The sequence below is a fragment of the Monodelphis domestica genome, chromosome 5, assembly GCF_027887165.1.
Source record: "Monodelphis domestica isolate mMonDom1 chromosome 5, mMonDom1.pri, whole genome shotgun sequence".
In the NCBI taxonomy this organism is placed as follows: domain Eukaryota; kingdom Metazoa; phylum Chordata; class Mammalia; order Didelphimorphia; family Didelphidae; genus Monodelphis; species Monodelphis domestica.
In genome coordinates, this window is record NC_077231.1 from 282,887,440 (window position 1) to 282,959,528 (window position 72,089).

Sequence of the window (72,089 nt, forward strand, 5' to 3'; positions counted from 1 at the left end):
AGAAATAAGGTAAGTGAGCTTCCAGTTCTTTCTCTGGAACCCCTGTAGCAAGCATTTGGGAGGAGATAGATGAGAGTTGAATGGGATGGGAAGAATTGGATGGGATAAGGTCTGCATCATTGAGATGAACTCAATAACACTAATATCACCGGTCCCTTTGACTAAGGAGTGTTCGGTTGTCTTCCTAGATAGCACCCAAGTTCCTCGAGGGCAGGGACCATTTACACTTTTGCCTTTTTATTCCTAGTGCCTGGCATTTAAAGGAATGCTAGATTGATCCAATTCACTTGACAGATGATCAGAATTCAGCACAAGTTAGGTTCTTGCTGGACCCCATCCAAGACTATTTAGTTCCTTAGAAACACCTGCATGTCAGGCTGTTTTTACCAGTAAGGAAGTGCTATGACATAGATCCCTGACATCAGCATTGGAATGAGACTCCTGATTGCAATTAAACAGCAACTCCCCCAAGATTCTATTCCCTCTTAAAGATACAGTAACTGCAGTAACAGTATCTGCAGTCTCTGTGGGAAGGACTATTGATTAGTGCTACAAATTTAACACTAAAATACTCCTTAAATGTTAGTTATTGTTTCCTTTCTTATCTTCCCATCAAATTCTCAAATACCTCATTTTGTTTATTTATCTTGTTTCCTCTTTTAATGTGAAACACAGTGCCTTGAACTCAGCAAGTATTAATCAATCCATCAATAAGTGTTTATCGTCTACTATGTGCCAGACTCTCTGCTAGGTGATACAAAATAAAAACAACAGCCACATCTACCTCCAGGACCTTAAAACCTCCTAGGGGAATATCCTAGCAAATAGATAAGAAATTCAGAATGTATCCAAACTAAATACAAGGTGACTTCAAAAGTAGCAGTCGTTAAGAAACTGGGGGAGTTAGCCACTGCTTCCACTTCAGCTTTGTTTGTCTTGAAGGGAACCCAGGGTTCCAAGAGGCAGAGGAGAGAAGGAAGGTGCAGAGGCATTGAGAGAGGGAATGGAATGTTTACTACATGTTTGTTAAGTGAATGAATGAATGAGAGAATGAGCAAAACTCATGGGAAACATACTGTCAGCATGGGAAGAGGTTCATAAAGAGCAATTTGGGTCTGGAACTGGGTGGGTGGGGACTGTGTGTGGTGGTGTTTGGGAGGAAAGTAGACTTGGGATCCAGAAAGGAAATTGGAAATGACTTAAAGTTTGAGTCTAGGCCTGTAGAGCAAGAAGAAAAACAAACTCCAAGTCATAGCTCTTATGACTCAGTTAATGCATTAAATTGAATTTAAGAGTGAGCTTTTAGAACTGTAATATGTAGCAGCAATCTACATTCTGACTTTCTCACACTATAGTAGGTTTTGAACTCTAGTTGGCTTCTGAGGAGATGCTGGAAGGAGAAGATTCAGTGGGTGGTAGAGGCCAGGAGGACCACATAGGATAGCAACCTGCTTACCAAAAATGCATATAGAAGTATGACTAGCAGTTCTTTTACCTAAGGAGGGTTGTAAGACAAATTTAGCTGTAGGTAGTGAGAGATAGATAGAAACAGATAGATGGGCAGAGAGACACACAGAGAAAGTTACAAAGACAGAAATACAGAGAGATACACAGAGGCAGAGATAGAGGGAGAGACAGAGAATATACTGGTATACTATCCATATGTAATAATGATAATAAAAGAAGAATACTAGCAGCAGACAGGTCTTGGGACAAAACAAAATTATTGCAGGGGAGACTGCTGAGGTGGTGGTGGTGTGGTAGTAGGAAACAGATCATAGGGACAGAATAGAGATGAATTTACCTCGAGGACTGGGAGAGACACCTTCCAATTTGAAATAAGGAATATAAATACTGACTGCACCATTAAATTTTGTCAACTTGGATGAAGCCCCAACCTCCTTGCTGTTAGATTTAAAATAGTTTTGAGCGTTAAATAGTTGTAGATAAGAGAGTGGGAGCCATAAACTGTGATAATTAAAATGTTTGGGAGCAAGGGAAATATATAACAATTATGACCGCTGAAATATGTTTTCTACTGTGTCTTGGTTTTATATAAATATAAGATGGTCGCCAGGGAATATATTCCCAATTTATGAATATGCCCAAGCCAACTGGGTTTTATAGAGAAATTTAATTTATAATACACTGATTAATCAATAGAAAAAGAGAGAAAGTAAGAAAGGAATAAGAATGAAGGGCCTCAAGCCAATAAGGCCTAGACCTCAGTCCTAAGAGATAAATCAGTCAGTTGGTTTTATCACTCACCCAAGATCTCTCTAGGTAAGGCTTCTCATGCCAACCTCAGGCTCCACCTTCAAGAGAGCCTCCTTTCAAGAAATGTTTCCAGAGAATTCTCCTCCTGACTCCTCCTGAGTTCTCCTTCCACAGCCTCCTTCAAGACCTCTCCAGGAGCTCTCCCTCCAGGACCTCTCTCCTCTCAGACCTCCTTCAGAGCATCCACCTCCTCAGTCCTCCTTCAGAGCAACAACCTCCTCAGTCCTCCTTCAGAGCAACCTCCTCAGTCCTAAGACCCCACTATCTTTAAGGACACAATCTCAGTTCCCTCCCCTCAGTTCTCACATCTACCAATCACTGTCAATGTCTCCCCTCTGTCAATGGTGGCTCTAGCTTAACCCAGGACGGCCCAGAGGTCTCTCCCCTTTGCACATGTCTGTTGAAGGTCATATTCCCAAATAATTAAATCTTGATCTTTGCTGCAGCCCTTCCTAAATCCTGTTACTCTGAGTAGGGTGGAGATTATAAGTTCCAAGACCTGGTTCTGTCATTCCAAGTATCTCTATTGTATCAATTCTAAAATCAATCATGACTCAAAGAACTTCCTGTTCTATGCTTAAGCCTAGGTCAAAGCCCTTTCCATTGTTTAGCAAAAGGTTTCTGTCCTAAAGTAGTCTTAAGTAGGGAGGAGAAGGATCCTCCCATGCCAAGGAGTTTCATATTCCAATAGAGTCCTTACTATCAGTAGGAAATTTTTTCAAGTATGAAATTTCCCAATGGGGGAAATTTCCAACATTCATAAGTCTAAGAAATTTTAAGGTTTACATTGCCTTAGTTATGGCTCTGGCTGTGCAGTCACTTGAAATGTGAAGTATTTTGGCTCAGTGTAATCTATTCATCCCATATAAGCTGAGATGTGCTGGAGCCAACTCCTAATCATCAACATCTGCAAAACTAACAAACACTCTAAATCAGGCATTGGTTTATTGTTTTACTGACTGTCTAGACTTCAGTGGATAGAGCTTCAGGCCTGGAGATGGGAGGTCCTTGGTTCAAATCTGACCTTAGATAATGCTTAGCTGTGGGACCCTGGGCAAGTCACTCAACCCCCATTGCCTATCCCTTACTTGTATTCAACCTTAGAATCAAAACACAGTATTGATTCTAAGGCAGAAGGTAAGGGTTTTAAAAAAGTAATAGTAATATTAATAATGCAGATTCAACTTAAAGTTTATCCTGTATTTGTTTCTTGGAAAGCTAATTAGTAAATATTTGCCAGCACATCCTTGCACATAGATGAGAGTAAATGGATAAATATGGATACTTGGAAGTTTGTTTTCATTGTCTCCAGGATAGTCCTTTACTATTCTTCCCTCTTGGGTAGAATCTTGGTTCCCACTTTAGACTCCAGGGTTTTTCAGATCTCTAACTCCTTCTGCCTAGGCTTGTTGTGATTGGCAAAAGAATTAATTTAGGATTATATCTGATGCTAATATTCATTTTTGGACAGTATGCTAATGCTCCTAGGCATTATTTTGTTGTTATTGTTGCTATTCTTAATTCCAATAAAGAAGGTTTTATCTCATTAAGGGAATTTCAGGCAATAGGAAACTGGTAGCAAGAAGGTGAGATTTTTATGTTTATTTTTTGGAAGCATGGCCTTCCCTTTTGTTTTGAAATAATATATTAAGCTTAAGGCTAACCTTAAAGCTAAATTTGTCTAATCACTTAGGGTATTTAGATCATAAAGGAATTTGGTAAGCCTAAGTTGCTCCCTTCTCTTTGCTGTGTAATTCCTCTCCTGCCTTCCATTTCTCTTGAGCCTCCAAGATGTCAAAAATCTCCAAACCCTCTCTCTTCCCTAGAGCAACCATCCCCTCTATCTGGTTCTCTTCTTCCCAACCCCCTGCCATACAGTATAGCCATCATCATGTTCCAACAATCCATAGCCTCATGACGGCCCAAAGTTTCCAAAACTTTAAATTCTCCAGCACCAAGAAGATGGGAGACTGGGGCAGACAGGAGAGAGAAGATGCTTATTGGATTCGAAAGCACTAGGTAGCTGAAAGGTCTTGGAGATAGTCATGGAAAGCTAAGTCCTAGGCCATAGGGCTAGGGGATGGGGGTGGAAGGAAACTCAACTATTGGGAAACAATATACAGCATTATTTTTGTTTGACTAATTTATGAATTCTCTATTAATGTTCATAGAATCTCTGTGATTATGGCAATGATCATTAGAGAATACAAGTTCCACACAAACACACACAGAGATGTAATCTTCCTAAAAAAAAGACTTCCAGGTAGACATACATATCTGTCTATGTGTGTATGTCTACCTTGCATCCTCATGTGTAACCTTATACATACTTTTTATCCTGTATGTGAGTGCATACCTTATATCTTTGTGTGCTATAGGATTATATGTGATAGAAATGCAAAAACTGAGTTTGAATTCTGCCTGACACTTACTAGCTGTGTGACTCTGAGCAAGCTACTTAACGGCTATCTCTTTTTCCTCATCTGTAAAAGGAAGATGATGCCTCCTTTTTTGTGAGAATAAAATGAGATTTATAAAGTCCTTTGTAAACCTTAAAGTGCTATATAAATGCTATCAGCCCCATCATCATTATAATTATTGTTCATTTGGGAGGTATAGAATTCCCACTGGTGACTGGTAGTAGAGTCAAGCAGAACTGATAGCAGTAGTCACCAGAGGGAGGAGACTGAGCAGCCAATTTAAGAGGGACATGCCCATACAGCAACTTGATAAACATTGCAAAGTCTGGGGAGATTGCAGGATGGCAGCTTAGTAGTTTAACCCAACAGTTGCCAGGCCCACAGAGGAGCCAATGCAGCTGCTGAATATCTGCTCGATTCACCCTACAAGTGGGATTGACCAGTTCAAAAACCCTATGCCACAGGTAGAGGAAGCCCTGCTGAGCTGTTATTCTAGTGGAGATGCTCTGCTCTGCAAGGAGCCATCCTGGCTGAGTAATGGATAAAACTGCCCATCACCAATGCTGTGTCTCCAGTGAATTCCATGAGGACTCCAGAAAGAGAGAAAAGGCCCTCTAAGTCTAGCAGTACCCTAAACACCAGGTGCCCCTTAGTGATGCAGTTTCTGCAGATATGCCTCAGTAACATTATACTTTAAATTGGAGGGTTCTCCCCCTAGGGGCATTGTGTTTTATGGGGAGATTGAGCACCAGGATTGGGGAGGAATGCTTTGTATGAACTGCTCTTACTATATCTTCTCAGTTAATCTTTTTTCCAAAAGTTCTAGTATTTAGAACTCCTAATGGAGACTAACTGTTCATTGATAATGGGAAGTAGACTTGTAGACTCATGAATGACAGTACTACCAATCCAGCACCCCAGGGTTACCCCCTAGAATCTGGAGGAAAGAAGCAGCAAGCCTCAAACTCTGGATCTTGCTAGACAATATGAGCGGGAGTTGGACAAGTGGCCCCAGAGGGAATGTTATACAGATACCATCAAATATGAATCTGTTTTATTTGATTACATTAATAAATACATGTTTAGCCTTCATGGTTCATTGATTGTCTACTCTGGCAAGATGCCTTGCTTGCACTATAAAAATGTTAGAACATTCCTGGGGAGCCTTTTAGCTGAAGTTCAGATAGGACTTTTCCCCTTCTATTTCCCTTCAGTATTTAGTGCCCTTCATAGACTGGCCATTCAGATGCACATCTTTCCTCATGGACGCATTTAGAAAAAATATGGAGAATAGATCCATCCCCTAGTTCTTCTGTGATCAACCCATCTCAGAACCTTTAAATCCTCTGGGAAGATTAGAATAAGTGGAGCTAGAGGAGCTGAGCAGCACTCTGACTGATAGTCCTTTCCTGTTAAAAGAATTAGACATCATGTGCTGTAATAATTGCCACCCGAGGTTAGAGCTACTCTCAGGGGTGGGGTTTGGATGTGCTCATCCAGGAGCCTAGCTCCCCAGTGACCAGGTCTCTCCTCACTTAGGAGAGCTTAAGTAAGAAGGATGATTTGTCCTGAGGGTTTAGACATGATGCTGGCAACCAGGATGGCTTGAAATTCTCCCTCAATTAAAGGAAGAGCTCACTATTTCCCAGAGGTCTAATTCATTGAATGGAGGGTGTATAATGTCTCTCTGTGTGTATATTTGTGTGTGTGTTCAGCCTTTAGTAATATGATGCCCTTTTATATAAAAAGTAAATAGTTCTTGACTTGACACATGACTTATAATATTCATGTTTTGAGGTCATTTTCCAAGAATGGCAAATTCCAAGATGGAAATCTTTTAATGATCATTTCTGATCCTCTTTCTTAAAGATGGGAAGACTCTTAACCACTCAACAAATAGCTGATAACACCGATAGTACAAACTGACCTCAAATTCCAAAGAGCTTACTGAGGTATTATATTCTACCCATTGCTGAAACCTCTTTTGATGAAAATACACTTTTCTGGTTGGGATAAAGTCTATGTCCCCAGGATATATTCCCCTCCCCCTCACTCTGGCAGTCTAACTGACTTGCCCTGGATACCCAAGCCATTCAATTCGATCATAAGCTAAGATCAGTAGAAAGGAGAAATGCCATGATCTTCTGTCCAGCCTTGTCTTTGGGTGTGCTGCCTCTCTAAGAAATTCACATCTGATTAGCAGAATGGGACACGATCATAGCTCTGAAAAGCTCTTGTTTTTAGGACTCTAGAGTACAATAATCTCCACATGATAAGGCTGAAAAAATCCTGGTTATAAGAACCTGTGTATTTTATCTCTTTTCATAAGTACAGGATCCTGGGAAGCATACAAAGATCCATGGGTATTTCTGGGCATTTGCAGCACAAATGAATGACTATTTTTCAAGCATGTCCCTAGGAACCAGAGGCAGCATGGTATAGTTGACTATGTCCTCAATTTGGAGTAAGGAGGACTATGACCACATCATCCTAAATGTGCCTGATCTCATCTAATCTCGGAAGTGAAGCAGGGATGAGCTTCAGTTGGTGTGTATGGAAGGCTACCTAGGCATATCAGCTGCTACAGGCTTTTTCTTTTTGAGGTGGCAGTATGGTACTATGGATTGAGCACTAAGTTTCAAATATACAAATATGAGTTCAAATTCTGCCTGGACTATCTCTACCTGTGTTACCTTGGACAAATAAATTAATTTCCTTGTGCCCCAGTTTTCTCACCTATAAAATGAGGTTAGGCTAATGGCTTCAGGGGTATCTCCCAGCTTTAAATCTATGATCTTATAATACCTATGTTCAAATCTTGCTTCTGACACTTAACTCTATGACCCTGACAAAGCATCTCTCTAAGCCTCACTCAATTAATTCCCTAAGATTTATATATGAAGTCATAGATGGATGATAAAAGTTCTTTGCCTCAATAAGCCTTCACTTACTTCCTGGATTGTTCTACAGATGATCTAAAAATGATTTGTAGCCACTTAATTTCCCTGTTAGTAAAATTGAGAGTTGAACTAGATGATCTCTAGTGTTCCAGTTGGAATGTTCTTAGCTTTAATTTCAAATTTAAGAGGATGACCATGTTAAATCCCCAGATCTCAACATGAAAATTGCTTACTTAGAGCCTAGAAATCAGGAAAAGATCATTAGAAAAACTCGTAGGTTGACTACAAAGCTCCCACTTTTCCTAGACAAAGAATAGAGCAAGGCTGGCCAAAAGGTTAAGCATTTTCCAAGTACTATACTGTTGCAGTGCATCGTACATGGCAACCCAAGTAGTGGAGGAACTCTTTGATTTGTTTTATAGATAATTCCATTGTCCTGAATTGAGAAAAAGACCAAGTGAGAAATGTAGTAAGAGTAAAGGCACTATCTGGTTGTGAATCCTTGCTTTTCCATTTAATACTTGTATGACCCTAGACCAATTATGGAAACTCTCAGGGCTTCTGTTTTCTGACCTCTAAAATAGGGGTGGTAGGGTAGGAGAGGGGGACAGCATGGACCAGGTGACCTCTAAGGTAGAGCTCTAAATCTATGATCTTATGCCTCGATGTTCTTCTAATATATTTGCACCAAATGTATTTGTGGGTAATTTGAAAATAATCTCCTTTGAAACGGTGCTTTTATGTCACAACTCATGACTAGCTACTTCCCTATAAACAAATGGCATTCCTAGGTTAATCAGAACTGAGAGACCTCAAAATAAAAGGCGGCTATAGAATCTTTTTTAAGCATACCTCCCATATCTTGGATATTCAAATAAGAATTTGAAAAGATAGAAGGAAATTGTCTAAAATTCTAATTTAAAAAGAAACCCTGACTATCCTTGGCACTGAGTAAACCCTTATTCCTTTTTTCATTCATTTATTCTTTCAATTGCATTTCTCTTATTAATCATTTTAATTCTTCTTTATAAAACATTGGAATAATCAGAGTCACTCAACTAATAGATGGAGATGACATTGATGAGGCACATTAAACTCTAAAGACCATCATGGATATGGAACACTTTACTATTGAGTGTTTAAATATTTGATTCTGGGTGTGGCTACTTCATTGACATCTGAAGGATGCATTTGAATAGATGAAGGAATTCTAAAAATGAATATTTTTGAAAATCGAATTCCATTTGTATAAAAACAATGTAATAACTATATTTCAAGTCTGGCTTGCTTGACTGTGAGCATCTCTTAGATCTAGTGCTTTCAAAAAGTGAAATTCTTAAATCTATATCATTCTTAGAATTCTATCAATAAATGAATAGAGACTTCATGACTACTTAGGTGGAACTATTATAGATTTGGATCCCTGGATGTCCTTGTCCGTGTTTTTTATTGGCCAAGTTTTGATGGCAGTGTGAGGATACCACTAACAATCTGAGAAACCTAGATGCTTTCCTAAGTGTGTGCTTGTGAGTTTTCAAGGAGTGGAATTTGAAGATAAAATAAACTCATAAGAAAGGTTTTTAACTCCATCTTCCATCTCCACCCAAATAGTGACAGACTCACTCAAGTGACATTTGTCTTAGGTATGATGGGTAATCTATTCCTCCAGGATCTGCCAGACTAAAATTCCCTCCCTTCCCCCCAGCCTTTAATTTATTTTTAAAAAAGTAAATACATCAATATGGCTAATAAAAAAAAAGGTGAGACTAGAAGTTGAAAAATTGGTGTCTAGGTATGTCATCTTTATCCATGGGAAAATTACATAACTTTTTCAGCCTCGGTTTCCTCATCTGCCTAAAATTAATCATTGAACCAGTTGATCCCCCGGGCCCCTGTGCAGGGGGCACCTCTGACCCTCCGTGATCTTCTGAAATAAATGAAAAAGTACACATGTATTTCTGGAGGAAAATGTCTGTATTAAAAGCCAAGAAACACAGAACTACAGAAGAAATACACAGGAGAAGGCTTCTTTTGGTAAATCGACTTGAAAAAAGGTTCATTAAAGTTCAGTTTCCTCGGTAACAATGTATCGCTTTTAAATCCAGCTTGCAAAACTCCCCCCTTGGTAAATTAAAAACACCCCCACCCCAAACGCTGCAAATAGATCTGTGGGCACATACAAAGAGCTACCCTTACTACAACGACTGCAGTTTGGCCTGTCTGTGTGTGTCTTTTTACTAAAACGTTCATTGAAACTGTTATTAAATATAGAAAACAAATATAGTACACAGGATTTGGTCATTTTTTTCTGCTATGAATGTTGGGTATATGGGAGGTAGTGGCGAGGGAAGGTGGGTATTCATTACTTGAGAAGCCTAAGGAAGGAATCGTGAAAGATGCCCAATACCACCCCTCCCCCTCTCTTTACAGGTGCTTATCATATCCAAGAACTTGAATTAGGCTTGCAAACCTTTACGATGTGGCCCAAAACGTTTCTTTTGAAAGACAGGGAAACGTTAGCCACCGCTGTCGGCCGTCTCTTGCCCACCCCATCCCACCCCACCCCCAAAAGAAGAAGAAAAACAATTAATGGTAACTACAGCACGAATAAAACCTGTCGAGTCTACCATCGGGTGAGTCACCCAAGAGACAACAAACACAGAGTCAAAGGGAGAAGAGGAAAGAGGAGGAGGAACGAAGGAGAGAGAGAAGGAGGGAGAAGACGGAGGAGGAGGAAGAGGAGGATCGGGAGGACCAGCAGGACCAGGAGGAGGAGGAAGAGGAGGAGGAGGAGGATCGGGAGGAGCTGGAAAGAGAGGAGCCGCAGCCCCGCCACGCTGGAAGTGGGAAGGCAAGGACCCCGAGAGGTGGCGGGGAGCCGCGGCTGGAGAGATTCGGGAAAGTCGCGGAAGGTGGACCCCGGCGGGCTACTTGGCCCCGGTGCCGGATGTGACAGCGGCGGCGGCCGCTGCTGCGGCGGCTGCCGCGGCTGCAGCGGTTCCAGATGTGACGGCCGCTGCCGCCGCAGCCGCGGAGGAGGAGGAGGAGGAAGCGGCCCCGCCCCCGCCGGCCCCGCTGCTGCTGCCGCCGCCGCCGGTCCCCCCACCTCCGCCGCCGCCGCCGCTGTTGCTGCTGCCGGCCGTCCTCCGCTGCTCCATGCCGTTGGGGAGGAAGCCGGCGATGATGGGTACTGGCCAGATGAGGGCGGCCACGCTCCACACGATGATGACCAGGGTCATGAAGCAGGCCACCAGCGTGGACTCGATGGGCTTGCGGTTCAGCCGCCAGCCGGGCTCGCTCTTGAGCTCCTCGAGGCTGAAATCCAGGCAGCAGAAATTCAGCGGCTCCCCCTGCCACCAGAGCTGGCCCGGCTCGGCCGCGGGGTAGGAGGACAGCGATGCAGAAGCTGCAGCAGCAGCCGAAGAAGCGGCGGCGGCGGAGGATGCGGAGGAGGCGGCGGAGGCCGAGGCCGGGCCGGGACCGGGACCGGGGCCGGGGCTGGTGGTCGCCGCAGCGGCAGCCGCCGCCGCCGCCGCCGCCGCAGCCGCAGCCGCGGCAGCCGCAGCTCCCCCCCTGAGACGACCCAGCCGGTGCCCCCGGACCCAGCCGCAGCCAACACAGAGGCGCAGGTCCTGTTGGGCGCCCCCGGCCGCCAACCCCAGGTGATCGATGACGAGCGGCGGGCCCACCCGGTGGAAGGCGGCGGAGAAGAAGGCGCGGCCGTGGCCGTTGGTGGAGAAGAGCAGCAGGTCGCACTGGAGGCCCAGCGGCCAGCCCCAGCGAACCAGCAGGGAGCTCAGCATCTGGCGCTGCACACTGATGTTGCAGTGCGCCTCCTCGTGCTCATGCTGCTGCTGCGGCTCCTGCTGCTCCTGCTGAGACGCCTGCTGCTGCTCGTCGTCGTGGTGCCCACCGCCCCGCTCCGCCGCCTCCGGGCCCCACTGCTGCTCCTGGTGCGCCGTGGGGCCTCGGGCGGCGGCGGCGGCGGCGGCGGCGGCGGCCAGGGGCGAGGGGGAGGCAGCCGCGGAGGCTTCCGAGGAGGAAGTGCCCGGGGAGGAGGAGGAGGCCGGGGAAGCTGTCGAGTTGGGGTCCGACGGCGGGGCCGCGTGGCTTCTTTCCGCGGCTTCCTGGCCACCTGGGTCTCCCGCTTCTCCCGGGTCTTCCGTGTCCTTGTCAACTTGGGGCGCCTCCAGGTCAAGCTCCATAGCTCCGGAGGCGGGTTTGGAATCGGGGGCCGAAGACGAGGAGGAGGAGGAGGCGTTGAGTGGAGGCAGGAAGAGGCCCGCTTCGTCCTGCCCCCCAGCGGCAGAGGTCCAGCCCCGGACAGGCAGCCAGAAGGCTGCGACCAGCAGCAGCCCCCGGAGCAGCAGCAGCATGAGACTGACTTAGCACCTCGAAGGGGCAGGAGGAGGAGGAGGAGAAGAAGAAGGCTGCATGGCGCGGGCGGCCGCCGCTGGGACGAGGGGCGGCGGTCGGGGAGATCCCTCCCCGCCGCAGAGAAACCCAAGGAGCAGGTGGAGGTAGAGGACAAGAAGGAGGTGGAAGATGAGAAGCCCAAGGAGCAGGTGGAGGTGGAGGAGAAGGAAGGCGAGGAAGAGGAGGAGGAGAGCTTCGGGCACAGCCTCTAGTCTGGCTGCAGCAGCCGCTGGTGAGAGATGCAATGAGGGGAGAGCTCAGAGCCTAGTTTAGGTGCTAGGAGGAGAAAGCGGAGGAGGAGGAAGAGGAGGAGGAGGAGGAGTGGGGGGGGGGAGGTGATGGTGGTGGTGGTGGTTGAGGAGGAGGGAGAAGGAGGAGAAAGTGTGACAGCAGCAGCGACGGCGGCGGCTCGGCGCTGCTTTTCCCTCCTCCTCTCCAGCCTGGGGAGAGGCTGCGGCTGGCTCAGACGTGCTAGTGGGGGAATCCTCCCCACGGGGAGGGGAGAGGACGGCAGGAGAAGGGAGTGGACCGGAGGGGAGGGGATGGGTCTGGAGTTGGCAGCGCAGCTCTAAGGCTGGGAGACTGGGAGAGCCTTCTGTCAGCAGCTCGGCTCTCCTCCCAGACCACTCCCACCCTCTTGCCCACTTTCTTCCACCTCCGTCACCTTCTTCCCAATCCCAATCCCGAGCCCCGCCCCTGTTCCCCTCCCTTCTTCCCCTACACCTGCAAACTCTGGGGGAGCTTGGCTTCTAAGCCTTGGGAAAAGTTAGACTGTCAAACCTTCCCTACACCCCCACCCTCTCCCAACCCCGTGTGGTTGCTGCGGTCACAAAACTCCGAGATAATAAAGCAAGTCTGGATGGGACCCAAAGATGGTTGGAGCTGGGGTGGGGCTTCCTCTACTTTATCCTATGTCCTTGCCTACCCGGACCACTCTCCATTTGCCTCTCCCAATCGTGCATTCCCCATCTCCGTTTCCTAAAACAGGATCTCCCCACACTTGATTCGATGCTGGGATTTGTTTAAAGGTATAATGTCTTAGGAAACGCCCCTGGAGCACTACATTTCTGTAAGCAGTCTAGACTGGGTGATAAGGTTTCCACTCCCCAGGCCACTCGAGTCCAGAAGGAACTCCAGAAGGAGATAGTCTCATTGTGTAATGGATTCTTAAACCTAGGAGAGAGCCTCATATTATTTACCTTTCTGTGTCCTAGGAATATCTCAAGTTACGGACTTGAGATAAATTTATAAAATTGTAGAGCAAGAAAGTACCTTAGAGACCATCCAATTCCACACTTTCATTTTACAGATGGGAAAACTGAGGTCCACCCAGAATGAAAGTGGCTTGCTCTAGGCTTGCACAAACTAATCAATGTCAGAGTTGAGACAAGCCCAGGTCAGCCAATTCCCTGGCGAGTGCTCTTCTTAATACACCAAATTGCTTTCAAAATCATCAAAGGGAGAATCAGCATTTCCCCCCTTCGAATAAGTGTTAAAGAGTTTTGACAACCCCACAGCTAGTATTCCTCACAAGCTGAAACAACATACTAAATTACAAATTCAGTTACTGAAGATATCAGGAACCTCTTTGGGTCCTGAGGCTGAGGTTGGACGGTAGAGAGGGCACCCTGGATAGTGTTCTGAACCCTACTGGCATCAGCAGAGGGAAATCCTCAGGGCTGGACATTCTTCCTGCTTGCAGCCCTGTTTACTCTCACTCTTCAGCCAGTTCCTGGCAAGGCAGTTGTATTTTCATGAGTGAATTATATTGAGCCTTGTGCAGAGGGACAATGAATCCCAGGGTAAGAAATTAAAATGTAGAAATGGTTGCCAGATCTGCCAACTGAATTATATTACTATTAAATTTACATTAAAAAAAACCCACTTTTTCTTGTGCCTTCAGTGGCAATTTTGCTTGTCAGACTTTGAATGAAATAGATCCATTTACTTAGGAGCTTCGGGGCGCTGTCCTTGGTCCTAGGATTTGGAATTCATTCTTCATCATCACCTCACTTGAGAAAAAGGAGAGGACGACAGAGGAAAATAGGGGGAGGCAGAAGCCAAAGCAATTTATAAATTATTTTCTCCTAAAGTCCTAAAAACAATGACAACACTACGACACCAATGTCATAAGTTAGCCACCTTTTCATCTGAGAGGGACTGTTTTAACCTGGAGTGGAAAAGGGGCAAATACTGTTGCTTCACCAACCCATTAGCACAGTCCTGCCAGAAAGTAGCACAAACCATGAATATTCTTGATTTCTAGTTCATTGTTTTTCTCCTTTAAGCACCTTCATTTCACTCACAGAATATACTGGCTGGCATGATTTAGCACCTTACTCAGATCTAAATTATTTGACTGATGAACAAAGCAAATTCGTTTTTGTCAACACTTTCACAAAGGACTGAGAGAAGAGGAAAGCTTGCATTTTGCAACAATGTCACCTGTGCCCTGGCAGTTGTCTGGCATTTTTGGAGTTTCCAAAAGCTAGAGGGCTTGAAGTTTGGTCAGGGAGTGAGGGGAAGAGGGAGTTCCCTTTGAAAATGAAAAGTGTAACTTTAGCAAGTTTATACCACTAAATTTGCTCATCAGATAATTGTCCAGGACTTTTTGGCAAGTATGGCCAACCTGCTGTTGTTTAGAGTTTGATTATATGATTTCTGGATTATTCAGTCTCTGGATTTTTAACCTGAGGTTTGTAGATATATTTTAAGAAATTCTTTAAATGGGAGGAAAACATATCCTTGTTTCCCTAACCTCAATTTGAAATTTAGTATTTCTTCAATAATTTAAAAACAAAATTCTGAGAAGGGAGTCTATTTCTAAGCTTTTCTATTCTGCAATGGGAATTCATGGTAAGAAAAAGATCTGCTAGGATATGTTACCTGTCTCTTGAGACATTTTTAGCACTTCCTACTAGTCCTACAAATTAACTAAATGCATTTTTCTATTTTGGGCAGTTGTGGGGAAACTTTGGACACTAGAATTAGTGGCTATAATGATTTCAGATTTTAGTCAGGCAATCTTGCCCTCATTATCGACAATCAAGAATGGATTGTAATTTACTTAGTATTATGGAATTTGGCAATAAAGAAAACCAATTCAGTCTTTTTAAAAGAGGGAGTGTTAGGGGAAGGGTGTTAGTCATGACCTATGATTTCATTGGCATAGAGAATCTCTAGTGTGGAAATTCCATCAATCTAGATCAGCATCTGGTCAGCAACATAGCATCTTAGAGATTGCTTGGTAAGGTAAATGGCTCATGATGGAGAAGACTTTAACTCAGGTCTTCCTATCTCTGAAATTGCCTTTATATGCATTATACCATGCTCCCATTGTCCTATTTAACACTGTGTTTTGAGTGTGCCAAATTTCTTTTGGAGGTATGGGGGATATAAATCCTAAATAAATTAAGCAAATCTTAGCACAATGGACTATTAGCAATAGAAGGTAACTTAATCCAAACCCTTCAGAAACTGACACTCAAAAGGTGAGATTGACTTGACCAAAGGTACCTGGTTATTGATAGAGTCAGGCTTAAGCTGAAATCTCCTTACTTTAGTACAGTATTCTTTCTAGTGAAAAATTTCCCACCTCTCTGAAGAGCTGAGCAGGTACCTTTCTGCTTTAGAACTGCAGGATTCAAATAATTTTAACCAAACATTTATTAAACATTTACTACATAAAAAACACCATACCATGGGCTAGGTATACACAGTCAAAACTGAAACAGACTGCCTCCAAAGAGTTTACATTCAATGGTATGATACAACACACAAAAAAGAAGTAAATAGAAAGTACATGCAAGGTGATTTAGCTCTAGGGGAAAGAGTGTTAGTACTGTGTCCCATGGAGATCCAAAAGGAGGAGGGGAATCTGTGTTGGTTTTTGAGAGAAGCTAGCAATTCTACACCTGGAGGAGGAGGAAATGACTTTCAGACATAAGAGAGAGGGAAACACTTGTGTAGACACAGGACTGGAGAAGGAAAGAGCTATCAGGCCCATTTTACTGGAATGAAGAGTGAATGAAGAGGAATCATATGAAATAAGAGTGGAAAGGAATATAAGAATCAGATTTCCAAAGACTCTAAATGCTGAAGGTTTAAAAAAAGTATCTTAGAGGAAACAGGAGCCATTAGTACCATGTGTATGTGATTATGAGTGAGTAAGTGAGTGTGTGTGTGTGGGGGGCATATGTAGTGGATGAGTGGGGGGATGATTCTATGACTGGGAAATAAGGATGAAAGAATGAAAGATTTAGATAAAGTTCTGAGTTTACTAGGTCAATATGAACTTGGGAAAACTCCTAAAATTTAGGATAGAATATCCTGCACAGACAGAAAGCTTATTCTAATTGGTAGAAAACCAATAATTGGATAGTTGAGATCAAAGCAAATAATATAACTACACAATCATTTCCTACTTTTCTTCAGTTCTAAAGCTCTTTGAAAAATTATATTCTATATATTCTATTGTATCCTTACAATCCTTAGTGAAATAATAGCAATAACCTGAGTATATTTAATTTATTGTATCCAAAGGGTCACCAGTGCATTAATTCATTGATATACTGGTGATGTAGGCAGGATTAAGATAGTTTTTATCATACATTACAGAGTGAGAAAGAATAATATCATAAAGTGATAAAATGGTAATTGGGAGTTAAAAGATATTAATAATAAAATATGTCCATCTGGTGAGTATAGGTGGACTGGCTGGTATGGGGAGGCAAGACGGCTTCTTTGATTTTCTCACTCCCTTCTCTAGGCTCTCTTTGAGGTGATTTCAATGGTAGTATGCAGAAACAGAGAGCTGGGAGGATTCTGAAGCATTTGAGCTTTGCCCTGGGTGTTCAAGTATGTTTAAATTCCCTACTAATTACTTAATTATTCCATAAAAGTCTACAGTTTCATCTGGATGAGTGCTCCCTTTACCAGCTGCAGAATGAAAGTTTTGTATGCCTTAGTAGATTGCCTTAATGGGTTTCTGTGACCAAAAAATGATCATGTCTTGGTGGTCAATCTCCTAGTGATGAACCAAATAATAATTAGCTAGGCTGGGTCTGGAATGATAGGTAGATGAGTCTGTCACCACACCTGAACTCAATGTCTTTTGGGTTTGGTAGGACCTTCTAGAGTAGTTCTTAACCTACTTTACTTAAACTTTCTTTCTGTATCACTTGATGGATGGAATTGACTTTTTGAACTTCCAGGCCTGAAAGTGATATTTCCCATTCTGATTTCCTATAATAATTACTGACTCTGACATTTAGTTGACAATTGTTCATAGCACATGGAATGGTAAAAAAGATGTTGCCTCTGGAGTCAGAAAATCTTGCCATTGTCATTTACTATGCCTGTGACTTTGGGCAAGTCACTTTTTTGTCTGGGTCTCAGTTTTCTCCTCCATAAAATTGCTTTAGGATTGCTATAAAATGAGAGCTAGATGGCTTCTAAGGTCCATTCAGATCCAGATCAAAGGTCCTGTGATGTCTCTTGTTGCCTTGAGCTGATGATTAAGTTCTATGTGGTCATGTATTTTCCCAAATGTTTATGTTATATTCCCATAATTAGAGTATAAACTCCTTGAAGACAAGACCAACATTTTATTCCTCTTTGTATCCCCTAGCACAGAGCCTTACACATGGTAGGCAGTCAATTTTTTTTTTTGGTAGATGACTTCAGTTGTCTTAAAAAAACAACCCTGTTTTATCAGAGTCTACCTTTCTTGCAACAAGGTGGCTCTGTTCTAGATGTGCCTTCTTTCTCCTTCATTAAGTAGCCCTTTTTTCCCCAGAACTTTCTGTGCCTTGAACTTTTCATATCCTCATGTAGACTTGGTCATTGGCACCTATCTGAATGAACTTAATTGATATACATTCATTTGATTAGATTTATTGAATAGAAACTTAGCACAATGTTATCTAGATGGATATAAATATTTAACATAAGTTATAAGTATGACCCTTATTTATTAAGTGTACCAGGTACTTTGATAAGTATGGGGAATACATGTACAAAAAGAATGAACCCATCCCTTCTCACAAGGATCTGTTATTCTAATGAAGGAGACAATTATTTATGTAAATCAATACAGTATAAATATAAAATAGATAAATAGAAATACAAAATAATTTAATATAAGATAATTTAGGAGAGAAGGGGCAGGCAGGGGACAGGAGAATCAATAAAGACTCATTCAAGGGCAAGAGCGTAGAATCAAAGTCCAACTTGAGGATGCCAACTTGGGTGAAGAGTAATAGGATTTTAGATATCCACAGATGATTAGAGCTAGTGGGGAGCCTCCAGATGATTGAGTCCAAATTCTGTTTTTTACAGATGAGGAAAAATAGTGAAAAAACTTAAACCTGAAGGAATGGGATGTAATAGGGACAAGTGCAAAGTTTGGTTAAACTGGGTTTAACTTGGGCTAAACAAATCAGCTGAATAAAACACAGGATAGGGGAAATGGCAAGTGTCCAGCTTTATGTGAGTCAGCAATGTGACATGGTGGCCTAAAAACACCAATGGGATCCAAGGTTCAATAAAAAGAATCAGTGCTGGGGGCAGCTAAATGGCTCAGTGAATTGTGAGCCAAGCCTAGAGGACAGGGGAGGTCCTAGGTTCAAATCTGACCTCTGATACTTCCTAGCTTTGTGTGATCCTGGGCAAGTCACAACCACCATTGCCTAGTCCTTACCACTCTCCTGCCTTGGAACCAATACATAGTATTGATCCTAAGGTGGAAGGTGAGGGTTTTTATTTAAAAAAAAAGAATCAGTGCCCAGAATGAGGAAGATGTTAGTCCCACTCTGTTATGCCTTGGAAAGATCATATCAGAAGTATTACATTTGTATACAGATTTATGGCCCCTTTTGGCAAGGATGCTAATGAACTGGAACACAATCCCAGGAGGAGAACCAGGTTAGCAAGGAGCAGTTGAATGGGGGATGTTTTAGTCTGGAGAAGAAAAGAAATTTTGGATGCGGTGTGTTTTGCCCACATGGGGGGGGGGGGAGTTGGGTACATAATAACAGCTTTAATAATAAGAAGGATTGTCTGTGGAGGAGAGATTAATGTAGCTATGTGGCACAGCAGGTACAGCACTAGACCTGAAGTCAGAGAGACCTGAGTTTAAATCTGGCCTCCAAAACTAGCTGTATGGCCTGGGATATTTCTGATGGCCTCAGTTTTCTCATCTGTAAAGTAGAAATGACAATAGCACGTACCTCCCAAGATTGTCATGGGAATCAAATGAGATATTTGTAGAGCGCATGGGTGGGAAACCTTAAAGTGTTACATAAATGTTAGTTGCTATTGTTACTGCCACTACCACTACTACTTATTATTTGTTGTTGTTTTAAGTCTTCTGCTTGGCCACTAAGTATAAAACTAGAAGCAATGCATGGTAGTTATATAGGAACATAGTCTAGCAAGAAAAGAAAAATGTTCTAATCACTAAAGAGGTCTAGAAGTTAAGTGGGCTTCCTCAAGGGTGGTGAGTTTCCCGTTACTGGAGATCTTCAAGTGGAAGAACAATGGCCACTTTCTTGGATTGGTAGAAGGGATTTCTCTTCAGGTATGGATTGTATTAGATTGTACAACCTATTTGTCCAGAGAAGGACAACCATGTTAGCTAAACTCCACTCAGCTCCCAGGCCATGCCATGAAATTCATATGAAGGAACCAAGGATGTTTGGTGTGGAAAAAAGAAGACTTGAAGGGTCATCATGTGGAAATGGAATTAGACTTATTCTGTTTAGCTTCAGAGGGGAGGAATAAGAGAAGTAAGTCATTTAGGCTGGAGACCATGAAAGCCATATTTAAAAGTAGAAGGAATGGACTGTTTTGGATGGTGTTGGGCTCTGTATAGTTTCCTTTTGGGTATGGGTTGGACAGGATGACAACTGAGCTTCCTTCTACATCTAAAATCCTATGATTCTAGAACCTTTGAGGCCCTTTCCCAGAAAGGAAGATTATAGAAAAGAATCCTAACTTTGGAATTAGACAACTTGGATTCAAGTCCTTCCTCTGAAATTTTGTATCCTCAAGCATCTTTCTGGGCCTTAGTTTCCTCATCTGTAAAATAAGTGGATTAGACTAGATGACGTCTCAAGACATTTCTAGTGTTTACTTTATGGTCCTATCACCGTGTGAGATTTTGGGGGCCTATAAAAGTCAAGCCCATGTAAGAAATAACTTGCCCAAGACCACATAGCCAATTAAAGGCAGAGCCTGGACTACAATTTCAATGGTTTGTAGTGAAAGTAATGGATGAATCTTATAGAATCAGATCTATGAGTTGAAAAGCCAATCTGACCTAGTTGGATTTATATATGAGGAAACAGACCCAAAGAAGTTATTACTTGTCCAAGGTAACACAGGTAGGACCTGAACCCAGTCCCTCTTGCTCCCAAAGGGAAAAGAAAAGTAAGAAAGGAAAGCCAAGGGAACAGAATAGAATGAAAGAGGAAGGAAATGAAGGAGGGAAAGATAAAGATAGGGAAGAAAAGGGAGAGGAATGGTCTAAGATAGAGAGGATTCAGGAAAAGGAAACTAAGGCTAATATGGTGGATGGTTTGGGAGAATTTGAGAAAGGGGTATGCCCAGGGATAGAGGAACCATCATTTCTTCCATATCTTCAAAGCATTTTGAGCATCTGTGAGCCACACTCCATCTTTAATGCACTATTTTTTATCTATACCAGTTCCCACTTATAGCGATCCCTGTCAGCTGTATCTGGATCTGCTCTTTCAACTAGGCAGATCTTGAGTCTGGAACTACCTACTGGGAGCTTTCAGGCAGCGCATTTATGGATTTTTGACAGAATGGATTTACAGTATCAGGAGACAGTTGTCGAAATGTTGTGAAGTAGGGCCAATGAGGACATTGTGTTTGTTGACTCAATCAGTAGCTGGGACATGCAGCATATTGGTTTCTGTGAAACAACCAACCATAACAGCATCTTTCTTTTCAGAAAACATGTTGGTCAGATGAGGCAATAGATCAACTTTTCCTTCAAACACCAAGTTTCTGTCCTTTTTATTCTTTTGAAATTGGCTCACTTTGGGGCATGATGCCTTTAAAGCAACCTCTGAGTGTGGCAGCATTTTGCTATTCTTCCTGTTACCCATATCCCCCCTCTCCCAGCACACTCTCACCATGTAAGGGCTTATTTAACAATCAAAACAGTCACCTCTGAGAATGCTAATGGAGTAAAGCTGGGGCGCATAAGCCACTCCTTGTAAAGACAACTGTAATTTCCACTCCGTTTGCTAAACAAGCATCATAAATATTTACTCCACACCTCCTTGTAAACAACTCAAAAACACATCCCTCCAGATTAGGTAATTGGCACCCAGTTTGGAGAATTCCAAGAGTCCAAGGATAAGTGAGACTCAAATTGGGGAAATTAAGGGACTTGGAGATTTGCTTAATAAGTTCCTTGTTTTCAGAACCACCCTTCTCAGCCTTTTGTGGCCATAGTTTAACCCCCTTCCAAATCCATAAGATAGATGGCATAGTAGATAAAGCAACAAGCCTAGAGATGGGAGGATCTAGGTTCAAGTCTAGCCTCAGACACTTCCTAGCTCTATGATGCTGGGCAATTCATTTGATCCATGTGTCTTGCCCTTGTTTTTCAATCTTAGAGTCCTTACTAAGGACTTTAAAGTTTGCAAAACACCCTTTGTAGATCATCTTACCTTATTCTCAAAATAAATAATTAGAGGTATTATTATGCCAATTTTAAAGATAGGAAAACTGATGCTTGGAGGGTTTAAGTGACCTGCCTATGACCATACAGTTAATAGATGAAAGGCAACATGTTATAATGGAGAGAGCACTGGGCTTGGAATCAAGAGAAATACAAGTTCAAATCCAACCTCTGACACTTACTAGCTGTGTGTCCCTCCTAAAACTATTGATCACTCTGAGTTTCACTTTCTTAAATGACAAAACAAGAATTATAATAGCATCTCCCTCACAGGGTTGTTGTGAAGATTAAATGATGTAATATCTGTGAAGTGCTTTGTAGACCTTAACTAGCTATATAAATGTGAGCTGTCATTATTAGAGCCCAGATTCTCTTGACTTCAAGTCCTGGACTTTTTCCATTGTATCATGCTGTCTTCTCTCTATAAGTGGGCAATAAGCAACATGAGCTCTGGAACTTTTCAGAAGGAGTTCAAGTTCTCTTATGAGTGAATGAGTGAATGAATGAATGAATGAATGTATGCATGAAAAGTACTTATTTAGATCTTATTGTGTTCTAGTCACTATGTTAAGCTTTGAGGATACATATAAAAAAATTGCAAAAATCTCTGCTCTCAAGGAGCTCCCATTCCAATTGGAGGATACTACAGATAGAAAGGCTTGAAGATCTTAATAGTAGAGAAACAGGGCAGTTGTCCCTAGGGAGCATTAGTAAGCAAGAGGACCGTATGATAGTGGAGACAGGGCAGGTGACAAAAGTCTAATGGTCTACCATTTCATGAAAATGACTAGAACTGTTGGTTCCCAGGTTATCCAAGTAATATAAGCATTCATAGTGGAAGTGTATAGGGAAAGCAAAGGGAAAGGATGTCCCAGAATAATCCAAGGGATCTTGGTGGCTTGGGAATTGTGAAATTATTTCAGTCAATTAAGAATTGTGGGAGAATAAATAAGAAAAAACCCACAAATAAACAGATCCATAGATTCAGACCTGAGAGGGAACATAGAGTTGACCTTGTCCAAACTTCTCTTTTTACTACTGAGGCAATTGAACCCTGGAGATGTGACATGACTTACCTAAGGAATCAGTTAGCAACGAAGTAGAGATTCCAATCCAGATCCCCTTGACATCTCATCCTGGGTTCTTTCCACTTCATTTCTCATCCTTATGTACAGCACTTTGCAAAGCTTTTAGCTGTACCTTTAAAGTCAGTAGTAACTTTAAATTGGGAGGAAAGAGCAGCTTCTAGTTCACTTAGGTAAGAAAGAAAAGAAAGATGGGTATTTCTATTTGCTTTGAACTCTGTACTTCCAACCATTTTACAGAATTTGGAGTTTATTGTGCAGAATATTGCTGACCTTTCCCATTTACAATGTTAGTCATGCACCACTGACTTCCATTCTGATGTGATGCATGGTCCACATTGACCAGGCAACCTCACGACTTCCAGGTTAGTCAATCAGACAGCTCTCCCATAGGGCACAATTTCCAGTCTGCCGGCTCTCTTGACTTCATGTCCACTTCATCAATAGGTTTCCCCTGTGCCCCAACTTGGGCTTACTTGAGACAGAAATAAACTAGAGGGAGGGAGGTGAACCACACTGGTCTGATTCCTCTTCTATAAAATGAGATTACTAGATTAGTCAGTCAATAAGCTTTTATTGAGTACCTGCTATTTGCCAGGCATTGAGGCTTCCTGGTACAATGGACAGGGTCTGAGATCTGGAAATGAGGATTTGAGTTCTGATAGTGGCTCTGTCACTTTCAATCAGTGAGACCATGGGCAGGTCAATTCCTCTGGCCTCAGTTCAATCAACAAAGTTTCATTAAGTACTTTCTATGCGTAAGGTACTGTAGAAGAAAAAATAAAAATGAAAAACAAGTTCCTGCCCTCAAGGAGTTTACATTTTAATGGGGGAATTTCTTCTTTTGCAAAATGAAGAGGGTGACTTCAGTAACCTTTAAGGTCCTTTTCTATGTCCAAATCTATGATCCTATGATTTCCGAGAACCTTTCTACTTCTAAATTCTATGATTCTATGAAATTGTTTGAGTTACAGAGCTGTAATGGACCTGAGAGAATTCCCAGTGCAGAGGAAAAAGTACTTGATTTGGAGTTATAGAATCCAGGTTCAAATGTGAGTTCTGCCATTTTGCTATTTATGTCTTTGGGGTAGTCATTTCTTTGCTCTGGGCCTCAGCATGGTCTATGAACTTTAAGGAAAGTCCATTTTATACGCAAGCAAACAGTCTAAGAGAGATGTTGACTTACTCAAAGACAGAAAGGATCCAAGATTTGGAACAAGGAATCATTGAATCCAGCTGTCTCATTTCATAGAAGAAAGAACTGAGAAAAAGAGATTAACCAACTTGTCTAGGGCAGCATTTGAATCCAAGACCACAGGTTGTAAATAACATTTCAGAAGCAAGAGTTCCCGATTGGAATAAAAGAATGACTGTTAAACCCTAATCAGCCTGACCAGATTAATTGATGAAGAGTCCTAGAAAGAGAGTATCTATCACTAAAATCACAGAAAGTGGAGTTTTGAAGAAATAGAGAAATATTTGGAAACTCATTAGCTTTCCACCTTCTCAGCTGAACATCACCAATTCCTTTAAAAACATTAAAGGCTGGTTTCCATCTCTTGTTTTTCCCAAGCTAATGAGGCTCAACTTCTAGCTTTCCAACTAGGCTTGGTGTTTTTGTTTTTTTTTGGTGAGAGTTATATGTGTTATATGTACATATATTTGCCAAATACACACACATATACACAAGTATGGCTTCAGGAAGGACTGTCCTCATTATTACATACAGTTGTTTGATTCTATTCATTGGTGGCTATTAAATTTATAATTAAAAAATAAGTAAATAAATACTTGTTACATGATCTTGACTTTTCCCTCATCGAGCGATTTCCCACTACTACTTAAAGCCCATTTGTAATAGTTGGATTCTCTTGTGCCCATATAGAGTAATTAGCTGAGCAGACATTTTCCTTCTCATCAAATAGTCATCTACACCAATTACATTCTACCAAGTTCTCCTCCAAAGCCCTATCCTGGCTTCAGTCCTGGAGTCTCAAGGTCTCCAACAGTGGGGCTCCAACTCAGCAGACCCTGGAGGATTCACAGGCTCTTGAGTTAGGCTTAATGATGGATGATATGTTTGATACGTGAAAACAGTTCCAGTGGTTGGGCTCCCTTGTGCCCATTTATTTCTTTTAACCACCTGGCACTGAGTACAATGCTTTCTGCATAGAAGTACAGATTTAAAGCTAGAACAGACCACAGAGATCATCTCCTTAATTTATTGAAGGAAATTCTGAGTCCCAAGCCCCAAAGTCACACCATTAGGAAGGGATAGAATCATGATTTGAACTTGGATCCTCTGACTTGGTAACCAGTGCTCATTTCTCACTCCCCCTCCCCTGACCTTATACCATGCTGCCTTCCTGTGATTGATACCCACTATCTATGTGTGGTTGATCATAATGCTGTGGGCCCCCACCTTACCTCTTTGGCACTCACTGTTCCTTGCTTGTTTACCGCATGTATACCTTGTCTCACCTGTCGTTCCTTACAGAATCTCCGAGTTGGAAGGGGTCATCTCGTCTAATCCTTCCTTAAGCAGGAATCCTCTCTACATCATCCCTGGCGAGTGGCTATCCAGCCTCTGCATAAAGACCGCCCGGGATGGGGATCCCACTACCTCCTGAGGCAGCCTAAACTATTTCTGGACAGCCCTCATTGGTAGGCTTCCTACTTTAGAGCCAAAATCTGCTTCTGTGCAGAGGATGTCGCTCCTTGTGCTGCCCTTGGTGCCAAGTAAAGCAAGTGTGTTTCCCCTGCCCCAACCAACATGGCAGCCCTTCAAGCCCTTGAAGGTGGCTTTCATGTTCTCCTTACCCCCACTGCCCCACCCCCTGCAGCCTGCGCAAGTCTCTTCTTAAGCAGTAAGCTTTTGGCTTTCCCATGCCTGCCTCCTCCCCATTGCTTGGCCCTTCTGCTGTCTGAGGCAAGGGACCACATTTCCCTCTTTTATAGCCTCCACAATCCCTAGTATAGCACTAGGGGTCTAGTGTGTGCTTACTATGTACTTGTGGCAAACGCTTCATTCCTTTTGAGCCAGTGATCCCATTGCTGGGAGTGCATCCTAAAAATATAATGAAAAGGAACAAAAAAAGGAGCTAGCTTATAAAAATGTCTATGGCTGCTTTATTTGTAATAGCAAAAAAAAAAACACAAAAAAACTAAAAAAACAAAAACCCTGGAAACAACCCATATGTCCAATGATAAGAGAATGGTTTGAGTCAATGATACTCTATTAATGACATGGCACATCATGGCATTGTAAGAAAAAAGAGAGAAATCTGAAAAGTATGAACAGATATGAAGAGACTTAGATGAAGTGCTATAGAGTGAGATTGGCAAAACCATAAGGAAATGAAGAGAGCAAGATTTATTTTTAAAGAAAGAAAAGAAAACAAAGCCCAGACTAATGGTGCTTTTGACCGATTTGGACAGGGACCCAGAGCAAATCTATCTTCTGTTAGTTTGTTATGTGTTTGATTCTACTTTGTTAAATGTAAGGTGCATATACATATATATATTTATGGCTTCATGTAGGACTGCATTCCTTATTTTGTATGTTTGTTTTCATTGATGGTTATTAAATTTATAATTTTAAAAACAAGCAAATAAATACTTGTTGCATTGTCTTGCCTTTTTCCTCACTAAGCGATCTCCTACTCCAGCTTAAAGGCCATTTCCAATGGTTGGGTTCTCTTGTGTCCTTAGAGAGTAATTAACGGAACAGACACTCCTCATTGTGTATTGTCAGAGATACCAAGTAGATTCCACCAAGTTCTACTCTGAAGCCTCATCCTGGCTTCAAGGGGACTCTGAAGTCTCCCAGTCTATGACAGCAGAGCTCCAACTCAGGCAAGCCCTGGAGAATCAACAAACTTTTGATCCTGCTGACATGTTTATTATGTGAAGACAGGTCTAATTACATTCTAGCTCATCACCAGGTTGGCCATGGGGTGCTACCATTTTTAGCCACTGAAGACTAGTTAACAAAGTAAAGGGGCAGGATAATGGTCACTGATGGAAGGCAAAGCCATGCCGACAAAATGACAGATCCTGTGCGGATTGAAGAAATAGATACATGAAGCAAGTTGTTAAGAAATCTTATTTCTGGGCCAAACACCACCAATTCCTTTAACCAAACTGGTCTGACTTTTATCCATCTTTTTTCCCCCCAAGTTTTATATGGGCTGTCATTCCTTTATAGAAGAAACTCACTATTCCCATTATGTCTGGCTTCTGCCTGGATCATTGTGGTCACCACTCGATGCTTTGTGTTGTTCCAAGTCATTATAGTCCTTGTCCCTTGGCTGACCCTCAGATACTGCCTCAGCCCTGCCCGAGTTCTAACAGAATGAAAAGTTAATGTGCTGCAAGAACATTTGCCAATTTCTAAAGTAAATGGAACTTAGCTTTAAATGGTGAATCCCATTGGAGTCTTTAGTACAAATGTAATTTATGTTGCTTCACAGAACCCTGGAAGTACAAATGGAGGGTCCCTGGTCAGCACTGTTCTAGAATGTGCATCTTTGAGCTGGGACATGCAGAATAACTAGGATAAAGACAGCTTTGCAGAAGCATTCACCAAAGTCCAAATAATGGAAGTCTTTGTTATACCAGCTCACATTATAGCTCATCACAACCTAGAAAGCAGCTTTCTCCCAACAGCAGCACGAGAAGGTTAATTTAGCATTTTAACTTTCATTTTACATATGAATAAACTGAAGTTTCTAGATAACAAATTACTCATAATGTGATTATAGAGTCACCTGGTATAAAACAGAGCTAAGAATATTGGGTACATCAGCATCTCAAGATAAGTGGCAGGAACAAAACCCTTGAAACTCAAAATGGTGGAAAAAGGAAATCTGGGAAAAGTACCCAATTGAGGATGAAGATTAAGAGGCCATTCCATTGGGTTTACACATGAATATGCCCACAGACAACTGCTTTCTTGCCATGACATTGCCAACAAGAGGGGGAAGTGTTAAGTAACTGGATATGTGTCTTCACTTACGGGGATGAGATCACCAGGTCCTGAAACCTTCCTCTGTACAAAGGCCCAAAGAAACTATCCAGGGATTTGGGATACTGACCACAACTTCAAAGGTGTGTCATGCTGCAAATGGCAGTGTGGAACACAATGAAAGAGCACTGGCTCTTAAGTTAGAGGATTTGAGTTTGAATCCTGCCTCTGATGTTTACTGTCCATATGACCTTAGGCAAGTCATTTAACCTCAATAATCTGTGGGGTCCTTATCTATAAAATGATGGAGTTGGATTAAATGGCCTCTGGAATTCCTTCCAGCTAAGACCCTAAACTCATATGATCAGTCTCCATTGGTAAAATACAATATGAGTGTGGGCATATGAATGAGATAGTGACCCATTGTGATTAATCTTTTTTCTATTGTCTTTCAGACGTAAATCAATATTTTATTTAAAATAAAACATGGGGGCAGCTGGGTGGTTCAGTAACAGGCCTAGAGATGGGAGATCCTAGGTTCAAATATGGCCTCAGACAAGTCCTGGCTGTGTGACTCTGGGCAAGTCACTTGGCCCCCATTGCCTAGCCCTTACCATTCTTCTGCCTTGAAACCAATGCATAGTATTGATTCTAAGATGGACAGTAAGCGTTTAAAAAGAAAAGAAAAAGCAACCTGGATGAGTCACACTGGATGACTAGGCAGAGATAAGTTATAATCTATCCTTGGACAGAGTCTAGATATTGGAATATTCAAGGATTCAATCACTAAGCATTTATTTAACACCTTCCAGGCACTGTGCTAAATTCCTGAGGATACATAGAAAAGCAAAAGACAATTCATGATCCTGAGGGGCTCACATCCTAATGAAGGAATATCTAATGGGAGTACCCAGCTTTATACTGTGTATATCTTCGCACAAAATGGAAAGTGGTACTAAGTGTATATAATCCTGTAATTGTCACCCCCACTTCTCTCCCTGTGTCTCTGTGTCTCTGTGTCTCTGTGTCTCTGTGTCTCTGCCTCTCTCTCTCTCTTTTTGTCTCTCTCTCTCTCTCTCTCTCTCTCTCTCACACACACACACACACACACACACACACAGAGTATTGCATTTTTCCAATGGGGACTCATGATTAACATGACCCAAATTCTTGGTGCCAGGATGCCCAACTTTGCCCTTCACTCAAACACTGTCCTTCAGGAATGGGAACCAGAGGCAAGTCTGACTGCATATTACGATTCAGACAAGCATGCTGGACTGACTCTGATCTTCGAGTTATTGTCATTATTTGTTCTATACTGGTAAATGTCCATGGGATTTTCAAACAATGAAGCCATAAACCTTGAAGCATGGTGGATATCCTGGGAGAGTCACAAATAGTTCCTTCAGCATGCCCAATGTGATATCGACACAGACCAGGAAGAATCAAGGCAAACTGCCTACCACTGATATCACTGTGGGTCTTGACATCATTGGCTTTTCCCATCTTTCATTCAAGCCTCATGTTAATACACAGTCAGCACCGCTATTAGCTCAGCTGTCATACAGTCTCCACCCTAAAGCTGCTTTTGCCATTAGCAGCTATTGTCTTATAAAAAGAATCATCACCTGTATTTTGTGGTATCCATAAATAATCCCTGGACATTGCAATCAGCCTTTCCCAATCAATCTCCACCTGCTCCCCGAGCTATGAAGTGAACTTTCCTACACAAAGAGTGATAAGATACAGTGCTCTGCTCCCAATCTCCTGATACCTGGAGGCAAATCATTTCGTTTCTCTGGGTCTCAGTTTCCTCATCTGTAAAATGAGTCAACTGGAATGAATGATCTTCTAAGAGACAAGTGAAGTAGGAGATTCCATCCCTTTTTTGACTGTTACTACCAGAACCTTATAGTGTGCTGCTCTAAGTGGAGAGAACCCTGAACAAGAACTTAGGAGATCTGGGTTCTAAATCTTGGCTCTCCCATTGACAATTTATGGGACTGTAGGCATATATAAAAGCTTTGTTGGGCCTCAGTTTTGTGATCTACCAAATGGGGGTAAAGTATTCTACATGGTTTCCAAAGTCCATTCTAACACCAAAGTTGTATGACTAAGTGAGAACTGAGCTTCTGAGCTGCATTTATGTAAGGGAATTTTCCTGGAGGAAAAGACTGTGATTTTGTCTTAGTTGTTAGACATTTTATTACCAGTCATTTTATTTCATTTTAGGGGGAGGCTGGCTAATTATTTCCCTACCCCCGGGGCTCTTTTATGGGGGTCTTTATGCACCAGGGCCTCTCACTGGTTAGGAATTCATAGGGTTTTCTTTTGCCCTCAGGTTGCCTTACCTGATGTAGGTTGCAGTATGAACAGGAATCAGCCCTATAGCTCTTTAGAGACGCCCTCCCGGAAAGCCTCTGGTTGGAAACCAATAAATGTGGATTTTGCTTCTGGTAGCTTCTGAGTTCATTTCCAATATAGACATTTTAAAGAGGAATAACACAAACTGAGCCCCCAAGCCCCAACCTTCTCCCATCTACCTATTCGGTGGGGTTCTGGGTCTCAACAAGGCCAAAGATCCAAGCATAAAAGTTGAACCCTGAGATGATGATGATTCTGCAGCATCACCAGTAGCAGAAGTGTCTGGACCCTCAGTCCCTGAATGCCATTAGTCTACAGCTCTGAGAGGAAGCACAGTAGGAAAAGCAAGGAAATCAGACTTAGGAAAGAAGGGAAAACTTGGGTTCAAATCCCAGCTTTGACACTCAGCAGCTATGTGAGCCTACGTAGGTCACTTCAACTGGCTTAGTCTCAGTTTCTCATTAGTAAAATGGGAATAATCTTCTGCCCACCTTGAAGGGTTATTGTGAGAAAAGTATTTTGTAAACTCTAAAGCACTATCGATGGGTTTTGGTCCTTCCTCGACTGTCAGGAATAGGTCTTCATGACTTGAACATATGAAAAGATCCTATAGTTTAGGGGTAGGGCTGGCCGTCTAGAACTAGAAACCATCAAGCTCAACCCTCTTGTTTTATGAGTGAGAAAGTCAAGCCCTCGAACGTGAAGTAATTTAACCACATGTAGTGACTGACAGATTTGGAATTCAAGGTCTTCTAGTTCTAAGAGTGGTGCATGTTCCAAGTTAGGAATAGCATGGATTACAGTGTCCGGCTGCTCTTCGACGATCAGATGTGTGGTCTGGAAGGAGGAGGTGACCGTGAGCTAGAAGAAAACTCTTCAGAGTGAGGCAGGGCAGCTGTCCCTGCGTAGTCGTCTATTTCTCTCTGCTCTACGTCCTGGGGAAAGCCTCATGCGCTAGGTCATGCTGCCAGTTGCCAGAGGACTTGGGCACAGAGAAAACAGAAGCCTGATAGCTCATGTTTGATAGATTGTTGCCCTTTGATAGACTGTCAATATGGTGAATTCTCTGCAGTGCCCTGACAGTCTTCAGTCAACAGCCCCTACCAGGAGGGGAATGAGCTGATTTTAGAAGAAACCCAAAATGCAACTGTGTGTGAGAGAGTCATTACACCAAATGCCACAACACACACAAATAAGGTCAAGCTAAAGTCATACCATCAATCCTGTTCAAGTTGTGTAAGGGAAAAAGAACAGAATATCGCTCACTTGAACCGGAGCTCTTCCTAAAAGTAAGCAAATATGACTTAACGTGGGCAATGAAAAAGTGCCTTTTCTACAATCAATTGAACAATATATTTTTATAGCAAGTCATTCACTATCTTAAAATATTGGCTATGCCAATGGCTACCATTATGCATGTTTAAAGCACCAGTAATTTTAATGCATATATCTCTACGGCTAGCCTGGCTACAGTACAGGCAGTTCTCCAATCCTGCCAATAATGGGCTCTTGGGAACTGTCATGAAATGGATTGTCACGAAGCAGATTGTGTTTTCCCCAAAGGGGCAATATTGTAATTGGAGTTTTGTTCCCAAGGACCCAATACCAAATAAATCAAAGGCATGGCCAGCAATATATTATAAAACAACTGTAAACCTTTATAATCAGTTTAAACAACACAATTAGCATCTAAATCCTATAAAGGAGGCATGAATATAATGTCTACACAGAGGATGCAAGGGATGTTACTGGCCCCCGGGGTCAAAGCATTCTAAGGGTCAGCACCCAATAAAAATCATAGTTTATAGTGGGCAACCGGGTGGTTCAGTGGATTGAGAGCCAGGACTAGAGATGGGAGGTCCTGGATTCAAATGTGGACTCAGACACTTCCTAGCTGTGTGATCCTGGACAAGTCACTTAGCCCTCATTGCCTAGCCCTTACTGTTCTTCTGCCTTAGAACCAATACACAGAATTAATTCTAAGATGGAAGATAAAGCTTTTAAAAAAATCATAGTTTATAAATCCTCATTGATGCATTTCTGTTTCCCAGCTGGCCAAAAGACACATTAGTTCAAAAGGGAAGACATCTAGTCAAGTAGTATAGCAGTGAAAATAAATTGTAGTCCCCTCAGCAAGAAGAATGCTCCTCCATGTGTCACCCCAATACAGTCAATGAAGGGGGACTCACATATAACAAGACATGTAACCAGGAAACATGCATGGAGGATACCCATATAGCCAAGAAGCAAGTGGGAAGAAGGGTCACATGCCAGGAATCCATAATGGCTCAGCCATACTCCTGCCTCCAACTCTGAAGAGTTGTTGGTGGCCTCTGATTGAATCATCCTGCTGTTCCTTGCTGATGATCACCGAATCTCTGTGCTAAATTCTTCACAATATTTTCAGGGGTTTTCTGATGTCTTTAAAGTCATTGGGCTTTAGTTGTTGTGCTTCAGCTATCTAGCCTCCTTACAGTCAGCTGCTACTCTATGCCAGTCTATCAATTAATCAATAATCTCTTTGCTGGGCATTTTGTCCTATCCGCCGGGGGCTTCTGATGCCATCATAGTCACTGAGATGCTGTTTACTGGGAGTCATCTATCTAGCTATCTGGCCTTTTAGGATCATCTGCTGTAGTGTAGGGACTAGAAATTACATCCAAAACAGGCTGAGCTTTAATTCATTTCATGGGGAAAATGCTGCAAACTACTAGTCCTAGCCAGGGAGCCACCAGAATGCCACAGACTCTGATTCAATTTGTGCTTTTATTGACGGTCCGGTGCCGATTCAGATTCCCATGTCACTGGTCACTGTATGACTTAAAGCTAGAGTTTTATTTAACCCCTTTATGTCCGTGCATGGGGTCCCGTGTCCCTACAACTCAGTTAAGAGAGAACCACAATGATTAGAGGAGCTATTTGAAGAATTGAAAAGCAGCAGAGAAGTGGGCTGGATTGTTTGTGGGGAACTGCAAACTATGATCTTCCCATCACAGTAAAGGCACATTTCCCCCCCCCCCCAATACAAATATTTTGGAGCCAAGATGGTAGAATAAGGAAGGAAGTCCTTGAACTTTCTCAAATTCCCCTCCAAACAATTATTTTTAAATGTCTCAAAATGAATTCTGGAACAGCAAATTCGACAAAAGGATGGGATGAAACAGTTTTTCAGTCCAAGACAATTTAGAAGATCAACAGGAAAGGTCTGTCTCACTGAAGTAAGAGTAGAGTGCAGTCCATCACAGGTAGCATCCAGGCAATAACTGCAACAGGCCAGCAGTGAAAATTCTGTTCCCAGCAGCCAGGCACCCCATGTTCCTGGTATAGCCCTGCTAATACTCATGCCTCTTTCCCCCAGTCCAAGAACCTTAGGAAAGCACCCTCTCTTTCCCAGGAGCAGAACCCCAACATTAGCATAAAGCTAAAAGTCAAGAAACAGGCTGGAAAATGAGTTAAATATAAAAAAAAATTGATATAAAAAGTGACTATGGTGACTAAGTCTCAAAGGAAAATGTGAACTGGTGTCAGATCCAAAAAGAAATCATGGAAGAGCTCCATAAGTGTTTAAAGAATCAAGGAAGAGAGAGGTAGAAGAAAAATTTAAAGAGGATCATCTCATAGAGAGAATGGTACAAAACTAGGTGGCAGTGTCAAACCTGGAGTCTAGAAGGCTCATCTTTATGAATTCAAATCTGACCTCAGACTCTTACTAGTTGTGTGACCTTAGGAAAGTCACTTAACTTGGTTTTCTTATCTGTAAAATAAGCTGGAGAAGAAAGAAGCAAACCACTCCTGTATCTATGCCAAGAAAATCCCAAATGGGGTCAAGAAGAGCCATACATAATTGAACAACAACAAGGAGGAACTCTAAAGAATAGGATATCTTTTAAAATTGATATATAACAGAACAGAAGGGGATATAAGAGAAAGGGAAGATGAACTGGTTTCTTGGGGAGAGGGAGGAATGATAGGTAGATGGTTAGAGTGCCTGCAACACCATTCCACTGGTGGTACCTTTAAGATTTTAGTAAAAAGTGAAGAAGGTTGGGGGTAGGTAGGTGGTTCAGTGGCCAAGAGACAGGAAGTCCTGGGTTCAAATGTGGCCTCAGACACTTCCTAACTGTGTGACCCTGGGCAAGTCACTTAACCCACATTGCTGAGCCATTACCAATCTTCTGCTTTGTAATCAATACATATTCTGTTCTAAAATGAAGGTAAGGGTGAAAATGAAGACCTCTAGCACCTCCAGTGGCCCCTCTATGGTGAACTTTTGGGAAGAAATTGGCAAGTCACATAAAATGAGCAGGCACAGATGGGATTTGATCTGCATTATTGGAGGGAACTCTTGAATCCAGGAGACCATATTATCCATTTGAGTATCTGAAAATGTTGACTTCATGGGACTTATTCTGATGCTGCTCAAAGGGAGATAATGTCTATCAAGTGCTTTGTAAAGTGCTAAACAAATATTATTTGCCATCATTATATAGTTGGCCTAGAATTTATAAATCCAAGCAGGATGGTTTTGAAGATTGTTTAAGCAGTTGCCAGACCCAAATTTAGGTTGTATGTCATAGAGTACTGGTCAAATATGAAATAACAAAAAACAAAAACAAAAATAAAACGACCTATTTAGAACATTTTTATGGAAGGCCAATGTCCTTTGTCCAGGTAATTAGTCTGGCAAAAACCAAAACACACTCAAAAAAAATCCTTCCTTTTCAGAAAAAAAGGCATTCAAAATCTTCCCATTGTCCTTCCAATCATGGAATTTCAGATTAAAGACAGACTCAAAATAACTGACACTCCATATTATTGTTGATGATGGTGATGATAGTATCTTCCATTGAAAAAATGTTTTTTTAAATTTATTTAATTACTTTAGAATATTGTTCCATGGTTCCATGATTCATGTTCTTTCCCTCCCCTTTTCCTACCCTCTCCTGTAGCCAACGAGCAATTCCACTGGGTTTTACATTTGTCATTGATCAAGACCCATTTCTATACTATTAATATTTGCACTAGGGTGAACATTTAGAGTCTACATCCCGAATCATATCCCCATTGAACCATGTGATCAAGAATATATTATCATTGAAAAATGTTTTTAAAGGTAAGTGCTTGCCCAGAATTTCTCCCATCATGTTGCTACAACCCTTTATCATTTCTATTATAGAAAAACCCTCACTTTGATATGATCTTGAGATTTATACAGCTCTTTCTTTATAATAGTTCTAATGATATTTCCATTTTACAGATGAGCAAAGTGAGGCTCAGAAGTGAAGTGACTTGCATATAGTTATTATACAACTATGAAGCATGTAAACTGGGACATCAGCTCAAGTCTGCAGGCTAACGAGACCTGTGTTCCCTCCATTCCTCCATGTATTTGTGCTACTCCCAAGAAAGGGCACTAGGAATCTTTCTGATCCCTTGCTGCCACCAGCCACTCTGAAATGTTGGGCCAGAGGAAGCTGAGCAGGAGTGTCAGATTAGGGCTTTGTAGTCTCCAAGCCACCCATCTGAGTCTTGAGGAGTTAAGCATCCTGGCTCTTCACAAATTACAGGACTGGCTGCAATTGTTTTCCATGTAACATATATCTAGCAGACATAAGAATTCCAGTTCATTCATTTTAGTTTATTTCCCCAACAGTCATTTCTGAAGTTTCCATAGAAAAGACAGGATAGTAAAAGTCTCAAAATTGCTTTGGTCTGAGTCTGCAGACTCTTTGGGCCAGCATTTGAAGAAGCAGTCCCAAGGTCTTTAGGCGACTACCAACCATTTTATGATGAAGAGGAGGACTGGGAGGCAGATTCTGTAGATTTTATTAGGAAAGACAAGATTGCCGGCAATCAAGGCTTAAGAGCTTATCCAGCTATTGAGCATTATTCTGCGGAAAGGTTGCTGGAGTTGGGATCAGAGGAAGTAGATCTGGACCAGCTCCACCTTTGGATATCTATCTGCCTATGGGGAAGTCTTGAACTTGAGTTTCCTCATCTGTAAATGGAGGTCACACTCTATGGCTTCTATAGGACTTAAATTAATACCCAGCAACTCCAAGTACTTATTTTTTATAAAGTGTATTAATAATCACTTGAAGTAGAAGTAATAAAAAGGAAATAGAAGTAAAAAAACCCAATTATTAAACAAAATTAAAACCAAGTGACTAAGTTCTCCTTGCCTATTTAAAAAGCCTGCTCCACCAAAGCCTGGCAGGAAGACAAGAGAGCCAGAGGCAGGGCTACACCAAATTTATATCTTCCCTATGTCAGCACATAAGGTGAGGAGAGTGGGATGATGGGAATTGTAGTTTTTAGGGTAACAGGTTCTAGTTACACACTTCTGAGGCTCTTTTGGATTCAAAATCCACAATCCCGTGAAGACTCACAACTCCAGGTGGCCTAAAGGGCATTGAAAAGGTGCCTAGCACATGCAGGTTGCAACCTATTTGTGGTATAGAGAATTGAGCTGGAAGCCAGGGATATTTGGGTTCAATTAATGCTATTTATTTTCTATGAGACCTTGAAGAAGTCCTTAACCTCTCTGAACCAAGTTTCATCAACTATAAAATAAAGGGGTTGGACCAGGTGATCTCTGAGGTCCCTTTAATCTCTAAATCTATAAAAGTAAGGAACAGTAGCCTATATAGTAAGGTTCCAATAATTACCCTACCCCACTGACAGGTAATTTCCTTCTTATGTTTCTTGATTGAATCATCCAATCAGAACTGGATGAACAAGGTCTGGACATCTTGACTCAAAGTCATTGAATGAGAGACTTAATTACTCTCTGAGTGACTTTTATTAAAAAACAAACAAAAACCCAAAGATCTATCCCAGAAGAAGAGAGAGATTCTGAAGGTTTGTCAGTGGAGAAGGGAAGTAGGGACTTCCAGATTTGAATTAGAAAGAACCAGCAACCGAGAGGCAACCAATGAAAGGTGAAAGAGAAGGTAAGACTGAGCTGTGGCAATGAAAGGAGAAATTGAGGAAGGCCACCAGACCTATAAGCATCTCGAAGCAAAAGACACAGGCTGTCACTATCAGTTGTGGGCATTTCCTCAGGGACTGTGGGAAGTTCCAAGAAAAGGAATGTTTTTTCCCTGACTTCTTCTCCTAGTACCTATCTTTGAACAGACTTTGTAACATAATCTGCTGCTTTGTTGCTCAAATATTTTCAGAAACCTGAATTTTGTCTCAACCTTGAAAAGGACAGAGATAGACATAAATATAATTCAGGCAGAACGGAAAACCTCTGTCTAAATGTTAGATATTTTCCTAAACTGGGGGCTCAGGGCAATTATGATTGCACTTCTAACTTTGGTTTTTTTAAATACCCTTACATTCCATCTTAGAATCAACGTTGTCTATTAGTTCCAAGTCAGAAGAGCGGGAAGGGCTAGGCAATGGGGGTTAAGTGACTTGCTCAGGGTCACAAAGCTGGGAAGTGTCTGAGGGTGGATTTGAAACCCAGGACCTCCCATCTCTAGGCTTGGCTCTCAATCCACTGAGCTACCCAGCTGCCTCCACTCCTAACTTTTAATCTGAAATTAATTTCCTACATGTAACCAATGACCTGAGGGGCCATTAAATTGTTCCTAAATTAAAAAAAAAGCTAATTATAGTAACAGTGCTTCTTTTCTAAGACAGACCCTCTGTTCACTACACAGTGCAGGAGGGTGTTGCCAGGTTATATTTATAGCATATTTCATATGTCACTGTGAAAATGCCAAATTCTGGGAAGTGGACCTGAAGGTCAGTAAAGGATCTCTAGCTCCCATTGAACTAAAGACAATTTTATGATTCCATTCTATGGAAGATTGACCAGACTCCATCACCCTAGTTTTTGCCTTCCTGGAAGGTGCACCCCAATCCCCAAACCCGAGGAAGAGCCTGTGATTTCAAGATAGACCAACAAATATAGATTTCCAACAAATACCAAGAGATTTTCCCCACAAACCCAGAAGCCCAGGAAGTCCAAATAAAATAAGATTCAAAAGGAAAGGTAAGGCAATGCACATTTCTCTTGAATAGTGGGGAAAGTGCTAGACTTGTTGATGAGAAACCCATGCTGGAATCCTGACCTTAATTCTTTTTAGCTGTGTGACTCCAGGTAAGCCTTTAACCTCCCCAAACCTTATTTTATTTTCATTACAACAGAAGTCATCTGACTTGTACTACCTGACTCATAGGTTCACTGCAGGGAAAGGGCTTTGCAAATATTGAAGTGCTATAAAAATGCGATGTTATTCTCACTATTATCAGTAGTCTTATTTTGAATTCACTGCCAGAATCCATTCTTGTCTCTGGGCGGCTTGTCCCAGGGTTATTTCCATGCCTTGACTAAATCGTGACTTCTACACTGCGTTCCTGTGAAGACAAGAAAGATAAAATGAAGAATTTGATGTTGGTTGAATGAAATCAGATGATAAATTTGCTAATCCAAAGTTTTCCAAGAACTGGAAGTCAAGTCCTCCAAATCTGCACTGGCTTTTATAGCTACATACTCATTAATGGTTCAAAATTGACTAGGCTCATTCTCATTCTTCCCTTCACCACAACTATAAAAGTCGCCAATTAGAAATTTCTTGGTGGAATGTTAAGCAAAGAACTAAAGAAACAAAAGCTATTCCTGTTTCTATAGGAATTTAAGGTTTGCAAAGCTCTTCTCCCACAACAGCATTCATTGGTGTGATGAAATCAGAGGATAGGAAGTTCTTCCACCAGTGCATGCTGGGAACTCGCTTGGCATCCTTTCGTTTTAGAGAGCTACATGGGATGTGGAGAGTTAAATGAATTCCCCAAAGTCACACAGCTGGAATCGATCAGAGGCAGGATTTCAACCCAGGTTTTCCTGACTCCAAGGGCAATTCTCTCTCCAAGATGGTGCCGGCACCGAGTAAATGATTAATAAATGCTCTTTGTTTTTTTTTTTAATTCCCTTTTTTACAGGTGAGGAAAGTGAGGTGCAAAGAGTGGCTTGCCTATTGTCACATGTCTGGGCCAGGATCAGGACCCATCTCTTTGCTCTGAGGTTTAATGATAGATTGTAGAAAGCAGAGTTTAATTTTAGCAGCACTTGGCTGTTGAGAGGTTAACCATGAAGGAAACAGAATGACCAAAAGAAAAGGAAAAAACTTGACCTCTGTAAAAAGTTAGAAGCTCAACCTTAGAGGAAAAGAATAAAGAAACCCAAAGGCCGTGTCTCTTTATGAGGAACGGTCATTTTTGAGGATAACCAAGAAAGTGGTCAGTTGACTTTGGGCCATGGATGTAGAAATGACAAGCAGAAAAGCTAGACTCTGTTTGTGATGGGATCCCCTTAAAAATAGAACTGCTTGTTATGAAAATATTGAAATCATATCGGTGAGAAGTTAGGTTCACAAAATAACACACCGAACCTTTATATATTGTATAAAATTAGTGACTCAGAAAGTGATTTGCCTTGGAATCTGAAGACTGACTGGAAGGCCATTCTAGGTAAGTCCTTTATGATCACTCCCACTGTAATTCTGTTGATGGTACATGGTAGCTGCCATCCTGTGGCTTCCATTGTTTCCTTGTCAAAAAAAGGATTAGAGTCACCTTTTCCCATTCCTACCACCACTAGAACAATGTTACGAAGCGTTCATGTGTATTTTATGATTCTCTGAACAATTCATCAGATTGGTTGAATGCACAAAGTCCCTACTTGTAAAGAATAGTGAGAGAAGCATCATGAGTCCTGAACTAGGGACTAGTAGATGGAAACTTGAGTCCTACTTTTGTTTTTCATCAGAAAGAAAATTTAAAATTTTCATTTTATATATGCCTCTTTTAGAATGTAAACTCTCTGAGGCTAGAGACCGTCTGTCTTGATTTTCTATTGGGATCCCCCCAAAATAAAATATAATAAGCACTTAATAAATGTTTTTTAATTGCTTTATTCAAGTGTTATGGTTTAGTATCAGAGAGAACCACATGTGACCTTGGACAAGTCACTTCCTTAGATCCCTGTAGTTGTTGTTCAGTTGTTTCAATCCTGTCCAATTCTTCATGACTCAATTTGGAATTTTCTTAGCAAAGATCCTAGAGTGGTTTGTTATTTTCTTCTCCAGCTGATTTTACAGATGAAAATACTGAGATAAATAGGGTTAAGTGACTTGCCTAGGGTCACACAGCTAGTAAGTGTCTAAGGCCATGTTTGAACTCAGATCTTCCTGATTCTGAGCCCACTACTCTATTCACTGAACCACCTAACTGCCACTAGGTGAGGAACTGAAGCAAATAGGATGAAGTGACTTGCCCAGGGTCCCACAGCTAGTAAGACTTTGACTTCAGAAAACAGATGGAAGAGTAATGATTAGAAGCTGTAAAGAGAAAAGTTTTGACCTTGTTGCAAGAAAGATTTCTTAGTAATTGAAGCAATCTAATATGACAAAAAAGGAAAATGATAAATATTGGAGGGGATGTGAGAAAACTAGAACACCAATACATTATTGGTGGAACTGTGAGCTGATGCAACTATTCTGGAGAGCAATAAGGAACCACCCAAAGAGCCATAAAACTGTGCATACTTCTTGACCCAGTAATACCACTACTGGTTCTATATCCAAAAGAGATTAGATACAGAGGAAAAAGACCTATTTATACAAAAAATACTTATAAGCAGCTCTTTTTTGAGATGACAAAGATTTGGAAAGTGAAGAGTTACTGTCCATCAGTTGGAGAATGGTTGTTCAAGTGGTGGGATATGGTTGAAATGGAATACTATTGCACCATAAGAAATGATGGACAAGATGAGCTCAGAAAACCTGGAAAGACTTATATGACTGATGCAAAGTGAAGTGATCAGAACCAGGAGAATATGGTATATAGTAACAGAAATATTATATGATGATCCACTGTGAAGGACTAAATTATTACAAGCATTGTAAAGTTCTAAGATAACCCTAAGGGACCCATGATAAAAAATGCTATCCAAAGCCAAAGAAAGAACAGTTGGAATCTTATTACAGATGGAAGCATGCTATCTTTCATTAAAAAAACAAACAAATAGGGGGAAGCTAGTTGGCTCAGTGGATTAAGAGCCAGGTCTAGACAAGGGTGGTCAGTCCTGGGGTTCAAACCTGGACTCAGACACTTCCCAGTTGTGTGACTCTGGGCAAGTCACTTAACCTCTACTGCCTAGCCCTTTCTACTCTTCTGTAATAATTAAAAATGGGTTTGACAAATATAAGAATTTTAAAAAAATTATTGTGGTCCCTGTTTATAAAATTAACTCTTATGTCATGAGGCTGTTAGCAGCTTTAGTAGCTTTATTAAATCAGGGTAGACATAGTAAAGAGGAAAATGTAGGAAGGTGATAGGGGAACTGTATAGCTTACACTCTTAGTCTGCTCCAAAGAAATCTAGCTCACTCCCCAACAAAGTTCCAATTTCCCGCCAGAAGAGCAGGAAAATCTCAGCCTCCAAAGCAGAAGTCCTCAAATGCAGAAAATCCTCCAATGCAGAGACACCAATGCAGAAGTCCTCCAATGCAGAAGAGTCATGCAGAAGATCCTCAGCAAGAGCTACTTCTTATTTGTAAGAAAAAACTCCACCTTCTAAATCTTGTCTTGTGTTGGAGCCCTTAGATATATGTTAGTTGTCTATTTTCTTGATTTGGCCACTGGTTATATTCTCCAATAGGTTCGTACTGCAATGCTATTTGGGTTTTCTATTCCCTTTTGCATTTTTAACAACCAGTAAAGGATGGAGAAGCTCAGCTGGAACTGAGTGCCAGAGAAGAGAATCAGCAACAAACTTAGCCTCTTCTGGAGCTTTGTGCCTGAGAGGACCATCATCGGGTAGCAGTGGTAAATAGAGGGTTGGAGAAGTCCAGACTTGGCTGTACATTGAAGATGAGCATCATAGACTTCACCCAGATCCAATGCACATTCCATCCAACTTAACACTGTCTTTAGTGCTGACATACTTTGAGTGGACCAGCTTGACCCTTGTGGTAGTCTCTGTCATGCATGAGTCACTAGGGAAGTGGATTAGAGGCAAGAACAAGAAGGTGCAGCACGTTGGCTATGGTGGGTCAGAGTTTTCCTCTCCTGCCTATTTTGGGAATGTAGGGTATGACCTGGCTGCTATAACCCTAAGAGGGAAATCAGTCAAGAGTTTGTGTGACATAATCTTGTTTCTCTGTGGGGTCTTTTGCTCTGATAGTGATTGGGAACCTGGACCGTGACCAAGACAGGAACACGAATGGGGATGGTGTCTCTTTCAGTCTCAGTTTCAGCCTCAAAACTGTATTTCTGAGCTTTATTTTCCCTATCACAGGGCAAGATTACCTAATGGTGGGAATTTTGTAAACTGGAATAGGATATTTCCAATATAGCCTTTTACCTAGCCTATGCCTCCTTTTTTACAGTGCTAAGAGCACTGGCTCTGGAGTCAGGGGACCTAGGTTCAAATCTCATCTTTGATGCCTTGTGACTTTAGTAAGTCACTTAATTTCCCAGGGCCTAATTTTCTTCAGGTATAAAATGAGGGGATAGTCTAGATGGTTTTTGAGGTCCTATGATCCATACTATGATCCATGATTCTATAAATTAGAGAGTAAAAATTCATATCTATTTTTTCATTCTTCATTTTGCCAGAGCATTTATTATAATGTTATCACCAAAAATATTTCTGCCAATAGTTGTATTTGTCCTTTCCAACATTGTAAAATAAATCATGTTTATCCTTCAGGTTATCAGCTTACTACTTTGGACCCTTTGCACCTTTATCCTTCTACTAAGAAGACAATATGTCTATGTTCCCAAAGGGAAAGGAAAGCCAGCTTTCCCTGATTAGGGAGTAGCTCAAATCAGTAAGAAAGTGGTCATGGCATTCAGGTAGAGGCCATTATCCAAGATGAATTGGCTCAAGCTACCACTTTTGCAGCCCCAGACAGTTCTTAGTGGGCTCCTGGAAAAAGGCTCACTCCTTTTCTTGATCTCCAGGATGCATAAGAAAGGAATTTTTCCCACTATGTGGAAGTGGAGAGAACACTATACAAATTAGAGTCTGGAGGTCCAGAAAACAAATAAGTACCTTTGGCCAGTTAAACCACAAATGACGCGAATGAGAAGGTTCTCCAGGACTTCCCATGGGTCTATGATAACATGTCACAGAGACCTCAGCCTACTATGTTCAATGATGCCAAAGGTGCATTTTTCACTATTCTTTTTTAAAAAAATTCTTTCTGTCCCCAAGAACCCAAGCCCTCAATGAAACCTATTATTATGCCATCATGATAAAATCTATGCTTATTTCTTCTTCCATCCACTCATTGCTACCTGCTCATTCAGGCTTCTGCTTTTGTGTAACTCTCCTTTCCCTTGGAGAAACACTTCTAGAAGAGAGAATCTGAGGACATGATAGTGGAAATTGGGAAAGAAGAGAAGTTGGGTGGGAAGAGTCATCCTTGAGGTAGCAATGATGCTATGCTAACCTTTTTTTTAATAATTGTTAGAGGATGGATTGTGCAAGATGGGTCAATTACATGTAAATTAAATGCAAATTGCATGCAAATATATATGGATGGTGGGGGAGGGAGAGAGAAGGAGAGGGAGAGGGAGAGAGAGAGAGAGAGGGAGGGAGAGAGAGAGAGAGGGAGGGAGGGAGACAGAGAGGGAGACAGAGACAAACAGAAGGAGAGGCGGAGAAAGAGGAAGGGAGAGAGGGGAGAGAGAAGGGGGAGGGAGGGAGAGAGAGAGAAATAGAGAGAGAAAAAAAGAGAGAGAACAAGAAGAAGAAGAAGAAGAGGGAAGAAAGAGAGAAGGGGGGGAGGAAGGAAGTGGGAGGGAGGAAAACAGACACACACACACACACACACACACACACACACACACACACACACACACACACACACACACACAGATTCTTTCCAGCTATTTCCCAAGAATATCTTGGTTAAGACCACTGGCTTGGTGCTTTCCAAGGGTAGGCACACAGGACACAGGTCTACTGCCATCCACATCAAGGGGTAATCACTGCATCAGGGGGGCCTGACTGAGTGAAATAGTAGATGGTGAACTGGAGGAAGAAGGCAGAGAAAAATCTCCAGGATTTTAAGAGAGCTTCTGGAGCAAAAACAGAGGAAAAAAGAAATGACAGTTTAGAAATAGGAGCATGCCATCCTGCCTTGGCTGATGTATGGAAAGTTTGGATTCAGGCTGCTCTTATTGGTAGAGTCTTCTGAGAGGATAATTGTGCAAACTATTCAGTGATGTTCATTTTGAATTAAATTACCATATTTTTAAAAAATTATTTTTGCTGCTGCCTTTGTTCTAAGGACCTGAAGAATGCTAGAAACAATGACAACTAGAAGAAGGCACTGTTGTGTGAGCAAGGGGTGGGAGCAGGGATAGGGATTAATTATCTTATTAATCTTTGCCTTTTCCTCTGCAGGATGAGAGTGAATTATGCAGGCACTAACTAACTCTTGCTCTGCACCCCACACTCCCAGGAGATTGTTCCTGGGGACCTAGATAAGAGCAACACTGTCATAATTCCTGTGACATCTCCTTGTTTCCAGATATCCTGGGTTTATTTTTTTGGTCTAAAATAGCTTTTCTTTGCCTTCTAATCAAAGCAACTGCACATGCATTCATTGAGTGCCTATTCTCTACCAGGAATAGCTCCAAACTCCAGGAGGATAAAGGTTTGTTTTAGGCTCAAGGGAGAGTGCATATTGGCTCTACAGGCAACAAGCATTTATTAAACTCCCGTGTTAGGCACTATACTAAGAGCTGGAGACACAGAGAAAGGTAAAAGCAGTCCCTGCCCTCAAAGAGCTCACATTCTAATGGGATAAACAATATACAAACAATATGTACAACTAGATATATACACTGCAAGGAGGAGATACTCTCAGAGGAGAAGGCATTGATGGAGGGGTCTAGGTGAAGAGAGATCAGGAATGGCCTTTTGAGGAAGGTGGGGTTTAAGCTCAATCTTAAAGAAAACCAGGATGTGGAGATGAGGAGATAGAACATCCCAAGTATGAGAGAGAGCTAGTAAAAAAGCACAAAGTCAGAAAATGAAGTGTCATATGGGAGGAACAGGAAGAAATCTGCTATATCACCGTGTGAGGAGAGTAGTAAAATATAAGACTGGAAACATAGGAAGGGGTGAAGTTCTAAAGGGCTTTAAAAGCCCAGCAGAGGATTTTATATTTGATCCCTGAGAGAGTCCAAGTATATTGTCAATTCAAAGGGCTATAGACTATTGCCAGTGGTGCACTGATAAATGTTTAACAACCAGCTTTCCAAAAGGAAAAAAAAAATGTCACTGCCATGACACTCTTTTAAGCTTCATTAGCAATATTCATTTTCTTCATCATTTTGTCTATTCAATCAACAAAATAGTAATTCAAGCCCTGATTTGTAGCATTTGACAATTTCTGAAGTATAAATGCTCACAATGGTATAGTACTAGCCTGACACACAGTAAGCCCTTAATAAATGTTCTTTGGGAGATGGCTAGAGGATCTTGTGAAGATCCAATAAAATAATGCAGTGCTTTATAAACCTTGAGGCACCATCTAAAAGTGAACTATTACCTGTTTTGCATGAGCAGATACTGGTCTACTATTATCTTTCATTTGCCTCTAGTTACTAAGGATTAAGTCAGAATTCTTGCTCATTGATCCATATTTGCTTTCTTAAGAGTCAGACTTGTGTTGCTTTGGTATAAAGTTTCTGATTTAGGAAGGAAATGGACCCAGGAAAAATATTGGAATGGTTTGCCATTTTCTTCTCCAGCTCATTTTACAAATGAGGAAACTGACCCTTTGACCCAGCCATAGCACTGCTGGGTCTGTACCCCAAAGAGATAATGGACAAAAAGACTTGTACAAAAATATTCATAGCTGCGCTCTTTGTGGTGGCCCAAAACTGGAAAACGAGGGGATGCCCATCAATTGGGGAATGGCTGAACAAACTGTGGTATATGTTGGTGATGGAGTACTATTGTGCTAAAAGGAATAATAAAGTGGAGAAGTTCCATGGAGACTGGAACAACCTCCAGGAAGTGATGCAGAGCCAGAGGAGCAGAACCAGGAGAACATTGTACACAGAGACTAATACACTGTGGTATAATCGAACGTAATGGACTTCTCCATTAGTGGCGGTGTAATGTCCCTGAACAACTTGCAGGGATCCAGGAGAAAAAAACACCATTCATAAGCAAAGGATAAACTATGGGAGTGGAAACACCGAGGAAAAGCAACTGCCTGAATACAGAGGTTGAGGGGACATGACAGAGGACAGACTCTAAATGAACACTCTAGTGCAAATACTATCAACAAAGCAATGGGTTCAAATCAAGAAAACATCTAATGCCCAGTGGACTTACGCGTCAGCTATGGGGGATGGGGGGGAGGAAAAGAAAATGATCTTTAACGAATAATGCTTGGAAATGATCGAATAAAATATATTAAAAAAAATAAAAATAAAAATAAAAAAAACAAATGAGGAAACTGAGGCAAACAAGTTGAAGTGACTGACCCAGGGTTACACAGCTAGTAAGTATCTAAAACCAGATTTGAACTTGGGAAGATGAATATTTCTCATTCCAGGTTCCATATTTTATCCACCTTTAAGGTCTCTTCCAGTTCTGTTGATGGTCCTATGAGTCTGAGATAAGGGTGTTCCATTATTTGAAGTCAGCTAGCAACACTGGAAGGAATATTCATCCTTTTGTAATAGAGAACAGCTTGGAGTCCTAAATATACCCCAGCCTGCTCTCTTCTTCCTATTCTGTGAATTGTTGATAAAGATGACCAAGTGCAAACTAGAACCCCAAAATCGTTTAACCATGCCTGGAGCAGGGCTAGAAATTTGGACCACAAAACCTTAACTTGGTCCTATCTAAACTGCATTTTTCTTAGAAGAAATAAGCAACCTCATCCAAATTGGTCTTGTAAGCTCTGACTTTCAGACTCATAGAATTACAAATTCAGGACTAAAAGGGACCACAGAGAGCCATCTAGACTAACTCATTTTAAAAATTAAAAGCAATTTGTTTTTTTTTAACATTAATAAGCATTTACTTTCTCTCCTCCCACTAAAAAGGAGAAAAACAAAACTCTGATCTCATTTTTACAGATCGATGAACAGAGGCACAGAGAAAATCTTAGGTTTCAAATTCAAATGGTCTGTCTCCAAATCCAGTGAAACATAGATAGCAAGGCTCACCCTTTCAGTGATAAAAAAAGATTACATCAATCATCCAAGATCACAGATGTAGGCGGTGAACTGATGTCTGGCCTAATGTTATTTCCAATATGGCAGGCTTTCTTCCAAAGGGTTGGAGGAGTTCATGTAAAATTTGATTTAACTCCTGACTACCTGCCCGTCTGGCATCTCCTTGGACAGAAAGCCTCCTGACGTCTTATAAAGTGCCTCAGATTGTCTGCTCTACCATGTAGTGAAGACAATACAGTAGACTGATGCTAGGCCAGCCTGAAGACTGTAAGACTAAAAGGTTAATGAAACCAACAGGAGAATGCTTGGCCCTTGTGGTGGCCTGGTAAAGGTTCACCAATTTGATGCCCACAAATCTCTTCTACAGAAAAATGCTTTCTCCATTCTGGAGACAAGGCTGTTTGTTTATTGCCTCTGAATGAACCAGAAATCAAGATAGTAACTGAAGTCATTGCACCTGACAATTTTAACGTCCATAAACACATCCTCTAGCACTCTGTTCTCTGAGCTTCCCTAGAAATCAGAGAACCATTAGCCTAGAGGAATGGTAGCAAATGATCACTGAAAAAAATCCTAGAAATGGGGTTTTTAACCTGGGACCCATTGACCCCAGAGGCATCAGTGGATTCCAAGTTTCTCTCTTCATTCCCACTGGACTATGGCTTCTTTTTTAATCCTGTGTATTTTATTTTATGGATTTAAAGACATTATTGGAGAAGGGATCTATAACTAGACATTGACAGAGGGGTCCAGACCAAAAAAAAAAAAGTAAAGAGCCCCTGAAGAAGGTAAGAGTGGTTTGATTTAATTCCAGGCTATGCATATACTCTAAGGATGATTGAAACTTAGAATTGGCAGAACTTTGAACAGTGCAGTACCTATACGCACTTTAAATAAATAATGAAAATAAAATTGGTTTTATTTTATAATACAACAAAATATAATATTTCATATTAAATATTAATAATATAAAAGAATAACAATATTCATGTAATAAATTTATATAATGAATAAAATAATAAAATATCACATAATAAATTAAAGGAATGATTAATTAGTTAATTAATAATAAATAAGTGCTTATTCAGTTATCAGTCAAAAAACATTTATTAAGTGTCTACTATATGCCAGGCACTGTGCTAAGCTCTGGGAAAACAAACATGTATAAAAATTAAAATTAGATCTCAATAATAAAAATATTATATTTTAGGAGATTTTTTAAATGATCATTAGAAATCAAGGAATAAAGAGGATGCAAAATAAAGACCACATGCCCATGGCTGATTTAGCCCAGTTAAAATCCTCACACTTAGCTTACCACCACCACCATGTTGGTTGCAAGCCCAAGAAAGAGCCCCAAGAAGACCTCCCACTCGCTAATATCCTCTGTCTAAAGGAAGTACATAATGACAGGAAGTCAGTGGGCTCCCAGGAAATGTAGTTCTTTTTTAGGGTAACAGATTTTCAATTATACACATGTTAAAGAAAAACAATCCCTGCCCTCAAAGAGTTTATAATCTAATAATAAGAAAACCTACATAATCGATAGCTGAAAAGAGAGGGAGGAAAGGTCCCAGATTTGAAGTATGCTGGAAAAGTCCAGAGAGTTTATCTAGGAGCAAAGCCATGTGGGAAATGAAGAAATGGTTGGCCTACAAATTTTCCTTAAACAGAGGAGTTTTCTGTCTTCCTATCAGGTCAATTAATTGGGTAGATTCTACTCAGGTGTAATGATAGGCTGATGGCTAATATTAACTGGAAAATGACCAGTGTTAGCCTGGAGAGCTAACAGAAGTCAATTAGCCTTTCATCACCCCCCCTCCCCCATGTGTAGCAGTCACCAAGATGAATGTTCATACATCAAGTTTCCCATTATTTTGGTTTGTACTGAATGAGAGACAACCTTTCAGAGCAGATTGATCAACTACTGTTGTTAAATGTGTCCAACTCTTTTTTTTTTTGCCACTTTTTGGGCTTTCTTGGCAAGGATTCTGATGTGGTTTGCCATTTATTCCTCCAGATCATTTTGCAGGTGAGGAAACTGAGGCAAACAGAGTTAAATGTCTTGCCCAGGGTCACACAGCTATTATCTAAGGATGGATTTGAACTTGGGTCTTCCTGACTCCAGACCAGGTGCTCCATCTTAGCTGCCTAGCTGTAAGTTATCCAACAATGACTAAAAATTCCTCCTCTTCAACACTGGCCATGTTTAAGTCACAGTCTGACCTTCTATAATTGCTCAGAGCATAGCTTCCTCATTGAATGCCATTGGAGAGATGGATCATCCTGCAATTCAACTCAAACACTTATTAAAATGCCTACTATGTGCTTTGAGAAAACAAAAACAAAAAGGGAAAGCTTCCTCATCTAGGACATAAAGATCTGATTCTCAGGGATGAAAGACAAATTCACCTCTAACAGTGACACGAGTCAGAAAGAAATGCAAAAAAGGGATCTAGGCTAGATGTGAGGATGAGGGAGAAAACAGGCAAGCAGCAGCTGATGGACCCAGTCTCAATTTTAGATGTACATCCCACACGCCCAAATGCATGATCATGTATTAGAAATTGCTGTCCTCATATGTCATCTTCCTAAGTAGAGGAGAAAGAAGGAACGAGACCTACTAAATCCCTTTAAGGAACCAGTAATTAATACATCTAAAAAGAGGTTTCTCTTGTGAATCACTAATGTCTCTTGAAATAACAGTATCAGCCAGGTTGTTCTGAGGCACCACTTCTTTTCACCACCGGGGATCTCTCTCAGAAATTCCTGGAAAAGAAAGGTCAAATCATGTGTGGGCTCTCAGTTCCAGGAATTACTGGTAGTTCCTCCCTCTTTGCCCCAATTGCCCCCGTGGTTCCTAATCTGCTGAAACACAACACTTAACACATATGAGAAAACTTCATGGCCACGACTACTAATGGGGTGAGTCACATCACACTTGGATTAGTCTGCATAGTTTTTTTTTTGTAGCCCAAAGCAACAAAGAGATATTTTAGCTACCCCTCAAGCTTCCATCCTTTGGAAGTTTCAATAGCATGAAACCTTGTGATTTAGTCAAATCAAATCTAACTTTTCTATGTTTAAATACCACCAGAGATGCATATTGGCTTCCTCTAACCCTTTCCCAAGGGGGCAGGTTGGCCAAGAGCTTTGAGACAAACTTATTTATTTTTTTAATGAATAAAAATTTATTTAATTAATTAATTTGGAATATTTACCCATGGTTACAAGAGTCATGCTCTTTTCCTGCCTTCCTCCCATCCCTTTCCTGTAGCCGAGGCACAATTCCACTGGGTTTTACATGTGTCACAAGACCTATTTCCAATTTGTTGATGTTTGCACTAGGGTGATCTTTTAGAGTCTACATCCCTAATCACATCCCCATCCACCCATGTGATCAAGCAGTTGTTTTTCTTCTGTGTTTCTGCTCCCACAGTTCTTTCTCTGGATGTGGATAGCATATTTCTCATAAGTCCCTCAGAATTGTCCTGGATCATTGCATTGCTGCTAGTAGAGAAGTTCGAGGCAAATTTAAAATCCTTTCCTCTGGGGGCGGCTGGGTGGCTCAGTAGATTGAAAGCCAGACCTAGAGACAGGAGGTCCTGGATTTAAAGCTGATCTCAGACACTTCCTAGCTGTGTGATCCTGGATAAGTCACTTAACCCTCATTTCCTAGCCCTTACCTTTCTTCTGCCTTGGAATCAATACACAATAGTATTGATTCTAAGATGGAAGATAGGGGTTTAAAAAAATCCTTTCCCCTGTTGTTTAGTAATATTTTAGTTATATCTAACTCTTCATGACCCCATTTTGGGGTTTTCTTGGTAAAGATCCTTGAGTGGTTTGCCCTTGCCTTCTCATGATCATTTTAAAGATATGGTTAAGTCTCATAGCTAGTAAGTATCTAAAACTGAATTTGAACTCAGGTCTTCCTGTCTCCAGGTCCATCACTCTATCCACCATACCACTTCACCTCCCCACTCCTATCACCTGTCTTTCTGTATTGCATAGTATGAACCAAATGCCCAGCATATGGGAATGGCTTCCTCTTTATTGGGGCCAGAAATCCTATAATTAATCATTAATATTTGGGGATATCTTCAGGTTTGGTCTTTGGATGACCTCTACTAACATGCAGATATTCTGGGCAAGAGTCCGTCTGTGGTTTGAGGTATAAACAATGTTTGTAAACATATTGACGAACAACAAAATGTCGGCTACATGTCACCATTCATTAAGGTGGGAAGAATCAAATGAGGAGTCAGAGAACCCAGATTCAAATCTCCATTTGGTGAATAGAGTACTGAACTTAGAGTCAGGAAGACATGAGTTCAAGCCCAGTCTGGGATACTTACTGTTGGTGTGACTTTGGCCAAGACATCTAACCCCATTTATTCCAATTTCCTCATCTGTAAAATGGGGATGATAACAACAGCGCCTGCCTCCTGGAATTGTCATGAGGACAAAGGATATCTTTGTAAAGGGCTTTGTAAACCTTAAGACCCCATATAAATGCTAGCTTCTGGCATTTCTCATTGCTATTTCCTGGGCAATGTTGGGCTGATCATTGAACCTCTCTGATTTCTGCATCTGTGGAATAAGGAGATCCGTCTTAAGGTCCCCTTCTGCTCTAAACCTCTGTAGATTTTATGCCATCATCAGTCAAGTTCTCCTGGGTGATTATTGATTATTGTTTATTGTTGATTATTGTATAGTGATTATTGATAGTCAGATGAGAATAAGAGGCCACAGAGAATGGGGGTGGGTAAATGGGAAGCTAGGTCAGAGAAGGAGAAAAAGTGTATCAGAAAGGAGTCCAATTCGAGTGAGGCAATGATGAAATTCAGCTCTTCAACTTGAAGAGGTCAGGATTGGCCTTTGCTTGATCATCCATTAAGTATTCCCATATGATAAGGGGAAACATCTTGATAACATAATTCAAGGTCATAGTTTCCCTCTGAATCTGCTAAGGGCTTGTAAGGACACTGAGTAAAAAACAAAATAATAAACCAACAACACAGATTATGAAGTCAAAGAGAGCAGAGATGAAGTTTAAAAATAGTTATTTGAATTGAAAGTTAGAAAATGTAAAAAATTCACAGTAAACATATTTAAACTAATTTTGTGTAATTATTTTTCTTTTCAAAGGAAAATGATATAGTAATTTGTATATTCTATTCTATAGTAATATCATAAAACACTTATATAGTAATATTGTATTATAAGAAATTATACAGTAACATTACACAATTCTTTTGTGATTTTTTTTCCCCTAAAGAGATCTATTATTAAGGGTGGGGAAGCTAGTGGATAGAGTGCCAGGTCTTAAGTCAGGAGTTCAAATCTAGCCTTGGTTATTTACTGGTTGTGTGACCCTGGGCAAGTCATTTAACCCTGTTTGCTTCAGTTCCTCATCTGTAAAAATGAGCTAGAGAAGGAAATGTCAAACCTTTTCGGTTATCTTTGCCAAGAAAACCCCAAATGGGATCACAAAGACATGACCGAAACAACTGAACCACAGCAACTATTACAAGTGCAACACACATATCAAGACCAATTCAATGTAAGTTTGATGCCTGATTGAGTTGTAAACATGATCTTGGACTCTCAGAGGTCATGTCAGTGAAGCACAAGATCTAGCAAGTCATTTCAAGTAGGAATTTGAGCTCCATGATGGGTTATGTCCATAGCATAAGGACCATCCTTCTTAAATTCAGAAACCTCATCCCCAGTAGGATGAATGAAAGTAGGAGAAAAAAATACTTTCGTGCTTACCATTAGCCAAGTACAGTTCCAAGTGCTGGGAGGGGATACAACTACCAAAACAAAGATGACCCCTAACTTCATGGGACTTGCATTTGAATAGGGGGAGACATCTATAAAGAGGATGTGACTAGAGCTGTTTTGGTTGGAAAAGCTACAGGGGTGGTGAATGGAGGATAAGGACTCTTTTCAGCATCAGAAACTATTAAAGACCATTTGCTAAATAATGGGGAGGGGAAGGGCTTCAATCTTTGTCTGGGGAGAGTAACACCAACAATGAAACTGAGAATAATCCTAATGATATGACATCACATAAATTCATAGTAAATGAACAATGGGGGTCAGCTAGGTGGCTCAGTGAATTGAGAGTCGGGCATAGAGATGAGAGATCCTGGGTTCAAATATGGCTTCAGATACTTCCTAGCTTTGTGATTCTGGGCAAGTCATTGCCTAGTCCTTCTACCCTGGAACCAGTATACAGTATTGATTCTAAGATGGAAGGTAAGAAGGAAGAAAGAAAGAAAGAAAGAAAGAAAGAAAGAAAGAAAGAAAGAAAGAAAGAAAGAAAGAAAGAAAGAAAGAAAGAAAGAAAGAAAGAAAGAAAGAAAGAAAGAAAGAAAGAAAGAAAGAAAGAAAGAAAGAAAGAAAGAAAGAAAGAAAGGAAGGAAGGAAGGAAGGAAGGAAGGAAGGAAGGAAGGAGGAAAGGAAGGAAGGAAGGAAGGAAGGAAGGAAGGAAGGAAGGAAGGAAGGAAGGAAGGAAGGAAGGAAGAAAGGAAGGAAGGAGGAAAGGAAGGAAGGAAGGAAGGAAGGAAGGAGGAAAGGAAGGAAGAAAGAAGGAAAGGAAGGAAGAAAGAAAGAAAGGAAGGAAGAAGGGAGGAAAGGAAGAAAGAAGTGAGGGAGGAAGGAAGGGAGGGAGGGAGGAGGAAAGGAAAGGAACAAGGAAAGGAAAGGAAAGGAAAGGAAAGGAAAGGAAAGGAAAAGAGGAAAGAAAGAAAAATCAAGAGGAAGTCAAGCCTAACCTGCCATTACCTAGCTTGGTAGATATCAAACAAACCATTTTCCTCTGGCTAAGCCTGTTTCTTCAGTTATACAATTAGTTTTCTTTTTAGAGATGGTTCTTAATGCTCCTTCCATCTCTGAAACAGTTTAATGCTTTGCATTTTATGTACAAACATCCAAACTCTAGAAGGCTATTTTCCCTCTAATGTTAGGAGTTAAACTATTTGGTTTACCAGTAATAGTGGCCCCTTCTCCAGACACAGCTGCCCTCAAATTTCTTATGTCAATTATGAAGTTCAAGGAAATGAGTTGGTTTGAGGGAAAAGGGCAGCAGTTGCCAGAAGAGAAGCTAGCCCTCTGAAGGCAGGCGAATCCTAACATCCTCATGAGCTGGAGGGAAGAGGACCAAATCTCAATATTCGGAGATAAGGATGGTCTGGGGTCAGATTCTGGCAGACAGAGGGCAGCCAGGCCTCTGGTATTCTAAGAGACAATTAATCTCTCCCTAACCAACTGAATTCCTGGCCAAAATGGATGCTTAGAGACAGATGTTTAAAATACTCTATTCACCAGTGCCCAGTAAAAAGAACTGTCTGGGTCCTCAATGGTAAATCTCACAATTCAATTAACTCTCTGCTAAGGAAGAAGAGTTATGTGATGAATAATAATAAAAAAATGCAAATCATTTGCTTAGTGTGGGGGGAGAGAGAAGGGATAGACTGATCCTGACCTAGCTGGGAGATAAGAAGGGACAAATGGGGCTGCCTGAGGGGAAAGTTTTTCAGTCTGCATCAGCTTCTATTGGAAGAGGAGAGACAGGGAGTAGTGGGAAGCAGATTATGAGCTCAACTGGCTTTCAGCAGTAATCAGTGGGGGAGGGAGGACTGGGAGATTTTTCCACAGCCCAGCCTCATCTAGACTTAAAGTTATCAGGACAACTCCCAGATGTTTTGTTGAAGAGGAAGTGAGTTAACCCAGGGAGGCTGAGAGTAAATGAAATGCAGGATACAAGTGGTCTTCAAAACTCTCTCTGCTCAGCTGGGTTGGCGAACATATTTCTTCAAAATGACAAAGCAGGGATTGGTTCTGATTACTTGCCAGCAATTTGAGGGTAGGAATGGAGCAAGAAGCCTGTTTTTTCCAGTTCACAGTGGCAATTCTGTTCCATAGCCTCTGCATTGCAATCAGCTTCTTCCCATCTTCCCATTCCTTTTTCCTATCTTATCTGGTCTCTTATTTCATCTAGTCTCCAAAATTTAGGTAACAATTCTCACAGCCTCCTACCTTCAAAAACAAGGACTGGGTATATTTTTAGGGACTTTTCATTCCTCTGACTTATTGCCCCCAACAAGATGACCTGAAAATGTCAGTATCTGACAGTCCTCTAAGGGTAACTACAAGTTCCTCTTATAAGCACTCAGTCTTACAAGGCTCAGAAAGAACTTTTATATACAAATTAATGGACATAGTAAGGACTCGTGAGCCCCTAAACAATCAAGAGACTTCCTCATGTGACCAACCCTCTCCTAGCCCAGAGACTTGAAAAATTTTCTATAATTTACAGCCATGGATCATGGTTGATTCTCCATCTTGGTCTCCCTTACAAGGCTCTTTTGGATACATTGATCTTTTCTTGAAAAAGTAGTTGCTGCTTTCTATCATTCTTTATCTCCTGTTACTTCCCTAGGCTCTTAGCTAGAGGGTAGTCATTTCTTAAAGAGCCTTTGCTTGATTTCTGCCTCCATTATCTCCTACAAATCAACTTTTACCACTGCTGTCTTTAATAGCTCTACGTTTTGGCAATCCATTTCCCAACACTGTAATAATAAATAAAGTTCATAATTCTACTTTGCTGGCTTTGGTAGTTCTGCCACTCTACAACAAATGGCGCTACTCACCTTCTTCAGGGAACTCATTCTCTAAAAGTAGGTTCTTGGGTAGAGAGGGTTTTGGAGACTGACAATGACTATGGGTATTTACAGGTAAACAACAACTCTATTTACAGGTAAACAAAAAAAAAAACCTCTAATCCCTGTGCCTTCATTTTTATTCCCTTATGGAAAATTATCTACTTCTCTCTCACCCAGAGCCTGGGCAATTCACCAGAGGAGCCTCATAGCAGTACTTCCTAACTACTATTGAGATTTAGAAGGGTAATCCTACTGGTTTCCTTCCCATTTATTTTTCTGCCTCTCAATTTGTTATAGAACATATTTATACGATAATTCAAATTAACTTGGAACTTCTTCATGAAAGATATCCAAAGTATAGGGGAAAGGTCAATAAGACTATATTTGCCATAAAGTACTTGCTTTGAGACAGTTTTGTGGTCTCTGGTGCACTTTCACTGAAAGTGTCTGTCTTAGTTTTCAGAGAAACTCAAATTATGAATAACCATATTGGAAAAAAATCCTAAATCACTAATAATTAGATAAATGCACATGAAAACAACTCTGATGTAGCCATCACACCCATCAAATTGACAAAGCTGAGAAAAAAAGAAAATGATAAATGTTCAAGGGATTGTGGGAAAATAGGTACATGAATATACTGTTGGAGCTCTGAACTGGTGCAGCCATTCTAGAAAGTAATTTGGAAATATGCCCCCAATTAAACTGTGCATATCCTTTGATCTAACAGTACTACTCCTAGGACAAAGAGTTCAAAGAATCAAGAAAAAGGCCCCGTATGTACAAAAATATTTCTATCAGCTCTTTTATGGTATCAAAAAATAGAAACTTGAGAGATTAGAAACCCATCAATTGAGGAACAGCTGAACAAATGATGAAGTGTATATATGTGACAGAATGCTATTGTTCTATAAGAAATGATGAAAGGGATGGTTTTTAGAAAAACTTGAGAAGACTTGTATGAAAAAGTCAGGCAAATAGAACTAAGAGACAAATTTATACGATAACCATACTGTAAAGACATACAATGTTTAAAGAACCTTGAAAATGATTAATACAGGGAAATCAAACATAGGTCCAGAAGACTAATGATGAAACAGTGCCATTCATCTCTAGATAGAGAGGTGATGGACTCAGCATAGTGAAGCATTTTTAAAGAAAAACATGGTTAATGGAAGAATTTATTTTGTTTGACTATGTATTGGGTTTTGTTTTTCTTGTTTTCACAATGGATGCAGAAGTTGATAGAAGGGAGGACTTTCAAACTTAAAATAAAATAAAATAGAATTTTTTTTTAAAAGCTATAGGTCAAACCAGGGAGAAAAAAACTTTTTAAAGGAAAAATGTCATCTTTGTCTTCATTCTCCATACTTTGATGTATTGAGAATAGCCCTGAACCAACCAATTCCTGGGATGGCTCATGTAGCTTAGGAACAGCATGCAAAATATACAGCCTTACTGTGAGCAATCAGACTTTGATTGCAATCACATGATAAATAACATTCAACCCTTTCCAGCTAGATTTCATGTTCAAAGAGCTGGAAAAGGAGTCTTTTAAGCTTGGATTTGAGAGAGTGGAAGGGCATCTTTTATATTTTGGAAAGCATAGAACATTTGTATCTTTCTCTAGTTTTATTTGGGAGTTATCTTTTCTTTCCTTTACCACTTTTATCTGAGTTGTCCCAAATATTGCAAAATTCATCTGGCCTCAATCCCTCTTCATTTTTACTGCTAAAACTCTAATCCCAGGATTTATCACCCCTTATCCTGGGGTGAGCGAACTTGCCTTTTTAATATTTTGATAACTATATTTCAATATAATTGGTTTCCTTTTTAATCCTATGGAGTTTATTGAATGGCTTTTAAAATACTATTCTGAAAAAGACTTGACCAGACTACCAAAGGGATTAATAATTCAAAACTTATGGTTTGGTATATAAAGTCTTGCAATAATCTTCTAACTTTGCTTCCATTGTCTCCCCTCTTTTTAGTCTTCCCAACAGACTAGCCAAATATCCATTTTCTAATCCTTTAGTCATTCATTCATTCATTCCACCAACATTTATTTCTACAATATGAAGGCCTTGTGCTAGGTATTGAGGATACAAAAAAAAAATGGTTCCTGCCCCCAAGGTATTTCTAAAGCATGATTAAATGTGAGGTGAGAATTGGATAAAAGTAAAGTAGAGCTTTACAAAGTCATCCGCCTGACTCTTCTTTCCAGAGTCATTGAAGTCCAGGGGCAAATCAAAAGTCAGAATGACTGGCAATAGCCTGGGATTCAGTGGATGGTCTGGGCATCTTCAACATCTAACCAAAATCTAAGCATTACACAGTGCCTGCTTAGCTGCCTTCTTGACCTTTGGAACCAATTTTCATCTTCCCATTCCACTAGAGCCATGTTGGTGAACCTATGGCACATGTGCCAGAGCATGCCAGAGGGGGCTGCTCCCTTTCCCCTCTCCACATGCACCTGAGGACATTTATCACATCAGCTGCCCCTCTGCCCAGCAGCCCAGTGGGAGTGCCTGGAGTAAGGCAGGGGGCTCACAAGAGGCATGAGGTTTGCAGTTTGGGCACTTAGTGTCTAAAAGGTTCACCATCACTGAATTAGCAGAAATCTTCAAATGCTTGGGGTAGATGCTTCCCTAACTCACCAAAGGGTTTGAAGCCTGTTAGTTACTTTTAACCTGGCTTAGCCTATCGGCTGAGATGGTTTTACTAAGGTATGTCCACATGCATGCTACAGTTTCTTGGAACCACAGGTGAGAGATTTGGATGAAAGGTGGACACCAAAGGAAGATGAGCAACCCTTAAAAGGACATGGCAAACCTTCACACCTGAGGTACTAGTTCTCCCTGAATACCCTATACATCCCTATTTCTGATAGATATGAGATGGTAACTCAGGTTTTTTAAAAATTTGCCTACTTTATAGAATTTTTTAATTTCAGTTTAGGCAGCTTTGATTTCTTCTGAAAACTGCCTGTTTATATCCTTTGACCATTTATCGATCGGGGAATGGTTCTTATTTTTATAAATTTGACTTAGTTCTACACTCAGTATATATTTGAAAAATAAGACCTTCAAATAAAATAATGTTTAAAATTAAAAAAAAAGAAAAATAAGACCTTAATCACAGAAACTTGTTATAAATTTTCTTTAATATTTCTTCATTGTTTTTGAAGCACATTTACTGCCAGCTTAGGGGCTTCTCACATCTGGCTTTGTCTGAAAATTTCCACTAATTCTCAAATGCTGGTAGAATAAAATACAAATTCCTCAATCTGGCATTTGAGGCTCTTTGTAGCCTACTTCTACCCTACTTATACAACCCAGTATTCTACTGTTTTCATTGTACATGTCAACCAGGCTTATCCTACAGGCTCAGAAGTATCTCATACTCATTTCTGACTCCAAATATTTGCTCATGTTGTTTCCCTTCAGTTTTTTAGGATGCCCTTTTCACTTCTTTTTTCCTAGCTAAACCCCACCCATCCTTCAAGGCCTAATTCAAATCCAACTTCATCTTGAATTTTCTAGTCTGATTATTAATAATAGGTCACATGTAAGAGGCAGCGTGAAGCTGATGGCATTAGGAGGTACATGGGTTTTCACATTAGCCACATATTGACTGGGTGACCCTGAGCAAGTTACAACCCCTCAGTGGCATGGGCAATTCTCTAAGACTTTTAGTTGCAAAGAAGGTGCTAGTCCACACTGATAGAGAAAATTCTTTACTGGGAATTTCCCATACTGATGAAATCACAGATTTCGGGGAAGGAAGGAAGGAAGGAAGGAAGGAAGGAAGGAAGGAAGGAAGGAAGGAAGGAAGGAAGGAAGGAAGGAAAGAAAAATATATGGAAGGAAGGAAGGAAAGAAGGAAGGAAGGAAAGAAAAATATATGTATATTTGTATAGAGAGAGGGAGAAAGGGAGGGAGAGAAGAGGAATGAATAGGAGATAGACATATAGGGAGAAGAAATAAGAGAGAGAGAGACAGAGACACAGAGAAAATACACTTTGAGGTTTTAAAAATACTTATCCTTGTATCTTCCCCTATGACGTAAATAGTGCAAGTTTTATCTCTATTTTACAGATGAGGAGATTGAGGTTTAGTGAGGGCTAAGGACTTTTCCCAACATCACACACTAGAATTTGAACACAGACCTCATGATCCCAAGTCTATTTCTGTTTCCATTTCCATTCATTTATCACCCTCTTCTCTGAATTTCTAGAATACCCTTTGCTATACTATTCATTTTGACTTGATCATATATGCTTTAATTGTCATTAACTGTTTAATATGTGTAATATCTCTTTCCCCCAACTAGATATAAACTACTTGTAGGCAGAAACTATGCATTACATTTTTTTAATCTCCCTCCAAATGCCTAACACAGTACTAGAGCCTAGTATCACAGTAGATAGTAGCTGCTCAATAAATACAAATCAAATAAATGAATGCTGAATACATATCTACTCATCCTGTTTATTTAATAAACTCTTCCTCAATGCAAGAGTCAGAGTGGGAGTTCATTGAATGGATGCTCAATCAACAGGCACTTATTAAAAGCTGAGGATATGCTAGGCACTTTGCTAAACACTGGGGATTAAAAAAAAAAAAGGCAAAGATAGCCCCTGGCCTCAAATTTCTTTCATTCTAGTGGGGGAAGCCAACATAAATAAATGAGAACATATACATAAATGCAAAGTAGATAGATCATCTTGGGTGGAGGGATGAGGAAAGGTCACCTGGAACAGGTAGCATTTGAGTAGTATTAAAGAAAGCCAAAGATTCTAAGAGTTGGGAAATTGGTAGGGAGAGCATTCCAAGTATGGAGAGCACCCAGTGTAAAGACACAGAGAAGAGAGAGGTCATGTGTATGTGGAATAGTCAGGAGGCCAGTACAGTCAGTTGGAGGGTGACTGGGATGGCAGACATGGGAGAATATACTAGATGGGCCCCAATGGAAGAAGACATTCAGTTTGAAGAAGAGAAGACATATTATCTGTCTTTAAATATCTGAAAGTGCTCTGCCAAAGAGAAATTAGCCTTGTTCTATTTGGCTTCAGAAAACGGATTGAGGAGCAATGATTAGAAGCTATAGAGAAAGATTTTGGCCTTGTATCAAGAAAAATTTCTTAATAATTGAAGCCATCCAACATGACAGAAAAGGAAAATGATAAATGTTGGAGAGAATGTAGGAAAATTGGGACACTAATGCACTGTTGGTGGAGTTATGAACTCATCCAACCTTTCTGAAGAGCAATTTGGAGCTCTGCCCCAATGGCTATAAAACTGTTTATACCACTGCTGGGTCTGTATCTCATAGACATAAAAAAGAGGGGAGGGCAAAGGACCTATTTGTACAAAAATATTTTTGGCAGCTCTTTTTGTGGTAGCAAAGAATTAGAAAATGAGGGGATATCTGTTAATTGGGAAATGACTAAATAAGTGGTTGTATAGAAATTGGGCAGGAATATTCCTGCACTGTAAGAAATGATGAGCAAGTTCATTTTTAATGGAAAAACCTACATGAACTGATTCAGAGTCAAGTGAGAAGAACCAGAAGAACATTCTATATAGCAACAGCAATAATGTACAATGAATAAGTGTGAAGGACTTAGCTACTCTCCGAAATTACAATGACTTTCTCAAACAGTCCCAAAAGGCTTAGGATAAGAAATGCTATCTACCTCCAGAGAAAGAACTGATGGTGTCTGAATACAGATCAAAACAGAGCGTCCTTCACTTTATTTTCTTCGTGGGACTTTATTTTTAAACCCTTACCTTCCATCTTGGAACCAATACTGTGTATTGGCTCCAAGGCAGAAGAGTGGTAAAGGCTAGGCAATGGGAGTTAAGTGACTTGCCCAGGGTCACACAGCTGGGAAGTGACTGAGGCCAGATTTGAACCCAGGACCTCTCATATCTAGGCCTGGTTCTCAGTCCACTGGGCTTCTCAGCTGCCCCCCCCCCCCTTTTTGTGGGATTTTTCTTGTTAATGTGTGTAAACCTTAAAATTTCACAGACTTATGAATGTTAAAAATTTTATTCCACATTGAGGAATCCTCCAATTCCCTACTTGAAATAATTCCCTACCAGATAGTGAGAACTCTACTTGAATGTAAAAACTCCTTGCTATGGGAGGATCTCTACCCCATCCCTACTTGGGACTGCTTTAGGGCAGAAAACTCCTTGCTAAACAATGAAAGTACTTGAAAACCATACTTATAAAGGAAAGGAGTTCTTTGAGCCATGCCTATTTTTGGAATTGATACAATGGGATGCTAAGTGCCTATAAAGGTGGGGCAACTTGTAAACTACTTAGACCTAAAAGGTGAAAACTTACTCAGAGGTTTTCTCTTAATGAAATTAGTCGACACAGCAGCATTTTTTTCCTGACTTACTAAAGAGATTAATCTACTCAGCTGTGAATTCAAAATGGGCTGTCTTTTGGAAAACATCTACAGTGATTGGTAGATGGAAGAACTTATGGGAGGTGACATAGGAGATTTTGCCCTTAAAAATAACAGCTCAGAGAAGAGCTGGAGGTCATTCTGAAATATTCAGATTGAGGAAGGACTGATTCTGAAACATTCAGATGGAGGAGGGAGCTGGTGAAAGCAGCTGAGATCATGCTGGCCTGGTGTCACTAGAATCCTTGCTTAGACAGACCTTGTGGTGAGTGTTAAAAGACTGACTGACTGATCTCTCTCTCTTAAGACTCAGGTCTAGGCCATGTTGACTTAAGGCCCTTCATACTTATTTCCTTTTTCTCTTTTTCTCTCTTTTCTTTAATTCCACATTTGTATTAATTAAAATCTCTATAAAACCCAGTTGACTTGGGTATTTGAATAATTGGGAATATTTCCCTGGCGACCACCTTATATTTGATTTAAAACCAAGACACTGTAGTGAAACATATTTTCTGCGGTCAAATTTACTCACCCTCTCTTATATCTATCACAATTTATATCTTCCACCATTTTAACTCACTACAGTTTATGGGCTTCACTATTTTAAATCTCACATGTGTCTTCTTCCACAATGTTTTGTATGAGAGCACATATATAACCAATAGAAAAGTGTTTACTGTCTTGGAGACAGATGGAGAGGAAGAGAAGAAGGGGCTGAGAGAATAGGGAACTCAAAATGTTAGAAAACAAGTGCCAAAAATTGTTTTTATATATAAATGTAAAAAAAATAAAGAAAAAAGAAAATTGAAACAATCTCATAGGTTCTGTTGAGGGAAGTAATGAATTCTCTCTGGAGGTCTTTGAAGAGAGGCCAACTACCATTTGTCAGGTGTGTAGGATAGCACATTTTTTGTTTAGGTACAGGTGGGATGAAATGATGTCTGATGGTTCTGTCAACTCAGAGGTTCCCTAGGACTGTTCTACAAAGCACATAATACTGTTTTTCATATCTTGATAGAGTCGTAACCAAAAGCCTGGAATTCTTTGCAAGCTACTGACATTTGTTTGATCTGCCCTGAAGCAGTCCATTTTGAAGGATTTGTTAACTTGTTCATGATGACTTACAAGTTCATTTTAGTAATTTTTTTCTCTTGATTTGGTTTTTTCAAGTTTCTGTCTGACTGATCTAACCAATTAACACTACATCCATTCCGAGTTTGAAGCCTTTGCCCTAAGATCAAGCTATTTTTATTTTTAGGGTTGTGATGTTGCTGTGGAGGCCCCAAGGCAAAAGGAGTTGAGAAACCCTCATGAGTTATGAAGTCAAGAGGACTTGGGTTAGATCTATTGCCTGAACTCCATTCCAAACAGCTTGAGAACAGAAATGGTCAGTTGGTAAATCCTATTGATTCTTCTACTGCAACCTCTCTTGAATCTGTTCCCTCTTTTCTACTCCCATGGTTACATCTTTAGCAAATCTTCATTCTTCTGAAACAGCTTTGACCATGTTATTCCTCTGCTTAAGAACCTTCAGTGACTCAACAAACTCTTCCAATCCATCTACATTGGCCTATTTGTTATTTCTCCCACGTGCTGTTCCATATCCCAACAGTGCATTTCTTTTCACTGACTGTCCTCATGCCTACAATGCTCTCTGTCCTTCCTCTCATCCTTTTATCTTCCCTAGCTTCTTTCCAGATTTGGCTCAAATCCCTCCTTTTGTAGGAGGTCTATCTTGGTCCCTTCAACTGCTACTTCTCTCCTCTCTGACATTACCTTCCATCCCCTCTGTATATATCTTACATGTACCTAATTATTTACATGTTTTTTTTCTCCCCATTAAAGATGGGGAATGTGCTCCCTAAGAAAAAAGGTAATGTTTTTTGTTTTAACCCCTGGGCTGACGTACCACTGGGATACTTGGACTTCAGACTAGCTTGCTATTTTTAGTCCAAGCCCTTCAGGATGTGACTGGGGCTTCAATCGATCCCATTAAACAGACTTCCTTTGTGGTAGCATTTCCTTCCATCCCATAGTTAGAAGCATTTTGTTCTTGCCAAATTGGCTAAGGCTTTTTTGTTCCCAGTTGAATGCTTTTGATTTATTCAATAGAGGTGTTATCAATAGAGAGTGGTATCTGAGTGTAGTTGTTTTACATGTGATGGGATGATCAATCTGATCAACCACCCCTCTTACACACGAAGTAAATTACATTATTTTTATGCTAAGCTTGGCATGGGAGAGGTCTGTGAAAAATATGTTTAAAAAAGAGGGGTAAGAAATTGGGATTCAGATATGAAAGTCAAAGATTTGTTGACTACTAGAAGCTTCATGTCTATGTATCATGAATGCTTTCTTCAAGAAGAGCAGATAAGAAGGCTCTGAACAAAGCAAACACCAAAGAGCATGACAAGTGAAAATGACTAAATCTTAACAGACAGGAAATGACCAGTTAGCAATGTGGGAGGCATTTCTGAATTAGCTCCCTGGTTACACTCAGAACATCAAATGGTGAGAGGAAGGATCAAAATAAATTCCAAACTGAAAAGAGAATGAAACTGGGAAGAAGATACGGTGTGCCATTAAAATGGCATAAATCTGACCTATTTCAATGGAAAAGCATTTTAAAATGCCTACTGCGTGCAGCTAGATGACTTGGTAGATAGAGCACTGGGTCTAAAGTCAGGAAGATTTGTCTTACTGAGTTCAAATCCAGTCTCAGATATTTATTAGCTGTGTGATTCTGGGTAAGTCAACCCTGTTTGCCTTGGTTTCCTCATCTGTAAAAAGAGCTAGAGAAGGAAATGGTGATTCACTCTACTATCTTTGCCAAAAAGCTTTGTTTTTGTTTTGTTATGAAGAGCCAGGTACATATGAAAATAACTGAACAACAACAAAAATGAATGGCCCCTGCTTTTAGTAAACTTGTATTCTAGAGGGAATGACTTGTATATAGATGAGCAAATGCAAATAAATTTAGAGGAGATACCATTAACAATTGAGGACATCAGGAAATGCTTCTTACAGCAAATGATACATACACGGAGCCTTGAAGAAAGCTAGGAACTCTAAGAGGTAGAGGTAAGAAAAGAGGACATTCTAGCTATGGGTATAACCCAAGTAAAGACAAGAGATGGGATGTTATGTGTGGAGAATATCAAATAGACCAATTAGACTGGAATAGAGTGTGAAAAGGAGAAAAATGTGAAATTGATCTCCAAAGATAGGCTGGAGTCAGGCTATGAAGGGCTTTTAATGATAAAGAAATTTGTATTTTATCTCAGAGGTAATAGGAAGCAACTCAAGCTTCTTGAGCAGGAGAGTGGCATAGTCTTGGGATTTAGACCATATAATAATTGGATGGGGGATAGATTGGAAAGAAGAGAGAGTAGAAATAGGGAGATAGATTAAGTGGCTAATGGAACAGTGCAGTGAAGAGGTAACAAGTGAACCTGGAATAGTGATTTTACTTGGCAAAACCCAAATGACATTGGGAAAAAATTAATGATTATCTTAAGAAAGGGAATTACTAGATATCAATGTGGAAGCCATTTATAAATCAGCTGTCTGTACATAATTAAACCATAAACTCTTTGGAGCAAAGAACAAAATTAATAACAAAGAAAAATAAAAAACATGAACAAGATTCAATGAAGAGATGTCATTGAAGAATGGAGGAATCAGAGCTCTCCAAGGAGGAGATAGAACTAAGCTGTATTAACAGAAGGATAAATCAGGCAGCATAGGAGAGGGATCATCCTCTGAGAATGAAAGAATATGAAAGAATGGATGTATGACTAACTACCATTCAATGTACATAGAGGAAAATGTTTTCATATGGATACATGGCTTTACTTTAGATATTTGGGTGAATCAGACTAAATGGATCTCAGATCTTAAGCACTGAATTTGTCCACCAGAATAGGCAAGAACACAGGCAACTGGGTCAAGTTTCATGAACAGCATGATCTCTTAGGATCTTGATCCAGTGCCATGATGGCTGTCCTCTCCATTCTTAACCTACTTTACTTTGTGTTTGTTTATTGACTAAAAGATGGAAGGGGCCTTTGAAGTCCAACCTCATGACCATTAGAAAATGTCCTTAAAGTCCATTCTCAACCATTAGAAAATGGAAGAGGCCCAGAGAGCTTCAAAGTGATTTGCCAGGTCCATAGACCTAGAAAGCATCTGAGGCAAACAAGATTTGGGCCCAGATCTTCCTGACTCCAAGTCCAGCCTTCTGTTCACTACACCAGGCTACTAAAGACATGGATCCAATTACAGGATATGACTGGACAATGTAGCTCAAGACCCACTGGGAAGGTTGGATTAAAACCAGCCTTGGACATTCTACTCCCCAGTTGCATCCACATCTCTGGAGGTAAAAACTGAGCTCATTAAATGGATCCTGCCATCTTCCTGCACATGAATTATTTTTAACCACATTGTACCTTCTCTGGCTGCCATCCTCACGATGCCTTGAGTGGGTTCTATGAATCATTTCTGAGATGGAGAAGACATGCCACAGGGCAGCCAAGTTCAATTAAGTGGGTGAATGTTTTGTCAAGGTTCTGAAATTCTTACTTACATCTTGCTGAACACATGCCAGGGCTAAGAGATGGAGAAAGAAAGAAACACCTCAGTGGTGAACTGGAAATAAGGAGGTCCCTTCACTACTCTTTAGCCAGTTCCATTGGGAAACTTTGTAGATAGATACTCAGGACAGTTAAAGAGGAAAGAAGGCCAGGTAGGGAGATGGGATTGTTGCTACTGAGAAGTCTTTGAATACTGTAAATGCTCACTAATGTGGATTCAATCGAGCCACAGGAATTTATTAAGTACTGAGAACATGGTAGCTACTGTGCTAAGCCTTGGGATAAAAACCCACAAGGAGCTTCCTCTTTAATAGGAGAAAATGCCTGCATAAATATACAAGATACAAGATACAAGGAAACTAAAGGAAAGTAGTCTTTGATCAAACGAGATTATATTTGTAAACTGCATAGCATAGTGCTATATAAATGCTTATTCCCTTCCTTCATCCTTTTAGAGGGAAAAGTACTAGTTAAGTCTTAAAGAAAGCGAGGGACTAGGGCAGCTGGGTGGTTCAGTGGACCTAGAGACAGGAGGTCCTGGTTCAAATTTGGTATCAGATACTCCCTGGCTGGGTGATCTTGGACAAGTCATTTAATCCCCATTGTCTAGTCCTTACCACTCTTCTGCCTTGGAACCAATGCACAGTATTGATTCTAAGATGGAAAGTAAATATGGAAAGACAGGTTGGAACTGGGTTGTGACTTTAAATGCCAAACAGAGAGTCTGTCTTTGATCCTAGAGGGAATAGGGAGCCACTGAAACTTTTTGAGCTGGGTAATAGCACCATCAGACCTGAGCTTCATGAACATTACTTGGACAACTATGTGGAGGATGAGAGAAGAAATATAAAGTCGGGAGACCAATTAGAAGGTTATTTCAATAGTTCAAGCAAGAGATAATGAGACCCTGAATTGTATTGGTGAGTGCATGGGAGTAGAGAAGGAGACAGACAGGCACAAGAAGGTAAAATCAATGACTTGGCAAATAAATATGAAGAGAGTAAGGAATTGAGGGTGATCCCAGTGTTGCAAACCAGGATGATTAGTAGGCTAGTAGTGCCTTGCACAGAAAGAAGGAAGTTCAGAAGAGGGGAAGGGGTAGGGAAGAAAGAAAATGAATTATGTTTGAGCTATGTGGATGTTGAGATGTCTATGGGATACTCTATTCAAATTGTCCAATAGATAGTGATGTGAGACTGGAAAGAGCTGGGAGTAGAGACTTCTTCCTCTCCACTGCATGGGTCCTGGTGGCACTTCTCTCACCATGACCACCTCAGTATCTGGCCCTTGCTTGACACAGAAGGAAGTTGGTCCTGGACCTATGGCACTTCCATTCGGATAGTACTTTCCCTCTCTAGCTCTATAGGGTAGGTAGTGTGAGTATTATTTTCACCTTACAAATGAGGAAACTGAGGCTTGGAGGATTTAAGTGATATGCCCAGACTCACACAGTCTGCATATTTTGATGCTTGGATTTGCACCTGGCTCCATTTGGCACGCATTTTGCCTCCTCCACCTCCACCACCATTTTGTCCCTCAACACAGACTCTCTGCCATGCCACCCTTCTGGTTGGGAAGACTGTTGGAAGCACTGGAGACCCTCCCTTGATTCTTTTCTCATCTAAGAGCCCATCGTCATGCTCCCCAGAAGACACAGCAAAGAAACCATTCTCCAAGAAGAGCAAGACTTCATCACAAGGGCTTCAGCCCACCCCACCACCCCCATCACTCAGTTCCCAGACCTTAACCCAAAGTGCTTTCAGAGATTCTAATGCTATCTCTTTGCCTGATGACACAGGCAGCAACACATTCAGCATGGCTAGATTGATGAAGCAGAGCTTTTATCACTGAAGAGAGATTAGCTCTGGGCTCTGCAGCTGTCAAAATGTTCCTCCCAGGCCCACATATGTTCATAAATAATGTTACAGCTAGAGTTGAATACCGACTAATGACCACAGGAGGAGAAAAAACCACCCCAGCCAGCCCATTCCCATCATGCTTACATTTAGCCTGTTTTTCTTTCCAGTTAAGTGTTTAAGAAAGGCCATTTGCCTTGATGGCCACCATGAGTCAATGAAAATGAGTCTGAATTTCATGTCTTCTGTTTTTCACTGGAAAGCCAGGCTTAGGCGCTACTTTCATTGACTGAGTTGTCAAGTCTGAAGGCTTTTGTAAGGGCGAGTCAATGAGACCTTTATTGTTCCCTGAGATTTTCTAGGTCCCGTGGGGGAGGCTGGAATCTCTGACCTGAGGTGCCACTTGCTGTCTGGTTGAAAGAGGGCTCTTAAGTGAGAACAACTGAAGGATGAAAAATTTCATAAACTGGTAGGAAGCTTAGCAATCATCTAGTCTTACCCATAAGGGCAGCTGGATGGAGCAATGGATAGAGTATTGGGTTTGGAGTCAGAAAAACTCCTCTTCTTGAGTTCAAATCTGTCCTCAGTCACTTATGTGACCCTGGGCAAGTCACTTAACCGTGTGGACCTTAGTTTCCTCTTCTCTAAAGTGAACTGGAAAAGGAAATGGAAGCCACTCCAATATCTTTGCCAAGGAAATACCAGTGGGGTCATTAAAGTCAAATAGAGCTGAAATAACTTCATATCATTAATCAAAATAATATAATTATGTAAATATATAATTTAATTTAATGTACTTCACATATAATAAATAATATAAAAATTAAATATATGTACTTAATATAAATAATACAATATATAAATACACATAATAAATTCAATATAAAACTTTCAAACCAATCTTACTAGTCTATGATTCTCTCTGGACTTCCTTTCATTCTTTTTTATTTTTAAACCCTTACCTTCCATCTTAGAATCAATATTAAGTGTTGATTGCAAGACAGAAGAGTGGTAAGGGTTAGGCTACTGGGGTTAAGTGACTTGCCCAGAGTCACATAGCTAAAAAGTGTCTGAGGCCAGATTTATATCCAGGACCTCCTGTCTCTAGGCCTGGCTCTCTATCCACTGAGCCACCCAGCTGCCCCTTCCATTCTCTTTTGTGAATTTCTTTTAAAAAGATGCTTCACACAGAAGAAAAACAACTGCCTGATCACATAGGTAGATGGGGATATGATTGGGGATGTAGACTCTAAACGATCACCCTAGTATAAATATCAATAATATGGAAATAGATTTTGATCAATGACACAAGTAAAACCCAGAAGAATTGCTCCTTGGCTACGGGAGGGGGGTGGGAGAAGGGGAGGGAAAGAACATGAATCATGTAACCATGGAAAAATATTCTAAATTAAGTAATTAAATAACATTTTTAAATAAAAATAAAAAGATGCTTCAATGGTTTTTTTCTTCTCTTCCAATTTTTATTTTTTTAGCTAGTCTATTTCTTCTCTCTCTCTCTCTCTCTCTCTCTCCTACACAATTGGGGGGAAAAAAGAAAAAGAAAACAATGGAAACAAAGACATGTAGTCTAGCAAACTAGATGCTTACCTTGGCCATTTCTGAAAACATCTGACTTATTCCATGTATTAGGTCTAGCATCTTTCTCATTAGGTAAGTAGTGTGTTATATCTTTAATCTTCTGGAATCCTGCTTAGTCATTGTATTGATCAGAGTTCTTGAGTCTTTCAAAGTTATCTTTACACTGCGGTTGTTACTATATAAATCATTCTGGTTCTGCTCACTCTGTATCAGCTCAGACAGATGTTTTCCAGGTTGCTCCGAAACCAATCATTTCACCATTTCTTATGGCCATTCCATTCATATATAACTATTTTAGCCTTTTTCCAATTCAATAGAAGCACTTTGTTTTCCAGTTCTTTACCACTACGAGACCTATATCCTAAAAAGACCAAAGAGAGGCAGCTAGATGTAGACAGAGCATTAAACCAGGAATCTGGAGGGATCTGGGCTCAAATCTGGCCTCAGACATGTCCTAGCTATGTGACTCTGAGCAAGTCACTTAACCCCATTTTCCTAGCCCTTGCCTTTCTGTCTTAGAGTTGTTACTAAAGCAGAAAATAAGGGTATTTTTAAACAGAGAGACAGAGACAGAGACAAAAAGAGAGATCAAAGAAGGAGGAAAGGGATTGTAGGAAGAGAACTGCTATAAATACCTTTTTGTAAATGTGGGTTCCTTTCCTCTTTCTTTGATCTCTTTATAGTATAGTTCTATTATTGGCTATTAATGGCTATTAGTAGTTGAAAGAATATGCACAGTTTAGTGATTTTTGGGGACACTTCCAAATTGCTTTCCATAATGGTTGGACTGATTCATAGCTCTACCAAGAGTGCATTAATGTGTCTCTATTCCCACAGCCCCCCCAAAATGTGTAATTAAGCTTTCTGTCATCTGTGCCAATTTGGGGGTAAAATGGAAACTTTAATGCTTTAATTCACATTTTCTGCTTATTAGTGCTTTGAAGAATGTTCTCTTTCGGTTGTTGATAGCTTGGATTTATTCAGATCCTTTGACCATTCATCTAAGGGAAAATAATTCTTGTTCTTAAAATTTTGAATTGCTTCCTTTATGTTTTGGATAAATGCACTTTAATCAGAGAAATTTGTTATCAAGATTTTTCCTCCCAAGTTACCCCTTTCCCTTCTAATTTCATTGGTTTTGTTTGTGCAGAAAACTTTAAATATTGTATAATCAAAATCATCCATTTTTAGTGTCTATGTTTGAACAAGAACTTCCCTATCAATATTTTTGAAGGGTGATTTCTTCCTAGCTCCTCCAATTTGTTTATGATTTCGCCTTATATGACTAATTCATGTGTTCATTCAAAGATTATCTTGGCATATGGTGTGAGAAGTTGGTCTATAACTGATTTCTGCCAACTGTTTTCCTGTTTTCTCTGCAGTTTTTGTCGGAGAGGGTCCTTCCGTCCGTAACTGTGATTTTAGGGTGTATCAAACACTATGTTACCTCATTCATATGCTTCTGGATGCTTTCTACACATTCTCTTCCACTGACAACCCTTTTGTTTTTTTAACCAGTATCCCATTGTTTTGATGATTATTACTGCTATATAGTATAGTGTGAGATTTAGCATT

At 40.6% G+C, this 72,089-nt stretch overlaps 1 protein-coding gene and 1 non-coding gene across 2 annotated transcripts; one reads left to right on the forward strand and one right to left on the reverse strand.

Moving 5' to 3' along the window:
• Positions 1-9,558: 9,558 nt before the first annotated feature.
• Positions 9,559-26,429, forward strand: LOC130454659 (uncharacterized). The gene is made up of 2 exons (XM_056800228.1): positions 9,559-12,245; positions 25,311-26,429. Exon 1 carries the CDS (start codon positions 9,994-9,996, stop codon positions 12,223-12,225), a length of 2,232 nt encoding a protein of 743 aa, XP_056656206.1. The 5' UTR covers positions 9,559-9,993; the 3' UTR covers positions 12,226-12,245; positions 25,311-26,429.
• Positions 11,518-11,578, reverse strand: MIR12392 (microRNA mir-12392). The gene has a single exon (NR_162965.1). It is a non-coding gene; the product is annotated as a microRNA mir-12392 (primary transcript).
• Positions 26,430-72,089: the final 45,660 nt, after the last annotated feature.

Excerpts from the sequence above, each read along its gene's own strand:
- LOC130454659 (XM_056800228.1), top strand. The coding sequence starts at position 9,994 with ATGCCCAATACCACCCCTCCCCCTCTCTTTACAGGTGCTTATCATATC.